At 37.8% G+C, this 53,983-nt stretch overlaps 4 protein-coding genes and 1 long non-coding RNA gene across 5 annotated transcripts; 3 read left to right on the top strand and 2 right to left on the bottom strand.

The window, feature by feature from the left end:
• Positions 1–8,176: 8,176 nt before the first annotated feature.
• Positions 8,177–10,136, bottom strand: LOC130471668 (uncharacterized). Its single transcript, XR_008932121.1, has 3 exons — positions 9,954–10,136; positions 9,374–9,438; positions 8,177–8,418 (listed from the first exon to the last, which is right to left on the bottom strand). It is a non-coding gene; the product is annotated as an uncharacterized lncRNA (long non-coding RNA).
• Positions 10,137–10,197: 61 nt separating this feature from the next.
• LOC130472115 (secreted RxLR effector protein 161-like) lies at positions 10,198–11,609 on the top strand. Its single transcript, XM_056842561.1, has 2 exons — positions 10,198–10,226; positions 10,958–11,609. Exons 1-2 carry the CDS (start codon positions 10,198–10,200, stop codon positions 11,607–11,609), a joined length of 681 nt encoding a protein of 226 aa, XP_056698539.1.
• A 2,230-nt stretch (positions 11,610–13,839) lies between these two features.
• LOC110802258 (formin-like protein 5) lies at positions 13,840–20,642 on the top strand. Its single transcript, XM_022007704.2, has 7 exons — positions 13,840–14,677; positions 15,898–16,588; positions 16,685–17,303; positions 17,387–17,586; positions 18,844–19,079; positions 19,295–20,202; positions 20,307–20,642. The coding sequence occupies exons 1-6, from the start codon at positions 14,525–14,527 to the stop codon at positions 20,153–20,155; spliced, it is 2,760 nt and encodes a 919-aa protein (XP_021863396.1). The 5' UTR covers positions 13,840–14,524; the 3' UTR covers positions 20,156–20,202; positions 20,307–20,642.
• A 1,907-nt stretch (positions 20,643–22,549) lies between these two features.
• On the bottom strand, positions 22,550–23,814 carry LOC110802247 (probable histone H2A.3). The gene is made up of 2 exons (XM_022007691.2): positions 23,527–23,814; positions 22,550–23,053 (listed from the first exon to the last, which is right to left on the bottom strand). Exons 1-2 carry the CDS (start codon positions 23,713–23,715, stop codon positions 22,847–22,849), a joined length of 396 nt encoding a protein of 131 aa, XP_021863383.1. The 5' UTR covers positions 23,716–23,814; the 3' UTR covers positions 22,550–22,846.
• Positions 23,815–38,725: 14,911 nt separating this feature from the next.
• LOC110802257 (uncharacterized) lies at positions 38,726–39,703 on the top strand. The gene has a single exon (XM_022007703.2). It carries the CDS (start codon positions 38,726–38,728, stop codon positions 39,701–39,703), a length of 978 nt encoding a protein of 325 aa, XP_021863395.2.
• The last annotated feature ends 14,280 nt before the right edge of the window (positions 39,704–53,983 follow it).

Raw genomic sequence — 53,983 nt, 5'->3', positions numbered from 1 at the left:
TTAGAGGTTGGGATTTGTTTCAACTGGATGTGAATAATGCATTTTTGCATGGGTTCATTGATGAAGCGGTTTACATGAAACCACCACATGGATATCCCAAAGCTCAACCTGGTGAAGTTTGCAAGCTTAAAAGGTCTCTCTATGGTCTTAGACAAGCATCTAAACAGTGCAACAAGGAGTTAAGCAAATTTCTGAAGACTTTGAAATTTGAACAATCTAAACAAGACTATTCCTTGTTTACCAGAACACTCAATGGAGAATTTCTGGTGATTTTAGTGTATGTAGATGATATTCTTGTGACTGGCACTTCTGTTTCTGTAACACCCCGACAATTCCCTTTTTCTAAAACAACCCTTTTATAAATATAACTATAGAGAATTATCAAGGCATTATCGCCCGTGTGGAAACGTACGGCTTATTCAGAATTTTGCAGCGGAAAACATAAAACTAACTTTTAGGTTCATAAATAATTGATTACATATTAAGTCCAAAACCAATTAACGGAAATAAAGAAATACGAATAGTACGACGACTTTCAAATATAAGTTAACAAATTAAATCACTTAATTAAACAAATAGAACTATAAGCTCTCTAATCCCGATCCCAATGATGCATCATCTTCAAACCTGTAGATGGGCAACCCTTATTGATCCTTAGAGACTGCTCACCAAAGATGGGTCATCACAGGATCAATAGGCATAGCCATGATCAACACACACAAACAAGGCACGTAATCAGCAAAGCTGAGTACTACATACTAAAGCAATAATAATCCTAACATGATACTATTAAACATAATTAAGGGCAGACAAAGCATGATAACCTGACGACCATACTTAACTAGACTAAGCTAGACTGGACTAGACTTTTATAACAATAATATTAATTTAATTGAAATAGGCAATGGACCGAGTTTTCTAGCTAGGCGAGGTACGGGCGCGACTCCGTAACCTCAGTGACCTGCGATATCGAGGAACGTTTGACTGAAAATAGGACGCGGTGATCAATCCGGTCCGAATGAAAGGCCATGGGCTACCACCATGAACCCCAACTCCTGTTTGTCCGTCACTTTAGACGTGCACAGTCTAAAGCTATTGCTACTCAGTTTCACTTTACATGATTTACAAATTGACACCCTGTTATGACTCAACAATCACATAAGGCATGCAACTCACATTTATTTATAACTGTTTTTATCTTGGAATTGAGTAAGTGATCACAAAGGCCTCAAACAAGACTCATTCCAATTAACTCCAATCTTTTCTTTAATACTGATCAACCCCTGAATATGGGTATAAGGTTTCAACTTACTAAATGAGGTCCTCCGCCCTCATAAAGTAGTGAAAAGCTAAAAAGGGAACAACAATTAACTGATCTGAATTATATACTAAATAATCTAGTGTTCCCAATAAAACATGTTTGCATCAATCTTCCATACTAACATGTTATAATCCTCAAAATGCAATAAAGGTTTAATATGTTCATCCAACAGTATCAAACATGCAATTTCAACCTGACTAAGTTCATCCACAACATTAACATAACCAAGTTCATCAATAATTCAACATGGTTTCAACAATTAGCACACATTCCAAGCACACAGGTATGTACGTACCTTGTGTAAACAAACTAATAGGCCACTTTAACACTTTCAGAAGTCGCCTAAAGAGAATTCTCCGCCTAAAACAACCAACAAATATTCCCAATCAACTTCCAATCACTCACAACAATAACAAAGCATTCTAAATACATCCTAAACATATTTAGAACATTCCGTAACATTGAAACGTGCACATTTGATTTCCTAGCATCATAATTATTGAATTAGTGATTGAAATTCGTTGAAAACTCTTCGCAAACATTATACTTTAAATTTCCAGCAATATAAATTCGTTTAAACTTCGTCAAGACCAAAGTAACATGCTTAGAACATCCCAACAATAATTTTAATAATCCACAATCATCCTACCATAATTTAAAACCATTAAAACCTTAAACATTCATACTTTAATAATTAAAATCATTATTTCAATCAAATTGCATAATCTGAAAATTAAATTATTAATTACGCAAAACTTAAAATCTAAAATTCATCATTAATTTGTAAAAACTATAATTTAATTCAAGTAAAACATGAATTATATTAATAAAACGTAATTAAAACATTAATTAGTTTTAAGGGTTTAAGAATTAACCAAGAGAGAGAGAATGAGTTTGCCGACGGGAAAGGGGCGGCGGCAGCAGGCAGGGAGGTGCGGCAACAGGATCTGGAAGGGCCACAAAGGCTAGACACCGCAGCTGTGGCGCCGGTGGGTGGTGGCTGTGCTTGTTGCGTGCGAAAGGAGAAAGGAGAGAGGGAGCTGATGGTCGGTGCAGCAGCGTGACAACAGGTGTGCGACTGCTGTGAGGACGACGGCGGTAGGGGTTGCAGCGACACCGATGGAGTGGTGGCTGCGCAATAACAGAACGTGAGTGAGGAGGAGGAAAGCCAAGTAACCATGAGAAGGAGAACGAAGCAGCAAGAAAAGAACGAAATAGAAAATAAGAGGAAGGAGAGGGGGTTACCAGCGAGGATGACGGTGGTCCGGTGGCTGGGTCGACGGTGGTCCGGTGGCTGGGTCGGCGGCCAGCAAGGTTACACGTGAAGGAGGGAAGGAGAGAGGAGGGTTTTGCTTTTTTTTTGATTTTCACGTGAAATTGAAAAGGGAAGGGTTTTGGCTTTGCTAATTGATTTCACGTGAAATAGAAGAGGAAGAGAGGAGATTCCTTGGGTTTTATTATTTTGGGCTTCACCCATTTGGGCTAGAGTTTGGGATTTAGTTTTAGGATTTCAATCCAAAATCTTTTAGGATTGTTTTCTAAATTCAATCGTTTTTCGAAATCCGAGTTCTTTTCAACATCAAATTTTAAAATTAGTTTTGATTTCATAAATCGTTGAAACATTTAGAATGTATAAAAATAAATATTCGTAAGTTACATATTCATTTCTAAATTTCGTAAATTCTATTTAAATATAATTAACTATACGTTAAAATATATTAATAAAATGTATAATATTACGGGGGATTACAATCTACCCCTCTTAAAAGAAGTTTCGTCCCGAAACTTGACACGAAAATTGAAACATTTTTCCAAACTTTTCAACTTGTTCTTACTGGAGAAGTACTTGTGCACTCATGTGCACTCTTTTGCCAACTTAAAGTTGCTTGTGTTACTTATGAACATCTTTTTCTTATGCGGAGAATCTATTTACTTTGCACCAACATGTATAAGTTGCTAAAAATGAGCATAAAGTGCATACACTTGCCATAAAAATAGGTAAAAAGCGCGAATTTCTATCTCATTCTACCCCTCTTAAAGAAAACGAGTTACGCCCTCGTAACTCATCTCCGGGAACAACTCTGGATAATTCTCTTCAACAAATTCTGGCCCCAATACTATATTTTCACCAAAATCATTCCAGCAAGTGGGACTTATACGCTTCTTTCCATACATTTCCTCAAAAAGGTGTCATCTTAATGCTCGCATAGTAACTATTGTTGTAAGAAATTCAGTCACTCTAGTTGGTCTTCCCAATTACCCTTAAAGTCAATAACACAGGATCTCAACATATATTTTGTAGTAATCTCAGTCTTGTCTATCGGTTGCAGGGTGGAAAGAAATACTCATTTCAATCTCGTTCCCAAGATTCACTAGACCTTTTTGCCAAAATTTTAGACTTTTATGGTCGGTAAGGATCTCAAATGTTGCCCCATAAAGATAATGTCTCCAAATCATTCAAGGCGAACGCACTAGCGGCTAGCTTTAGGTCATGGGTAGGGTAATTGGTTTCATAAAGTTTCAATTGACGCGACAACAGGTGCGGAGGTCAAACGCTCTTTTAAAATCTAGAAAGCTTTCTCACATTTCTCACTCCACTCGAATTTCGATTCCTCTTTCAACAAGTTGGTCAATGGTTTTGTTCTCTTCGAAAAGTCTTTCACAACCTCCTATAATGGTCATCTAGGCTTAGAAAACTTCAAGTATCAGACACGTTCTTTGGAGTAGGTCACTCACTCACATCTTGAATCTTAGCATGATCTATATAAACTCCTTCTGTTCAACTTTTCGTTGTTACCGAACCTCATTACACTTTTCATGGGTGTATAACTTTTGGGCTTAACTCTTAGCTCTTGCACCAATTCATGTATTTCTTTTCATCTTTTCCAGACAACAATGATTCTAACGATCCTGGACCACTCAAATCTTCTCTTAAATTTAATCCCTTACGTAACATAGTTCTCAATTAATTTAGTCCTTCACTTTTCCGTCGGTGTCACTATACATATATGACTTCAAGATTTGTATACTTCATTTAATAAAACTAGATTCTTTCTAGGCGTCTCCAAGTAATCCTCAAGTGTTTGTCATGCTCTTTCTCATTCTATGCATAAATAGGGATATCATCAATAACATCATAACGAACTAAATTCGGAATTCGTAGAAAATCTCATTCATCAAATCCATAATTAATGCAGGTGCATTGGTTAACCCAAAAGACGTTACTCTAAACCCATAATGACAATGACGAATCCTAATGAGGTCTTAGGCCCTTATCAGCTATTCTCAATTGGTGGTACTTTAAACGCAAATCAGTCTTCGAGAACACGCTCGTCCAATTCAATTGATCCAATATGTCATCTATCCTAAGCAAAGGATGCTTGGTCTTGATGGTTGCATTGCTTAGCTCCCTAAAATCGATACCCAATCTCACACTCTCATCTTTCTTCTTAATAAACAACACCAGGGCTCTTCGTGGTGATGCATTAGGCCTAATATACCCCTCATCGAACAATTCTTGAAACTATGTCTTCAATTCACTCATTCCAGGAGGTGTCATTCTATCAAGTGCTCTGGGTATAGGTGTCGGTCCGGGATTCAACTCTATTGTGAACTCAAGGGCTCTAGCTGGTGACGTACTCGCAATTTCACTCGGAACACATCAAAGAATTCATTCACCATGGGAACATCCTCGATCTTCACTCTAACTTCTTTACTCACATCTAGCACCCTTACAGAAGAAAAATAGTTCACGCTCCTTATCATCAATTTCCTCACTTGCATTGCAGGAATAACCCCAAGGTTCTTGGTCTTCCCAAAACGTTTATATGAGGTCAACTTTCCAATAGGGTTCCTTATACTTACTTTCTGAATTTCACAGTCCCTCTTAGCCTTGTACAAACTTAGCCAATCCATCCCTAGAACTACGTCTAGGTCCCTAAAGTTAAACTTTTGTCAAATCCGAAGGGAGAACGCAATCCTCTGTCTTCAAAGGCAAGTTCTTAAATAATCTTATACACCTTATGGTTACACTAGTAGACATAATAACAGGTAAATCAATCATTCAAAATCTACTAACTTCAGACTCTTAATAACATATGACAAAACGAAAGAATAAGTTGCTCCCGAATCAAATAATGTTTTAACTAGCACGGAGTTAATAGAAAAGTACCATGAACTACGTCTGCAGAATGTTCAGCTTCATTTCTAGCCATCATGAACGGTTTTCCTGGAGCCTTATTCTGGTTGTTGTTATCATTTGCAGGTTTATTATAGTTCTCTTGATTGTTTTGTGCCCCTCCAGGCTTTGAATTTTGACCTCCAGACTGGTTAAATCTCACTTGGTTCCCACCTCCATTACTATTTTGTTCCTTTCTGTGCTTAGTGAAGCACTCATACTCCCTATGCCCCCTTTTCTGACAATAGTTGCAGGTCACTAATTCTCCTTTGCAATTCTTACCAGGGTGATTATTGTTGCACCTCTTGCAGTGATACATTCTCACGGATTGCCTCCTATTGTTGTGCCCCTGACTATTTCCTCCTCGATAATTTCCATTTCCATTTCCATTCCTATTCTCATTCATATTCCTCTTGAAATTCCCTTGGTTTTCCCGGACATTAAACACTTTTCTTTTCTTCCCAACAACGTTTTTCTCGTCCCTTAAGGACTGCAAACCATAAATATTAGCGGTTCCCTCATACACATTATCTAAAGATGTAAAGGTTTCTCCACCTAATCCCAACTGGATCTCATCGGTCGACCCTTGCTCAAACCTCTGAGCCTTTATCTCTTCTGTGGCTACAACCTCAGGTGCAAACTCCGACAGCGCTATAAATTTGCTATAATATTCAGCCATGGTCATACTCCCCATCCCAAGGTTTATGAATTCCTGCGCTTTTCGTTTTGTTATGAAAGGAGGATAAAACTTTTCCCTCAACGCAACAACAAATGAGTCCCAATTAAATCCTTCAACAACACTTAGCCTAGTTCCATTCTCTTTCCACCATAGATCGGCCTCATCTTTTAGGTAAAGGACAGCTTGACCTATTTTCATATTTTCAGGACAGTTTACTACCCAAAATAGTTTTTCAAACTCCCTAATCCAGTTTTCTATGAAGGTCGGGTCTGCTTGCCCCTCGAAATATGGTGGCTTAAATTTCGCAAGCCTTTCAAACATGTCCCCTGCAGAATCGGGGAGCTCAGTTCTTTCCTGGGCTAGTTTTTCCGCCAAGAGGCGAAAAACAACAGCTAGGTCATTATTGTTGGTCATCCCAGAACGCGGCCTGAAATTAATATACTCTAATTCAGGTTCGAAACTTTACTTATATTATCCTCTAGCAAGGTAATATCACACCAACATCCAAAATTCACGTAAAATAAACAAACATTTACGAATGTGCAACAATTATTTACGAAGGTAATCCCCTCGATCATTTATGAATGATATTCACATACAGGGCATTCAACTGAGAAATAAGAAACACAGTCCAATCATCACGAATAACAAGGAAGCATAAAAGAAGAAAACATTCTCTTTGCGTGCCCAAAATAAACTCTTGATCCTTTGGATAATCAATGATCTAACTCTATTCCTCAAAAGAATGTTAATAACAATCCTAAATATCCACAACACACATGTCCTCAAAATAAAATTAAAAGTTCTATGACATAAACATAAACTATTGTTGGTGAATTATGGAATTCTCACATTGGAAACGAATGCCTTAACTTTTATTGCTAATTCTATAAAGGTTTAATACATCCTTGAAAAGAATAAAGAATAACTCAAACTCTTATTGCTTTAACTTTAAATTGTTGTAGCTTTGCTACTTATTCTCCAAAACATTTAAGAACAAACTAACTATTACAACTTCAAATGTTTAAGGCATCTTGTCTATCTGTTCTTTCTTTGGAAATTTGTGAAGTGAAATCTAGATCCTCAGTATTCGTCGATCTTCTCAAAGGATCCTATGTTGGTGTACTTGGAAAGAAGCGTTGTATTCATGAAACAAACAACTTAAGATCTTACTAACGATTTCCCAACCAAAGCATAATCAGAATTCAATAAAACAATAAGTTTGGTGTAATCAAACAATTTTTATGCACATTTACATGCAACACTTAAACATTTAACATATGCACATAGCAATTAACTTCTTATGCTAGCAATTAACTACTAATGCACATATAATTCTATCCTATATGCCCTTTCCTATATTACCCATCTCTCATAATAAATCATAATAGGTCAAACATTGAAGAATTTACAGAATAAAACAAGAACGATTAGTAAGAAAAAGTTTATTAAACGAATTAATAATAAACGAATAAATAAAATAAAGAAATTTTATTATTATTTTTATTTTCAAACGAATAATTAATAAGATTTTTTTTTTTTTTTATTAAACGAATAAATATTAAACGAATAAATATACTTAAGGGATAAGATTTTTTTTTTTTTTTTTTTTTTTTTTTTCCGAATATATTTAATTTAATTTCGAAAATAACGAAAAACGTACTTAATTCACATAAACGAAAAGTTTCGAATAAATAAGTTAATTCTGAACTTAAATAAGAAATATTATATACTTTCAAACAAGATAAAAGGAAATCGGCCCCCGAAAAAAAAGTACCAATTTTTGAACACTATAATACGTAGAAGCTCGATTTTTAAGAAGTTTATTTTAAATAACTAGATAGTTAGGCGCCTAAAATTTTATTAAAGTAAAACCTTAGCTTCTAGATACCACTTTGTAACACCCCGACAATTCCCTTTTTCTAAAACAACCCTTTTATAAATATAACTATAGAGAATTATCAAGGCATTATCGCCCGTGTGGAAACGTATGGCTTATTCAGAATTTTGCAGCGGAAAACATAAAACTAACTTTTAGGTTCATAAATAATTGATTACATATTAAGTCCAAAACCAATTAACGGAAATAAAGAAATACGAATAGTACGACGACTTTCAAATATAAGTTAACAAATTAAATCACTTAATTAAACAAATAGAACTATAAGCTCTCTAATCCCGATCCCAATGATGCATCATCTTCAAACCTGTAGATGGGCAACGCTTATTGATCCTTAGAGACTGCTCACCAAAGATGGGTCATCACAGGATCAATAGGCATAGCCATGATCAACACACACAAACAAGGCACGTAATCAGCAAAGCTGAGTACTACATACTAAAGCAATAATAATCCTAACATGATACTATTAAACATAATTAAGGGCAGACAAAGCATGATAACCTGACGACCATACTTAACTAGACTAAGCTAGACTGGACTAGACTTTTATAACAATAATATTAATTTAATTGAAATAGGCAATGGACCGAGTTTTCTAGCTAGGCGAGGTACGGGCGCGACTCCGTAACCTCAGTGACCTGCGATATCGAGGAACGTTTGACTGAAAATAGGACGCGGTGATCAATCCGGTCCGAATGAAAGGCCATGGGCTACCACCATGAACCCCAACTCCTGTTTGTCCGTCACTTTAGACGTGCACAGTCTAAAGCTATTGCTACTCAGTTTCACTTTACATGATTTACAAATTGACACCCTGTTATGACTCAACAATCACATAAGGCATGCAACTCACATTTATTTATAACTGTTTTTATCTTGGAATTGAGTAAGTGATCACAAAGGCCTCAAACAAGACTCATTCCAATTAACTCCAATCTTTTCTTTAATACTGATCAACCCCTGAATATGGGTATAAGGTTTCAACTTACTAAATGAGGTCCTCCGCCCTCATAAAGTAGTGAAAAGCTAAAAAGGGAACAACAATTAACTGATCTGAATTATATACTAAATAATCTAGTGTTCCCAATAAAACATGTTTGCATCAATCTTCCATACTAACATGTTATAATCCTCAAAATGCAATAAAGGTTTAATATGTTCATCCAACAGTATCAAACATGCAATTTCAACCTGACTAAGTTCATCCACAACATTAACATAACCAAGTTCATCAATAATTCAACATGGTTTCAACAATTAGCACACATTCCAAGCACACAGGTATGTACGTACCTTGTGTAAACAAACTAATAGGCCACTTTAACACTTTCAGAAGTCGCCTAAAGAGAATTCTCCGCCTAAAACAACCAACAAATATTCCCAATCAACTTCCAATCACTCACAACAATAACAAAGCATTCTAAATACATCCTAAACATATTTAGAACATTCCGTAACATTGAAACGTGCACATTTGATTTCCTAGCATCATAATTATTGAATTAGTGATTGAAATTCGTTGAAAACTCTTCGCAAACATTATACTTTAAATTTCCAGCAATATAAATTCGTTTAAACTTCGTCAAGACCAAAGTAACATGCTTAGAACATCCCAACAATAATTTTAATAATCCACAATCATCCTACCATAATTTAAAACCATTAAAACCTTAAACATTCATACTTTAATAATTAAAATCATTATTTCAATCAAATTGCATAATCTGAAAATTAAATTATTAATTACGCAAAACTTAAAATCTAAAATTCATCATTAATTTGTAAAAACTATAATTTAATTCAAGTAAAACATGAATTATATTAATAAAACGTAATTAAAACATTAATTAGTTTTAAGGGTTTAAGAATTAACCAAGAGAGAGAGAATGAGTTTGCCGACGGGAAAGGGGCGGCGGCAGCAGGCAGGGAGGTGCGGCAACAGGATCTGGAAGGGCCACAAAGGCTAGACACCGCAGCTGTGGCGCCGGTGGGTGGTGGCTGTGCTTGTTGCGTGCGAAAGGAGAAAGGAGAGAGGGAGCTGATGGTCGGTGCAGCAGCGTGACAACAGGTGTGCGACTGCTGTGAGGACGACGGCGGTAGGGGTTGCAGCGACACCGATGGAGTGGTGGCTGCGCAATAACAGAACGTGAGTGAGGAGGAGGAAAGCCAAGTAACCATGAGAAGGAGAACGAAGCAGCAAGAAAAGAACGAAATAGAAAAGAAGAGGAAGGAGAGGGGGTTACCAGCGAGGATGACGGTGGTCCGGTGGCTGGGTCGACGGTGGTCCGGTGGCTGGGTCGGCGGCCAGCAAGGTTACACGTGAAGGAGGGAAGGAGAGAGGAGGGTTTTGCTTTTTTTTTGATTTTCACGTGAAATTGAAAAGGGAAGGGTTTTGGCTTTGCTAATTGATTTCACGTGAAATAGAAGAGGAAGAGAGGAGATTCCTTGGGTTTTATTATTTTGGGCTTCACCCATTTGGGCTAGAGTTTGGGATTTAGTTTTAGGATTTCAATCCAAAATCTTTTAGGATTGTTTTCTAAATTCAATCGTTTTTCGAAATCCGAGTTCTTTTCAACATCAAATTTTAAAATTAGTTTTGATTTCATAAATCGTTGAAACATTTAGAATGTATAAAAATAAATATTCGTAAGTTACATATTCATTTCTAAATTTCGTAAATTCTATTTAAATATAATTAACTATACGTTAAAATATATTAATAAAATGTATAATATTACGGGGGATTACAGTTTCTCAGATCAATGAAGTCAAATTGTTACTTGATCAAGCATTCATAATCAAGGATCTTGGTCTTCTATCATATTTTCTTGGTATCTCAGTTCACAGAAATTCTAAGGGCATTTTTCTTTCTCACAGAAAATACATCAAGGATATTCTCCTTGATGATGGTATGGAGGATTGCATTGCTGCTCCTGCCCCTCTTTCTTGTGGTTTAAAACTAACCACTGATGAAGGTGTTTTACTCACTGAGCCTGATGTATACAGAAGATTGGTGGGGAGATTGTTGTATCTCAGCATCACAAGACCAGATTTGTCTTATTCAGTCCAACACCTTAGTCTATTTGTGAATTCTCCCAGGGTTCCTCACTTAAGGGCAGCTCTCCATGTCCTCAAATACTTAAAAGGAACTATTGATGAAGGCTTATGGTACTCTGCTGTTTCCACAACTCATCTGTCTGCATACAGTGATGTTGACTGGAGTTCATGTCAGTACAGCAGCAGGTCACTTAGTGCTTATGCTATATTTCTTGGCAAGAATTTGATTTCCTGGAAAACTAAAAAGCAGCGAAGTGTAAGCAAATCCTCTGCTGAGGCTGAATACAGAAGTATGTCAGCTACAACCAGTGAACTTGTTTGGATTCAAGGGCTTCTTGAGGATTTACAAGTTACTATTTCTTTGCCTGTGCCTCTATATTGTGACAACACTTCTGCTGAGCATCTAGCCAAGAATCCTATGTTTCATGATAAAACTAAAAACCTCAAAAGGGATATGCACTATGTTAGATAACAAGTTGAGGATGGCTTCATTCAAACTGCTCATGTTTCAAGCTCAAATCAACTAGCAGATTTACTCACCAAACCTCTCCCTTCTACACAACATCGTATTTTGTCTTCCAAGCTTGGCCTTGCATCCAAAGTCCAGCTTGAAGGGGGGATATAGGAAATATCTATTTATATTATTATTATTTTATTATAAAAGTTGTTAGAGGTTGTTGAGTTAGTTAGAGTTTGTTAGCATTGGGACTTGCTAGCTTGTAAATAAGGCAACCTTGGCTTATTTGTCAAGGAAGAAATCAGATAATAAAAATCTTATTCTCTCTCTCAAATTCTCTCCAGTTTTGATCCTCTGATCTTCTTCATATCTGAACTTATTTTGTTTGAAATAAGTCAAAATAAGTCGAACAGAACAGGGCCTTAGTTTGAAGTCCAAACTCTTGATATTTGCTAAAAATGCTCGAATTTTATTAGGTTGTAGTCCCAATTACTTTAGTGAACAGGGTGACTTTTTAAATACCTTATTGAGTTATCATGGTCGGATTCTCTTATTTATTGTACTCATAATTCATAGAGGTACCTGGAATGCGATTAATGGGAATGCTCCTGTTAACGATAGCGGTCAAGCATCTATGGAACGAGAAGTATGGGTCGTATTAGCTCCACCGAATCCAGGGGTGTGTCTTAGTTAGTGGTGGAGTAGGCCCAGCCCCCCGGTCGAAAAATTTTGTAGTATATTTTTAATTACGCCCCCCACTAAAATATGTATTGCTTAATTTTTTTTCTACCGGTCCCCTCGTAAAACCGTTCAAGATCCGCCGCTGACCGAATCGATAGTCAATTCTAAATAATGATGGTGCTTCCAAAGGCACATTGGAGCTTGATGGTGGTGGTGGATTATCCGTGATTGTAGCCTTGTAGGGGTATGTTCCTTCAACCCTTCGCAACCAACTTTGGTAATTGTAAAGCCTATAGGGCTGAACTGTTGGCAGCTTCTTTGGGTCGTGAAATGGCGAGTAATACGGGTATTTGAAAGCTAGTTCTTCAGATGGATAATCAAGCTTGTATAGAAGTTCTTAAAACGCAGAACACTAAGGCGGAGAATGATGCCACATCTTCAATAATTGTCGTAACTTGGTCAACTCTCTAGAGTGAGAAGTTCGACTCATTTATTGTTATCGTGAAGGAAATAAAGTAGTTGATAGTCTTGCTAATGTAGAAGTACGTTGTCCAAAGAGGAAGTGCATTTTGATGCTTCATCGCACCAAATCACCGATCAACCCCATGAGGACATAATAAGAGTGGCTTTTCCACGACCAGTTATATTATTTTATTCTCTTCTTTTACATGACTCTCTCCTCTTTTGCATAAAAAAAATTCGTAAAGAGCATTACTAATGAATTTCAAAAGTCTTCATTTTTTCACACCATAATAGTATGATTCTATGTACCCTTTTCTTATCACAATTACATTGTTACTCGAAATCTATCTATACGACCAGTTTGAGTATGGTTCAAAAAACTGCATCACAATATTAACATCTCCTCTTGCTTGAGGTAAAGTTATAATTAATATATTGAAGAGAAGGGAGATGGCTAAAAAAGTTTAGTCATAAATGTTTCATTTTTCAATTTTCAATCAGATATTTTCATTCAATATCTAGATGCGGAAAAGAGGTCAGTGGTCAGGACAATTCTACTTGAGCCGAATCAACCCAAATGTAATTATTGATCAACCATGCATTTAGTTTTATTCAGTTAAAGTGTAAGTTTATTGTCAACTATTCTTTTACGGTAAATATATTAATTTTTGTGTCTACTCAATTCCTAGATTCTGTATACGAAATTAAAATATATGTCGGATTAGATATTTCAAATCTATGTTTCACATATGAGTACTTCGTGTATTTATTTAATGAATGTCCATACCAAACTAAAACTCTCAATTTTAACTAATCATAGGGCCGGGTTGGGATAAATTTGAACCAAAAGGTACAACATGACTTTTAGATTGAACCTCACAGATTTAGCCATACCAAGTTGTGTTTCAAGTTAAAGAGGGTAAATATGTAAATTGCAAAATATCAAAGTTTTTCGGGCATGATCGGCCTTTTATGATTTTATCAGCATATTTTTTTTAGGATAAAATCATGCCGGGTCAGGTCGGCTGCTTGGACCTCCCAAACCCGAAAATAAAAATGAAGTGTGACTTTGGTGGTATTTAGGCGGCCATTTCCGCGTTCATTTCGGTCCTTTTCTTCACAGTTTCAAAGGGAATGAACATAGATTCTCTTTTGATTTTTAAATAAAAAACCCAAATTAAAATCATCCTAAAATTGATAATGTTACAACTTTTTTGATTCACCTATTCTACAATTACGCGGTCAATTATTTCTGTCTTCTGAAGTTACGTTACATTTTCTTCTCAATTGTTAGATCTAGTCAATTTTCAAATATCAGAGTCACAAAATCAACTTGAAATTTCTGGATGACGCACATCCCATTTACAAAAGAAACGCATTTCTCTTGCTGAATAACGCTTTCAGATTGATATTCAATCGATTTTCTCAATTGGGTTCTGTTAATTTGGACGATTTCATTCGTTCTGCAGCTGGGTTAAATTTTTCTCAATTGGGTATTGCTCAAGAAGTTCAAAATTTTGGATTTTGGATTTAGGGTTTGAGGGTTAGCTGGGAATCAGTCAGATTGCTTCAAGGTTGATAACTTTTGGGAAGTTGTGTTGAGAATTGAATTGGTTGTTCACGAGCTACTGCAAAGGAGGAGAGAAATTTGTTGCATTGTCCGAAATTATTGAAATCCCTTTTTAGGGTTTTTCTTGTAATTTATTTTAGTTGCAGGAAAATTTGAGGTTCTGGGTTTATTGATGAGATGAAAAGGATTGTTTGTGTTTGTTATAGTGAAGCTACCAATGATGAGAATAAAAGATGTGGGATTCTGGATGGTGTTTGTTCTTCTGTTTTGTTCTTGTTTGGGAATGACCCTGGAAGATAGGACGGTGATCCAGGGAATACTTTCTGGCTTCGAGCTCGATTCGACTTCTCAAGAATTTGATGAAAATTTGGTATGATAAGTGCTCGCCTTTTCTTTTGAGCTTATTAGTTGATGTATTAAACTTTTGATATGCACTGCATTAGCTTGTGGAAAGGTGTTCAATGTATGATATTTATGTGGTTTATGTAACTGTTTCATTTTTACGGCCTGCATTCTGTTATGTTGGGGTGCTACTAGAAAGTGGCAACGAAGGCTGATATTGCCAAAATTTGCATTGCATAAGTGTTGGTTTTGTGATTTGCCATTCTCTAGATGATGCTAAAGGTTCTAGGTTAGAGTTTTCTCTTTTTCTTGATGGTCCTTGGACTCTCTGTTCCAACTATATGCACTGTTGAGAGATAACAATTGGACATAGCAAATTAGATTAATCTCAAAGATGGCTCTTTTTATTAGCTAGATTCGGTTGTAGCTGACTAGCCGCGCTCTACTCTGTGGATTGGTGGCAGTTCAATGCCTTGTGCACCTTCGTCCGTGAGCATAGGAGACCTATTCCATGCTAAGCCTTGTATTTGGGTGATATTATTTGCTTTGCGCCTTTGATTACCGGCCTCCTTGGTCTTGTCACCAGTCGACTTGAGCTGGGTTTTGGGACTTTTGCCAATAAAAGCTCTGTAACAATTTTTTGGTGGGGGGGGGGGGGGGTAGAAAGCACTTAGTAAGCTAGAAAACAGTGTTAAAATACCCGTGCTAACTAATTTAGAGGTCAAAAGGATCTTGCTCTTGCCAGCTGTGGGTTGAGGAGTTTAAAATGGGGTTGAGTTCGAGCACATCATAACTAAGCATCTTGGAATAGGGGAGATCAAATAGCTTCTGATTATGGCATCCTCCTCCAGTGTTCAAATGTGATGATCAGCAGCAGGAGAAGTTTACTGACAATATCAGTTGATGAATTGAATTTCACTGGATCTGAAAGAGAAGAATGACGGACATGATAGAATTCTGAAGAGGTCACACAATCATTACTCTTAATTTTCTTAGAAAAATAGGTTTTACCTTGAAGCTATACTTTCCGATAAGAGGTTTATTTTAGTGATAATGTTGCTTGGTTGAATGTTTGTTGCCTTTATTTTAGCAATACTAAAGGTTGCACTTTTTTCTAGTTATGCTCGTCACTGGTTTCTATGAGATATGTATGCTTCTGATGAAGTTAAGATATGACTATATGAGCCTTTGCATACTGCAAATCTGCAATAACTGACTGTATTTTAACCTAATATTTAACTGTGGCAGGTGGAGGTATTAGCTATTAGTTGCAGACTTGAGTTGATACATGTGAATCAAATTTATAAACATCTTGGTTACAAATACAATAAGCCAGATGCTTCAGGCGCAAGAACTGAACCAATTCTCAACGGTCAAGCAGCGTTGACAGAGGAGATTGTTCGTAAAGCTGTCAGCATATTAGAACCACAGAAAAAGAATAATCTCTTCAAATGCTTCAGGGAGCATTATCTCATCTCCCCAATCTCCGGCGAAGAATTTAGTCCTATTGGTTGGTTCCATAAAAATCTGAATTCCAAATTCCTAAAGTTGAAGCCCACTGCTGACTCAAGAAGGCTTCTAGCTGAAGCTCCGTCTCTTTCTCCTTCTCCTTCTCCTTCTCCTGCCCTTGCCCCATCACCTCGATCATCTGGCGCTAAACGCTCTGCTCCAAAGCGAAAGGCTCCACCTCCAGTAGATGGTTTTTCTGTTCCGATTCTTATTCCTGAATCTGAGTCAGACTCGACAACAGATAATGGCAGCAATGACCACAACCGCACTACGATTGTTGTTGCTGTTGTTGTTACTGCATGTGTGACATTTTTCGCTGCTTTAATTATATTTTGTTGCTGCCGTAAAGCTTTCGGTGGAGGTTCCAAACAAGAAATTAAGGATGACAGGCCCCTCCTAAGCTTAAGTTCCAGTGACTTCACTGCTCATGGTATAATTCATCTGAAATATTCTTTACAGAGTTCAAATTTCATATATAAATGATGTGCTGATGTTTGATGTTTGATGTTTGATGTTGATCTTTCAGGTTCTTCGCCAAAGCTTTGGACTTATGAAAATTCTGTGAACAAAGGGAATTCTATTTATTTGAGTAGCACAACAGGTGGTGTGTCTTCAGATGTTAAGTTATCAATGCAATCTGCTAACAATGTGACGGCCACTGCAGCTTCCGTTAACCCTAGCAATAGTAATGCATCATCGGAGCTGAAGCCACCTCCTGGAAGATTTGGTGTCCCAGCCCCTGGAATGCCTCCTTTGAAGGCTCCCCCTGGGAGAGCTGATCCCTTGCCTCTTGAACGTCCTGCTTCCTTAAGACGAGCTCCAAGCACAGGAGGTTCACCACCACTTCCTCCAAAGCCCCCAGCAGCAGCCCCTCCTCCTCCCCCTCCTAAAAAAGCAGGCCCACCTCCTCCCGGGCCTCCGCCGCCACCACCAGGCCGTGGAGGGAAGCCTGGTCCTAAAGCGCCACCACCACCAAAAGGTGGTAGTACACCATCTCGGCTCCCGCCGATTGCAGTCAAAGGTAGCAGTTCAGCTAATGAGAGTGATGCTTCAAAAGCAAAGCTAAAGCCATTCTTTTGGGACAAAGTTCAAGCCAACCCTGAACATTCAATGGTTTGGGACCAACTTAAATCAGGGTCTTTCCAGTGAGTTTCCTACTTAACTTTGTTTGATATTTCCCTTGTTATTTGTAGTATAGTGCCTATAAATTTTTCAACCAACTTTGCAGGTTCAATGAAGAGATGATAGAATCATTATTTGGTTTTGCTGCTGCTGAGAACAAAAATAATAAAAAGACAGAGTCTAACTCTCGTGATCCACCATCGCAATTCATTCAACTAATAGATCAGAAGAAGGCACAAAATCTATCTATCCTCTTGCGGGCACTAAATGTTACTACAGAAGAAGTTCGGGATGCTCTGCTAGAAGGTGATGTTCTTACCCTTTTTTTTTGCATCAAGAAAACACTAGAGCAGAGGGGGGAGGGGGAGAGAGAAATGTTCAAAGAATCAAGTTTGTCATTGCCATGCACAGTTTTTTTAAGCATTACTAGTCTTGACAGATTTAGGGAGGTATTTGTCTTATGCTATCTTCAGGTTTCCTAAGTCATGTGATTTGGAATTTCACTTTGCTAACATCAATTTATCTTTATTTACAAACTTTATGTCTGCTTACGCTTTAATATAATTTTCTTTTTGTTTTGCTAGCTTTGCACATCATCCCTTGGTCCAATTTGTCTCTGTATTTACATAGTTCCTTATGCTCCTGGATGTTAAGATTGTTAGTGTATGTTAACATTTTATTTAAAAGTAGATGTTGAAAAGGGTCAACCAAATTACCAAATTGGTATGAAAAGTGGTGTGCCACATAGTATTAAACGAAAACGCAACCTCTCTTTATTTTATTATTTAAAAAGAGCACGGTGGTCATATATATCTCATATTTCCCTAAAAAAGTTATTTATAAATGATCGCTTATGGCTGACCCTTCTAATTTATTTGATTTTTTTCACTATCACTTTTTTCTTTCCTTATATCGATATTTCTTGATTATAGTTTGGTAATTAAGTAATTAACTATAAAGCTCAAAGAAGCCATACCTAGAGACTGGTAACGAATTGTGAACCTCAAAGAACTCATCCTTTTTACGTTGCAGTGAGCAGTTATAAAGACCTCCATTGATTTGTTATGAGTTTTTGTTTCCTTGATGAATGGTTAAATGTCAGGTAGTATATCTGTATAGAGTAATAATTGTCTGAATGGAGAGATTCAGAGAAAAAAAGATGAGAAATGGGGATTGTATGAAGATCTCCTGTCTGTTTTGAGGGAGGACAAAGGAGGAGAAGGGAAGGGGTTGGGGAGAAAGGGCAGGAGACACAGGGATATGACTATGTATGGTGGGAGGTGATGAGGTAGAATGCAAATTAGAGATTCGTGAAGTTTTTATTTTTTTTTGCTTTTTTAATATCTTTAGGTCATGTGATGCTTGTAGCCTTGTACAAAGCCCTTAGGAGTTATGTAAAGCTTCAAAACAAACATGAGAGGAACAATATTTGCTAACATACTTTTTTTGTTATCTGGTTAATTGAAATAAATAATAATAACTTCTTGCTTCAACCTTCCATTATAAAAATTGGTGAAATTGCTGGCTGAAAAATGGTTATCGTGCCTATCCATGTTTTGTTAGGGAATGAGCTTCCATCGGAACTCCTTGAGACTTTGATAAAAATGGCTCCAACCCCAGAAGAAGAACTGAAACTGAGACTTTTTGATGGTCAAATTTCTCAACTTGGAGCAGCTGAGCGGTTTCTAAAGGCTTTGGTGGACATCCCATTTGCCTTCAGGCGAATGGAGACATTACTGTTTATGGTTACTCTTCAGGAGGAAGCTACATCATTGAAGGAATCCTTCATTACTCTAGAGGTCAGTATCTCCTAATATTCAGATACGCTCTTAGGCTCTGTTCTGTTCGACTTATTTTGACTTATTTCAGACAAAATAAGTTCAGTTAAGTTTAGATAAGTTCAGCAAAAATAAGTCCAATTCCAATAGAACGGAGCCTTATTTGATTTCATTCTTTCTTTCATATACTCTGTAACTCTTTTACATCGTTCTTCATCTCTTGCATATCTGAGCAGGCTGCTTGCAAGGAACTCAGAAACAGTCGCCTTTTTCTGAAGCTTCTAGAAGCTGTTCTTAAGACGGGTAACCGTATGAATGATGGAACATATCGTGGTGGGGCTCACGCATTCAAGCTGGATACGCTGTTGAAATTGGCCGATGTCAAAGGAACAGATGGCAAAACCACACTTCTCCATTTTGTTGTTCAAGAAATAATCCGGTCAGAAGGTGTGAGGGCTGTCCGTGCTTCCCGGGAAAACAAGAGTATATCCAGCGTAAAATCAGAAGATCTTTTGGAAGATGTTCCGGATGATTCTGAGGAGCACTATCGCAGTCTTGGTCTTCAGGTTGTTTCAGGAGTAGGGGACCAGCTAGAAAATGTCAAGAAAGCAGCATGTTTGGATTCAGATATTTTGACAGGAACCCTTGCCAAGCTTGGAAATGCTTTGCTTAAAGCAAAGAACTTTCTGAACAAAGAAATGGCCGAAGTGAATGAAGATGATGGTTTCCATCGGGCCCTTAAAAGCTTTGTAAAGGATGCTGAGGGTGATACCACGCGGTTATTGGAGGAAGAAAAGAGGATTACGGTTCTTGTAAAGAATACAGTTGATTACTTCCATGGAAGTTCTGGGAAGGAAGAAGGGTTGCGTTTGTTTGTCATAGTTCGGGATTTCTTAATAATGCTGGACAAATCATGTAGAGAGGTGAAAGAGAAGCCGAAGTGGCCTACCAGAAATCAGAAGAAACGAGAGCCTCCTTTGAGGCAAACGTCTACTGAAACTCCTCGAACACCATTTTCCCCTGATTTTCGCCAAAAGCTTTTCCCAGCTATTGTAGAACGTCGAATGGATGATGGTACTAGTTCGGATGATGATTGAGAACACACTGATTACTGATATATCTAGTTTGTCATAGGTACTCATAGGTATGTGAATAAGTGAATTTGCTGGATGCTTAGTTTAAACTACTCAATCTCTTCTGACAATTTCTACTTTGTTTATTAAAAGTTTGATGTTTTGTTTTGTTCAGATTTCAGATGCTGGGGGATCAGAAGATTGAGGGTCTTTATTTTTGAAATCCCAAAATTGGTGAAGATCAACATTCATGTTCACGGCCTTTGGAAGTGAGTTTTCGAGAAGTTCGTGCCTGACTTATTATCATCACAAATCCCCCGTGTAGAAATATACCTTCGGCTCTTTTTTCTCTAGTGACTCATGCTCAATTAGTTGCTTAATGCTTATGGCTTACTCACCCTGTAATTTATGTCAATTTAGTTAATATTTTTGGTTTTGGTTTTGGTTTGCCTACTTGTTCAAAACCAAAGAATAGTTTCACACATTATTAACTGAGTAGAAAATTATATTATGCAAATGTCTCCCAAGTCCCAACCCTTTGATCCATTTAAAGAAGCATTCTTTACAAAGCTTTCGATGGCCCGATGGAAACCTTTATCTTCAGGAATACTTTTATGCAAACTAACATTGCCAGAAATTCCATAATTTTCCAACAAATCCAACCCACTATGGAGAAGTGTATTTTGGAAGCTCAAGCGCTAGCTTGGGAATTTCATACTTCCAGAAATACAAACTCTTCTACTGCTCCCCCCTTTAATTCGGTTCCTCGGTGGTCTCCCCCTTCTTTGAATGTCCTTAAGCTCAATTGTGATACGTCTTTTATGAATGTTGGGGAGATTAGCAGCATAGCAGGGGTTTTTAGGGTTCACTTGGGAAATTGGGTGCTTGGTTTTCAGCAACATTGCAGATTTCAATCAGCTTTAGTGGGAGAGCTCCTAGCTATTTATATTGGATTGCAGATTATTAAAGGAAAGGGCTGGCCAAAGGTGGACATTAACTCGGACTCCCAACAAGCATTGCAGCGCTTGAGTGATGGACAGATTGTGGATGTTAATCTTCATGTTATTAACCAATGCAGGGACCTCTTGCGGGACCTTTCGGGAGTTGAGTTGGAGTTTTCTCCAAGGTGCACTAACAAGATGGCAAAAGTGTGTCGTACGGATGTAATAGATAGATCTAATCTAATGTATTTTGAACTACCCCAGGTTATGTTGTGGGTGTAATTTTGGAGGACAAACCCCCTTGAACCATCTTGTAACTTTTTAAATATTTTATTTTAACGTTCCGCGCTTTGCATATAAAAAAAGACTGCCAGATTGCCTACAGAAATACTAATACAAATATTAGGTACTATAATCATTCGCAAAGTTCATATTTTACGATAGTGAGGTCATACAATACTCGTAGCCTTACATGATGAAAAACTTAAAATAGAGGGGAGCAATACATGCTGGATTATATAAAAAAATTAATTTGTATTACAACTAGGGGTGTGCACGGTCTGGTCCAGACCGGAAATTGGACCAGAACCGGACCGAAATTGGACCGGAACCGGATTGAAATTAGACCGGACCGGACCAATAGATTCCGGTCCGGTCCTCGGTCCTTGAAAATACACGATTCCGGTTTTCCGGTCCGGTCAAAACCCGGAATTTTCCGGTCCGGACCGGTGACCCGGAATATAATATTTAAAATATAAAATTTAGATAGAAGAGCCCAATTTATAGCCCACATACATTAATCTCCTCCCGCAAAAAAAAAAAGACTGAGAGAATTTTTGTATATCAGTGGCCTTCATCCCCTTTAAATTAAGCTTATCATGTGATGTATGCTATACTTAAAGAGAACGGTCGTAAAAAAATAAAATTGTAAAAACAAATTGAATTTATGATTGTAAATCGCAAAAATAAAAATAAAAAACCTGGTCCAAGCCAGTCCAAAACCGGACGGGACCTGAATTTTCCGGTCCGGACCGAATTCTTTCCGGTCCGATCCTTGGTCCGCGAATTCTAAAAATTTCGGTCCACAGGTCCAACCTGTTCCGGTCCGGTTATGGACCTGTGCACACCCCTAATTACAACCACTAAATATAAAACGGGGTATTAGATAAAAATATGATTACAATGTTCATATTAAATAATATTAAGGTTATTAGATTGGAAGCATTGGAACTGTGCCTATAGGACGTGTTGAGACTGGTGTGTTTAAGCCAGTAGTAATGTGTACAAATATTTCAAATATAGCAACTGCGATCAAATTCAATCACTGATAGAACAAAACCCCAATAGGAAAGAACTTCAAGTATAGCATTGTCACAAAATTCATTCCTTCGAAGCACCATTCTCAAATCTAATCTAACTAACATTTCCTACTTCATTGATCCCTAAAATGCATTAAGGCTGCAGCAAATGAACAAAATTTTCCACAAATTTCATAGTTGCTTCATTCATATTGTCAGGAAAATCAGGAAACAAGAAACCTTATACACATTGAGAAGTATGAAAAATCAATCGAAAGCCCCCTAATATATTAATTAAGATTAACCCAACTACAATTAACCAAAACCCCACGAGTAACAACAAATTGATCATTGATATGATGAGAAACCCCTAATACCCTAACTACATTCCTATAAAATCTACTGAACAGCCGACAACAGTGAGTTTTCGGGTTCTATTGAGATCCACATTTTCATTTGATCACTAAATGAAATCTTCAATCATCCTCGGTAGGCTTGTTGCTACCAGCCTTCTTTGGGAGAAGAAGGTTGTGGATGTTGGGCATCACACCTCCATTGGCAATGGTCACATCACCAAGAAGTTTGCTTAGCTCCTCGTCGTTTCTTACTGCCAATTGAATGTGTCTTGGCACAATTCTAGTTTTCTTGTTGTCTCTTGCGGCATTTCCTGCCAATTCCAAAACCTACACCAAAAATTGAACATGCAGATCAGCAATTGTACAGTGATTTTGTACAGATTTCATGTTCAATTGATTTTACAATGTGAATAAATGATTTCAAAAGTCACTTTCAAAAATAAATCTAAATTCAGGTTCTTTATGTGATGCGAGATGTTAGGTATTGCAATTTTGATCCCAGAATTACACAAAACTTCAATCAATTCATTAAATCAAAATCCATTGCGTAATCATGACTAACAACTGAATAACATTAAATCAAAGCCTAGCTATACGATCATCTCAAAAATGCTGGAGACCCTAGATTCAACGTGGTCAATAGCAAACAACAGGCATCTGAAATCAAAATACTCAATCAAAAGTTTAAACAATCGCAAAAAAAAGTTGAATTCACAAACTAATTACACCCTAGATTCGTCAAAATCAACATCAAAAGGCGCAAACCAAATCAAATCAAGAAGGTATGAGAGAGAAAATACCTCAGCAGCAAGGTATTCAAGGACGGCGGCGAGGTAAACCGGAGCTCCAGCACCAACACGCTCGGCGTATTTCCCAGCCTTCAAAAACCGAGCAATACGACCCACCGGAAACTGCAAACCAGCCTTACTGCTTCGAGATGTTGCCTTCTTCGCCGCCCCAGAACCTAGGGTTTTGCCTCTCCCTGCCATTTTTTTAGAGCTTGGATTTTCAGAGATTTTATGTAGTGAGAGAAAATGTAGAAAGACGAAGATGAGGAATTTAGAGAGAGAAAATAAGGGATGTCTAGAAGAAAGGCTGGCTTTGTTACAGTTATATAGAGGTTTTGTTTTGATTGTTTAATTTAAATCTCAGCCAATCATGTTAAAGCACACGGATCGCGTTTCTTTGCCGTTAGATGAATCCCGAAATCTACGGCTCTTGGCGGTTGTTAGTTCTGTTTCTTTTTTCCGCCTTTGGTATTTTTGTATTTTCGCGAATTTGATTTTTGAGCGCCAGCGCGTGAAATGTATGGGGGACTGCTGACGTCAGTTTTTAGTTTAAAAAAAAAAAAAAAGTATACCTAAGTTAAGATAGTATTCTCTCAAGACTATAGCCTAACTTATCTAAATAAATAAAATAAAAAACTTATTGTCTATATAAGAATATCTTGGTAAGTCGTAATAAGGTGGCCTACAGCAGCAACATAATTTGCATCTCGATTAGCTTCTCGACATACATGTCGGGAGGAAAGTTCATCAAATTGATTCAACAGATGCTTGACATCATTTATTAGCAATTGGATCTTCTAAGGGCACTATGTTTTTTCGTGCAAAATATTAATAATTAATAAATCATCACCTTCGATGAAAACATGACGAATATTGTGTTCAATAGCTAATAGAAGGCTGTTACGAAGTGTTATAGCTTCGGTAAGAAGCAGAGACGATTTTCCAAGATTATACGTACGATTAACGATATTGTTGCCCAAATTATCTCGAAGTACAACACCGGCTGATCCAGAGTTTGTAACGCCCCGACTTCTAGTCAATTTTATTAAGTTAATAATCCATAATTAGCAGCGGAATCCTAGTTTAGTCGGTGCGTCACATGCCGTACCTCTCTATTGAGAGATACAAGGCGCATAATTCAATATTAATCTAAACTAAGATTAATAAAACAAAGACTCGTGAATTAACTAAATTGTCATGATACAAACCATAATAATTCTTAGAATTTAAAGCTAGAGTTTTAGTACATAATTAACTAGTGAAGCTCACTTATTAAACTGAGTAATCTTGCTTTAACTGATACGTCCTCACCACTAATCCATCCCGTTGTCCTCTTCGGTACCTAAAATCCAAAAGCAATATCATGAGCCGAGGCCCAGTAACAACTACCCTAACAACGTAAATTCATTTCAATTCATTTGATTTGCAAACAGAAGGAGAGTAGAATATTATAAACCTTTTTGCAAATCATTTCATAAATCTTTTGCAATTCAAGATAAACAATAAGATAAAATATAATAGTTTTCCATTATATTATTAAAACATTCATTCATGGTTACTGGCAAGTATGAACAGAATGTAGGACGTCTCCCACCAGATCGTACCATCATAATCAGACAGAAACAGACGTTACCCATAATGGGGTAGCAGGGTACGAGGGTACGTGCACAACCATAATCAGAATCAGAATCAGAATCAGAACAGAACAGATCAAATACTGCCAGAACCTTGTCTTTCACTTTTCATTATCATGTTTCGTTTCTTATTCATGAGTTGACAGAATATCATTTCATAATCATAAATCATGCTTCGTAAAGCTCATTGAAATAATTCATACTTTCATAAAATCATTATTGAAATCAAAAGAGCATCCCACAATCCAATCAAGAATATAAACATGGTTGTAAATCATAAAGCATTTCTCAAATTCATAAATCATTTCCATAAACGCATTTGCGAAGGGGATTGTGGGTGTTAGCAATAGATGTTACCTCAACCACTATTAGCACTCGTTTTCCTTACTTTAGATGGGCCGTTCTTCTTGAGCTCCAAAGACCGCTTCTTCTTGTTATTAAATAATTAATATTAGTAACTCGATTGAATTAATAAAACGACTTATAAAATAAAATTATCTTTTAAACTTTTCGAAAAACGTTAATTAGTGAATTATAAAATAATTAATAGAAGTACTTTTATATTCTTAATTTTCAAAGTTATAAATTAATAAACGTTATATTCTTGATAATAATAATAATAATAATAATAATAATAATAATAATAATAATAATAACATCGTTAGAATTATATTTCAATAACAACGACTTTATTAAGTAACTTAAAAACACAGCAAAATAATTAAAACGTTAAGAATCTAAATAGAGCGAAAACGAAAATAAAAATAGAATAGAAATAAATAAATAAGGCTTTAGAAAATGAGAATGAGCCGACTTACTCTTTAATGGGTCAAAATATAAACTTGGGTCCTCTAAATTTACTGTTTTGTTAGGAATTTTAAAGACCAAATATTGGTCTTGTTTACAGAGAAAAGTCACGAAGGAAAGGAGAGGAAGAGAAGGAGGAGCTGTGTGGGGCTGGGTTCGTTGGTTGGGCTGGGACAAAGGCGGAGCTGCAGGGCGGCAAGGAGGGTGGTAGCCGCGGGTTTTGGTGGTGGTGGTTTGCGGGCGGAGCAGCGAAGCAGTCGGCGAGGAAGGGGGGGGCGACGGAGAGGAGAAAGAGGGAGCAGGGAGTTGGGGCTGCGAGAGGAGGACCGGCGAATGAGCAGGGTGGTGGTGGCTGACGCAGCGGTAGAGCCGCGGTGGTGGTCGACCGGAGCAACGAGAAGCAGGGAGTTTATTTGTGAAAATGAATTTTCTTGAATTTAAACTTGCTGAAATTTTGAGGATGGGTTTGCAATCGATTTGTGAATTGAATTGAGTAAATTCTTGCTCTATTTATAGGTGAAATGGTGTGAGAAATCAGATTGAAAATCAAATTTGATTGGATGATTTGGGTGGTGATTCTTGTGGAGGAGAAGGTTGGTGATGGTGTTTGGATTGATGGGTTACACGTAGAAGATGAGCAGTGGATTTGCAACTTGCAAGAAGCTTCCATGGATGTATGATGATGAACATGTTGATGATGGTGAAGAAGATGATGATGCGTGATGTTTGATGATGGTGGTGTTGAGATTTTTGTTTCCCTTTTTCTTTTGGGTTTAAAATTCTGATTTAGGATGGCATTTTGATGGGCTTGACTATGTAATGTTGAAACAATTGACCCAATTAATTAGAACAAGTTTTAGAAAAATAATTGCTCGTATCAAATTACCACGAGTAAGTTTTAAAATCATAATTTCATAAATAGATATAGCTTTAAAAATAATTAATCTAAATCATAATATCTTTAAAATCAATAATGAATATAAATTAATATAATTTATAAAATATTAAAATCGATTAAAACAATAGCTTAGTGAATCGATAAATTATAACGTAATCCAAAACGTTTTAATAATATAATAATAACCGAAAGAATAAATATAAACGAAATTTATTTCACTCGTTTTATAAAAAGAATTTCATAATTTCGAATTAAGACTAATTGTTATTAATAAATATGTTTATAAATATGGGATATTACATCTATTACGAAGTGACCATAAAAATTACTTTTAACAAAATCAGGGGGGTGACCAAGCAACCCTGATGGTGTTAGGGGAGTGATAAGTACCTTTATTAGGAATATTGTCATCCAAAGAATCAATACAAGTACGTAATTCCCATTCTTTGAAACTTTTGAGTGCTCTAATGTTAGTACTCATAAAAGAAGGCGGAGTATTTCGGAAGCTGAGATTATTACGAGTCTTCCAGATGCTCCAAAGTGATGCAATATTTTTTTTAACGGGAAGGTTGACATTAGTATGAAGATTATGGAAAAGATCGAGGATAGTAGAGTCGTGAATACGATTTCCTAGCCAGCGGACAACGACACCCGCATCCCAATATTCTCTAGCGATTGGACATTGTAGAAATAAGTGGTCCTGGAATTCTATTCGATTACCGTACGTATAAGGGGCATATATTATTAACGTCAATATTGGCACAGGTTGGAAGATCATTCTGTAATAGTTTCCATACAAAAAAATTGAGTTTTGGAGCAATATTGAGTTTCCAAATCCATGAAAATTACCATTTGGAAGGAGAAGATAAATTATGTTCTAGCCAAGTGGCTGATTTGACAGTGAATTTCCCGTTGATAGAAAAACCCCAACAAGAACTACTAAATTGGTCACAAGTAAGGGAATACCTTTGATTATCTGAACTATGTGTGGAGGCACTACTAACGATACAGAAGTAAGATCTCATGATCTATCTTCGGTGATAAAATGGTCATTTGTGAGGTTCAAATTTTATATGGTCGAAATACCTAAATTTAATAAGGTTATTAAATTTGTTGAACAACATTAATTATCTAGCCAAAAAAAGAATATGTGACCTGAATCCTACTGTCCATCTAAGTCATTTAGAAATGAGAGGTCGTATTTGAAGAATATTTTTCCAGATCCATGGATTGGGGTTCACAACCAAAAAGTGAATTATGTTTCAAGTATTTAGCGGGAATAGATTGTACCAATAAATATTATGATCCGATAAAATCTTCCAAGCCAATTTAGCAAAGAAAGAATAGTTAGTTGCCTATGTTTTTCACAATCATAACCCTCCTTGGTTCTTTGGCTGGCAAATTTTATCCCATGAAACATGGAAATACCTTTTTTTCGGGTGATTGTTTCCAAAAGAAGATAAAGAACTAGTGATTGTCTTAGGGAGGCGAGCAATAGTCATAGCATAGGAGGGGAGGCACTCTAAATGACTCTGAATTAAAACAGTTTTACCTGCTTTAGAAATCAAGTTGGAGGACCAACTGTCCATTTTTTGTTTTGCTTTCACTAACAGATGTTGAAAATTCTTCTTAGTGACAGACGTAGAATTAAATAACACTCTAAGTGACGGCCAAGAAAGGATTTAGAGGTCATATTAAAATAACTTGTCAATTGTTGTTTCCTGGATTATTAAATGGTTTTGAGAATATTATACAAGACTTATTAAAATCAATCAATTGGCCAGACATGGAGGATAATAAGAAAGAATATCTTGAAGGTTAGCACATGCAGCCGATTTGGCTCTACAAAATAATAAATCGGCATCTACAAAAAGCAAACAAGGAATGATAGGGGAGGAGGGTGTAATTTTAATTCCAGCTAGTTGTTGGAACGTGCGCTAGCGCGCACGTTCCCCCAAGATATAAAAAAAAATCTCCCGAAACTCTATGCAAATCACAAGCCTAATTAATCATAAGCATGAATACATTATTCCGTAGATGATAAGTGTAACACCCTAATAATTCCTTGCTTTTATAAAACCATTTTTCAACTTAAAATAAAGGAATTACTAAAGTATTACCGCCACCGTGATAACGGTTAAGGCTATTACCAGAATTACGCAGCGGAATTTAATGTCAACTAACTTTTAAAAACATAATTAATAAATATCGAGGCCTCCTACAATTTGGAACCATGACGGCCCAAAAACCATAGTATAAAAAGTTCAACAATTTCAAACATAATTAAAGTATAATTAAATAATTCAAAATACGAAACACATGCAACTCTCTCGATCATCCCAAGCCACATGATTCCGATCTACCAACCTGCTATATTATTCTACTCCCCATCAATGCAAGTGCAAATGATAGATCATCATAGGGTCATTAAGGCAAATGCCATGACCAAAGAAACACAAAGCACGTAGTCAGCAAAAGCTGAGTACTTACAAGAATAGAGTGAAATAAAACTAAAAACATGCATCACTCACTAAGTACTAATCAACATGCAAAAGCCATATAATAATTAACAACCAAGCATGAATACAAGACTCGACTCTTGACTCACAATTTAATTAGAATAAGCTTCGAACGGGCCAAAAGAATGTTCCATAAAGGAAAAAAGGTGATGGGAGCCAACCATACACCAAATAATAAATAATAAAATCGGGCCATACCGAGTGTCGGGCCATACCGACGGAATTCCTGCGCATAATATAAATGAAACAACGTCTTGTATCATTAGTAGGAGATCAAGCTTTCCGGCAAGTCTCCCCCCATTGTTCATACTCAAGGTATATACGTTCCAAAAGTTTTGAATCTTGTTCTGGTTTCACTTTACGTTTATTAATATTTCATTAAAGGCGAACTCAAGACTCAAACACATACACACATACAATTAATAAACAACAACCAAAACAATCTTATTTTAATGCTTTAGGACTTGTGATCAACAAAGCAAGACACTTGTGAAATTACTACCATGTTCCTCCTCACAAAAGTGAGATTCCACATCATGCCCATTAACATGAGGGTTGTGCCCTTGCACGAAAAATCCTAATTCATTTCATACAATATTCCCGACTGAACCCTACATGTGCGGTGGCTTACGTGAGCTAACCCTTCACATGTGGTAAAATAAATAGTACAACGAAGTACGAATAATTGGCTCAAAGTATGCTAGACATCCCGTACAATAGCATACAAATAAATAATCCATCCCTTGCATGTAAAACAAACCATACATGCATAAATATTGAACAACATGATTGACAATGAAATTCATACTCATAATAATCCCAACATGCTTGTTCAATCAACAATTCAATAATTCCAATAATATTAATCCACATGATCGTTCACCAAGCAAATATGAATCCACATAATATAATTCACATCATCAACAATCATGTAATGTCTTTGACAAATGGTGTGGTCGCCCTAGACTTGTATGTACCTTGAATACCTAAGCGTAGGGGCCACTTTGCAATACGAGCACTCACTTAGAAATCACCTCCTATTAACAAAATAATGAAACTTAAACTATTTCCATGTTAATTAAATTTCCAGCAACTTTATAAAATCTAAAACCTCATTTAAACTTTAGAATTCAATCGTTTTTCAATAATATAATCGTCTCAATTTGTAAAACCAATCCCTAGTACGAAAACATACTTTTTCCGTCTTTAAAATCAATAAAAATCAACACTTTAAGCCTTTATTCAAATCTGAAAATATAATTGATTATCATAATTAAAATCATCACCTAATTATGCTAATCAATTGACTCATTTGGTCTAGGTTAAAACCCTAACTTGAAAATCCCAATAAAACCAATTTATCATCTTAAAAATCAATTCTTTATTAAATAAACAAATCTGAAAATTCATACTTTAATAATTAAAACAAGCCTAATGAATCACAACACGTAAATCCTCAAAGCACGGTGTTCACAACCGATTTCCAGCATTTTAATCATTCAAAACTATAATAATATTATAATTTAAAATACGGAATTGAAATAGAATAGGCAAGGAAGAAGAGAATTATACCAATCCGGCCTATAGCACGAAACAACCACGAATTAATTGTGATTGGGCGAAAGAATTGAATAACGAACAAACACGAACACACACACACACACACACACGCTCGTGTGTGTGCGCGCACAGCAAAGGGCGACGAGCAAGGGGCAGCGACAGGGCAGCGCGTGCAGACTGGGCGCAACGTGCAAGTGAGAGACGAGAGCAGGGGTGTGCGCTGTGCACGAAGCAAGGGAGACGAGAGCAGGGGTGTGCGCTGCGCACGAAGCAACAACAACACAGCAGCACGGCACCAGCAGCGATGCGTGCTGGCTGGGCGGGCTGCGAGAAAAAGGGAGGGCGAGAGAGAGTGTGGGCGACAAGCGGGCACACGGCACGAAGGCACGCAACACTCGAGGGCGAGTGTGGTGCTGGGCGTGCGGGACTGCCGAGCAAAGAGAGAGGAGAGGGAGTTAGAGTGAGGGGTAGGAAAAGCAAAAGAGGGTTTATGAATTTTAGGGGCTCATTTAATGATGAGGAGTCCTATTTATAGGCTCCCTATTTTCAATGGGCTAGGCTTAGGAAAATAGAATTGGGCTTAGGGAATTAAATGATTGGGCTAGCTTAGGACTTGAATTAAATTCTTTTGATTGGGCTCGTTTGATAAAACGAATTGGACTTTTCATTTAAAACCCGAACCTTTAAAAATTACTTGCGACCCATTTAATTTCCCGACTCAAAAATTAAATTCGTTTCGTAATTAATTAAAATAATAAATATTCTAATTAAATGAAATACATTTAAATATTATTTAAATGCGAAATAAATTCCAAAAATTGTAAAATGCTTTATAAATATAATAAAATATACTTATAAATATTTTAAAAATACGAGGTATTACAATAAGAAACGCAACTAATTACTTGATGTAGGTTACATATATAGAAATCCCTCAAATACAAGTTCAACAGGGTAGTGCTAATGTTATTTATTGTAAACTCCATGAAAATAGTCAACAAGCTTAGGAGTGTGTTTTAAGCACTGAAGCGCACTGTTCATAAAACATGTATTTCCGAGACTTTGCAATCCACTCAGGCCCGGAGAACCTGATTCGACTGGACTACTACTAAAAGTTAAAGAATTAGTCCTAGGGAAACGGTAACTATTTCCAGTACTACCATTCATTGTCGGGGATGCACTGGAAGAGGAACCTGCAACATTAGCCATGTCGGAGAACTCCTCTTTCTTCCCATCCCTGGACTTGGAGAATCTGACAACCCATAAATTTGTAATTCCAGAAGTATTTGTGCAAGATAACCAAAAACAAAATTTTAAAAAGGCAGACAGGGCAAACAATGAACAAATACCTTTGGGCAAATTTGTTTTCATCAATCGAATAATAGGACATAGACTTTTCTTCTTAATACTCTCTTTTTATTCTCTCGTATCTTACAACTTCCTCTCAATGGAGGATCATTTGCATGAGAAATTATAAAATGACAAAAGCCCTAATACACTCCTGGCAGCTGTGGGAATACCGAAATACCAAAATATTTCCCTTGATCCCTTTTTTGGCTAACTCAGTCCCAAAACTAAACAAAGCTAGGCAATCAAATTCTAACTAACTAAAACTCATTTGAAACCCGTCCAAACAATGAGGATCAGTGTTTAAAAATTAGCGATTAAAAATGAGACATGAGGATTTGGAGCAAACGACGCAAGATGGTCCCGTCAACACATTTAGTTTCTAAAGCATGCTACTGAATTTATAAGGTGAAAGATGTGATAAGAAAATATCAATTCGCATAAGGTTGAACGAGCTAACCACATTAGGTCACCAAGCATATCACAGCTTGCCAACTTATCGGGTCCAAAATTTATCACAACTCACAAATGACTTTACATGCAGCATATGATCTCTTCCACCTGACATAAGTCCCTTCCTTTCTGTTTTCAGAAGTTCCTTTCATACAGTTGTTATTGAAAATTTCTCCTGTTATTTACTTCAGTGTGGAAATACACAATTCAGGGGAGGTTTGGAAGGGTTAGCTTGTTGAGTTATGAGCAAGACATAAGTTCCAACAGATTTCTTATGGGGTCCCCTTTAAAAAAGAAGTTTTCATCATATGGGATGAAAATCTAAAAAGATAATGAAATAATGGAAGCCTACAATAAAATAATCTAATAAATGCAATTGAGATCTCAAGTCCATGCAAGCATTTACCGTAGTCAAGTAGTTCAAAAGTACAAATTATCAACAATTTAATTACCTCCTGATCAGATTGACGATGAATATCCTTTGGAGGTGAGCTGTTGTCATTCACAAAAAATTGACTTGTCCTTCCAAAGAAGTCCCATATGTGCAAATATAACAGTGGGAGTAATCAGAAACAACTTCATTGTCCTGAGAAAAGATGAATCAGTTCAATAAAATTCTTTCCAACGCAACCGCAGTATTGAATATTTTGCAAGCTCGTCTGAAGAGTTCTGCAGCATTATAAACAGTATTGTGAAAAGAACACAATATAAACAAATAAGAAAACAAATAAATAGATAAGTTGATTACTTGAAACTGTCACTATAAAAGTAGCACTGCAACATAATTATCATTGGCTGGATCCTCTGAGTCCTATTTTATAACTCTTCCTAGCTTGTAGATATTACTACCTCCTAAATCTATAATTCATAATGTAATGAAAAAATAATCTTGAGAAACGAAAATAAAATCCCTAATTACCGAGGTATGTCTATAATACAGGCATAATTTAGGTGAAACAAATGGAAATTTAGCATTTAAATTCATATATAAACATAGGTAAAGTATTGAACATTAAGAAGACAATGACAATTATTTCTTTCCCAGCATTTCTTTCATGCATAATCTCTAGGTTGGAAAGGTAATCATAAGTTTTTCATTCCCATAGGTAAGGATTCTAGGTTAGGTGGCTAGCACGAGGTGGGAAACTAAATCCTGGTATTTTAAGTGAGTGATACGCCACACAGTCAAGTGGGATACATGGCATCGAAAAGATCATCTAGATGCCTATATAGAACACCAAAACTGGATACACATACATGTCAAGCTAGGTTAATCATTCTCAAGTTACTTCGTACATCAAGAAAAGAGAACTACAGGTTCATGGAAATTGCCTTTTTTTTTTTTCTAATCTTAGCTCCTAATGAGTTTACTTCTCATAAAACAGAAAGCCTGGTTGTAAAGGGTTTAGGGTAGACATCTTCTATGTCAACATCACCAGCTGAAAAACTTCTAACACGCTTCATTCCACTTTTAGAATCACTATGCCTACATATTAAAGAATTCAAACATTAATCTACAATGTATTGGACAATCAGAACTTTATCAATCTGAAAGAAATAGAAGATAGGTTGAGTTGCAAATTTAATGAAGCATCTAATCGGAAAAACCACGAGTTCCCTTGAAGGTTATGATTGGTATGAACAAAGAGAGAATGAGAAAGGATCAAATACTGATGCTGATAAATCTCAGTGTGAAACAAAAACATTGTGCTTGAATAATTTGAGGCCAATGAGGGACACAACCCCAAGCAACAAAAATGACAACCAGCACATACAACCTTAAAGGTAATTGTAAAAGAGAGTAAGTGTGCGGATGAGAAAATGGAAAATTTCACAGAGGTGGACGTATTACCTTCCATAAAAGCACCAATACTTTGGTACTTCATAGATGTTCCCGGAGTTTGTACTATTTATGAACTCCCACCTTGCTGCGATATCTTGCCTTTACCAGATGTTTCTACCAACAAAAATTAATCCGATTTCCAGACACACTCTAGAACGACAAATTCCTCCTCCAGTGTAGGATAATACTCTTAGAAAGCCTGCATAATTTGTCATTATAATTTAAAATTGAGTTAAGTTGAGGCAAAAGGTCCTTACAACAGTTGTAGAGGACAGAAAAAAGAACTTGTGATGAACTGATGAAGCAATATACTACCTCGATTCCGTTCTGAGTTACTTTTATGGACTGCTTTTTTCTGAGCAAGAGAAGAGACTTCGTTGAATACATGAACGACATCCAGTAGTATCTGCATTGTAAAGAAACGTCAACATCTACACTATGAATTGTGGGAATAGTATTAGAGTTCCTTACCTGCCGAATGTCTCTCTCCTATTGCAGAAGATATGGATGCCAACTCCACCTTTGAATAATCATTTCTTGTAGTTGCTGAACTCTGTAGTGGTTTTCCACATCAATTTTTCTCCTGTATACTTCTAGGCACTCTTGCTCCAACTCAAGTAACATCTCATCCCGAGTTATTTCAGATTTGCCAACCTCATCCCGAGTTCTTTCAGATTTGCCAACCTTATCCCAACAATCTGAATAGATTAATAAGCAAAATCAATCAAATTAAATGCAAGAATACACAATCCATCCTTGCATCAAATTCATCTCATATTCTAATTTTAGCTATACCTAAGTGATGAGTGACATTTATGTCACTCCTAGGATAGTATTTTGCATCTTTTTATTCTTGTTTTTGTTTGTTTTCCTCCCCTTTTATGCTCATTTTAGTCCTTTTGCTCTTACATGCTAGTTGACTCGGTTTCTCCTAATTACCGCCCTTTCGCCTTGTTTTTCTTAATTTTTGTCAAGCTTTTGCTTTTCACGGGTTTGTTAATGTGTAGGAAAACAAGTAAATGGACGGAATAGTCAATGGAAGTCAACGGTATCCAAGGAAAGCTCGAAGTGGAAGGAAGGAGTCAAGAACTCAAGACGTTCGGCCGAACTTCAGATGTGTTCGGCCGAAACAAAGCAGAACAGCCTGAAGAATTAAGCCTAGAGTTCGGCCGAACATTCACAAAAGTTCGGCCGAACTTACCTATGTTCGGCCGAACCTCCCCAATTATTCGACCGAACATCGCAATCAGTAGCTCCTGTTTCTTCCCAGGTTCGGCCGAACCTGCCTTATGTTCGGTCGAACTTGTCTCTTAGTTCGGCCGAACTTCATTTATGTTCGGCCGAACCTGCTGCCAGCGCTGAACCACTTTTCGGGACTATTTAAAGCATTTCAGGAGCTTTTAGAAAACCTAGTTTTTTACAAAAGTAGTTTGAAATTAATTTTAGAGAGAGAAAGGAGGAGAACTTCATTCATTGCTCATTGTATTGCTTGGGATTCTCCCTAATCTTGGATTTTGAAGCTTCATTGTAAAAATTCTCAACTCTTATTTCTATTTAATGTCATTAATTTCTGATTTTTCTTACTTTGTCTCTTATTTTTCTCATTAATCAAAAAACCCCCAAAATAGGCACTTTTATATTTTCCCTTCCTACTTGTTTGATTGTTTATCTTTTCCTAATCCTTTATGATTAGACTTATTAGTTTCCTTGCTAATCTCTTGAGATTTGGTGATTTTGATTGTATTGTGGATGATGGTTTTGCCTATAGATTTGATTGCCATGATGAGACTAACTTGAACTCTTTGGTTAGGGATTTTTGCTTTGATTATTCGGAAATGCATACTTCCATTGAATTCATCATGTTGAAATTTATAGTCAAGTCCATGAGTGAGTAGTTCTCATCTAGGGGTTTGGGTGTAGCCTAGGGTTTTCATGTATGGGGTTTTAAGGTAGGATTTGCTAGTTTTGCAATTAAATGCATAAGTTGGGGGGGTCCTCGTTGCTTGCTTGGTTAGACGTAACTTTGCTTGGTCAATGGAACGCGATGCATTGATTTGGCAAGGGATTGTAAGTCATTGCATTGTATGATTTCGATCGGATTTATTTTGATTAGTTCTTAGGCTTTGGGTTGATTGCGGAAGCATGATTCGTTGCTTGAGAATTTTAAAGATCGATTCCCCTTTCAATTTGTCTTTGCAAGTTTAGTTCATTCCCAAATCCTTATTTCCCCCATTGCATGTATCCCTTGGTGAATCCCAATCCCCTAGTGTTTTTAATCCTTGTTTAACATTTTAATCGCTTAGTTTGAATTTTCTTTCTTTTTCCAACAACCAATCCCTTTTCGAATTAGCTTATGTTAGCATTTCTAGCTGCGAACTCGCAATTCCCTGTGGATATCGACCCTTTGCTTGCCACTCTACTTGATTCTTGTGGTTAGTTTAGGTATTTAAGTTGATTTAGGTGTAAGACTAGTAACGACCTAGTTTTTCCCTCTATCAAATTGGCGCCGTTGCCGGGGAGTTGCGGCTAAGTTTAGTAGCTTTTACTGTATAAGTCTAGTTCTTTTAATTGCTTTCTTTTTTCCTTTTTGATTGTCAATGCTAATGTTTGCTTGAGTGTGCATGCCAAGAATTCCTAGAGCATCTCCCCTCATTCCTCAAGATCCGGAAATTGAGCGGACATTTCGTGCTAGGCGTCGAAGCTTGCAACGAGCATCTAACAACATAGATCATCAAGAGGAACCCATTTTTCCTTTTGAGCACGAAGAACTAGAATATTCGGACGGAGAGACGGAAAGTCTCCGATCTTTCAAGAGTAGTTCAAGTGATACATTTCATATGGCGCATGATTTGAGGAGTTATGGTGCCCCCGGGGCCTATGAGGCAAAAAGTGCCATCTCGCTTCCGGCCTTGGAGGCTACCGATTTTGAGTTACGGCCCGCACTTATTGGGATGGTTCAAAGGAGCCAATTTACCGGGTCGAGACTTGAGAGTCCAAGGGAGCATCTAAAGACTTTTGTCGATTATTGCTCCACGGTGAAACACAATGGGGTAACCCAAGAATACATTCGAATGGCACTCTTCAAGTTCTCATTGATCGGTAATGCAAGAAAGTGGCTCGATGACCTCAAGCCAAACTCATTTACCTCTTGGAATGAGGTGACGGAGGCATTCATCAACAAATATAGTAGCCCCGCACAAACCGCGGACTACCGGTCCAAGATGATGACATTCAAGGAAAGGACCGATGAAACCCTTCAAGAGTCATGGGAAAGATTTAATGAGCTTCTTCGGCAATGCCCACATCATGGCATAGAGATGGGGGTGCTTCTCCATTGATTCTACCACGGACTTTCTAAGGCTTCTAGGACGACCCTAGATGCGGGAGCCGGGGGGCCAATCATGAAGAAGAGCTTAGAAGAAGTTTTTGACATCATTGATGATGTGGTCCGAAATTGTGAAGATTGGAACGATGATAGAAGAGAATGTGACAAGAAAGGAGGAAGGTACGACCTTGAGCCGATCCATGCTTTGAGCACCAAGTTTGATGCTCTCGTTACACAACTTCAAAGGTCCAATTCGATCCCTTCTTGTCCTTCTACTCCCCAATCCCCTTCTAGTGTGATGTCTTGTGCTTTGTCTTGTGGTTATTGTGGTTCATTTGATCATCCCTCTTCATATTGCTATCCTTTTGACCAACCCATGGAACAAGTTAATGCTTTTAATAATGCAAACAACCAACGGTTTGATCCTTATTCCAACACCTATAACCCCGGTTGGAGGCACAACCCAAGGTTTAGTTGCAAGGATGATCAAACCCAAGGTCAAAACCAATTTCAAAACCATGGAAATGGTCGAAATCAAGGCAACTATGAGGGTGGAAGTGCAAGCTATTATGGGGGTTCAAGGAATCAAAACTATGGCCAAAATTTTCAAAATCAAGGCCAACCTTCAAACTTTCAAAGACCACCACCACCACCACAAAGCTATCAAAGTCAAGGGAGTTACCAAGGTCAATCATCTTCTTCTTCTCAATTTCAAAAGCCACCTCCACCACAAAGCTTTCAAAATCCTCCTCCCGGTTTCCAAAGACCACTCCTCAATCCCCACCTCCTCAAGAGTCAAATATTGAAACAATGTTGAAAACTTTCATGACTCAAGTCAACCAAAAGTTTGATTCCATGGCCACCCATAATAAAATTCTTGAAACACAAATTGCGCAATTGTCATCCTCTAATTCTTCAAGAGTTCCCGGTTCTTTGCCTCCTCAAGGGGTAAGTCCCGGTGAGACCCATCAAGCTAATGCTATTGTGACAAGAAGTGGAAAAAACCTTGTGAATTCAACTACTAAAAGTCTAACTCAAGGAGAGAGTGAGCCCATTGATGAAAGTGAGCCTATTATCGATACCACCATAGATGAGGAAGAGGTTGTGGTGAGTGAACCAATGGTTGTTGAAGTTCCAAAGAGAGTGGTCCCTCCTTACAAGCCCAAATTGCCTTTCCCATCTCGTTTTGCCGGAGCTAACCTTGATGATCAATTTGCAAAATTCCAAGAAGTCCTCAAGAACCTCTATGTGAACATTCCTTTTGCCGAAGCCCTTAGAAAAATGCCTCCTTATGCCAAGTTTTTGAAGGAGATTCTAACCAAGAAGAGGGTTGTGGATGTGGTTGAGACTATTAGCCTACCCGAAAGTTGTAGTGCCATTATCCAAAACAAGTTGCCCACCAAATTGAAAGACCCCGAGAGTTTTTCCATCCCTTGTGCAATTGGGGAACTTGTCATATATAAAGCCCTATGTGACTTAGGAGCAAGTGTGAGTGTAATGCCATTATCTATTTTTCAAAGGTTGAATGTGGGAGAGTTGAAGCCTACCCAAGTGTCCCTCCAATTAGCCGACCGTTCAGTGAAGCTTCCATTGGGAAAGGTAGAGGATGTGCCTATGAGGATTGGGAAGTTCTTTATCCCCGTTGATTTTGTGGTCTTAGAAATGGAGGAGGACCCTAATGTCCCAATCATCTTAGGAAGACCTTTTCTTGCCACCGCGGGGGCAATCATAGATGTGAGAGGTGGTAGACTATCCCTTAGCGTGGGGATGAGAAAATTGAGTTTCAACTTAACCAAATCATGAGATGCTCCTCCCATATGGATGATTGTAAAAGAATTGATATCCTTGATGAAATTGTAAATGAGTCTATGAGCATGCATATGCATTCTACTAACGATGTTCTTGAGTATGTTCTTGTGCATGATTCCAATGAATGCAATGACACCATGGAGACTCAAGAGATGCTTTTAGCAATGGATTGTGAAGAGCCATTGGTGTCCGTTGAGACCACCAAGGAGGTAAGCAAGCTTGAACTCAAACCCCTCCCCTCTACTCTCAAATATGCTTACCTTGATGATGCGAGTCCGATAATTGTCAATGCTAAAATCAATGATGAAGAGCTTTCCAAACTCTTAAAAGTTTTGAGAAAATATAAAAAGGCCATTGGGTATAGCATTGGTGATTTGAAAGGGATTAGCCCGAATTTTTGCATGCATCGAATTGTTCTTGAAGAAGGTCATAAACCTTCCATTGAGCCTCAAAGGAGATTGAACCCTAACATGAGGGAAGTGGTATGGAAGGAAGTGGTAAAACTATTGGATGCGGGAATCATTTATCCGATTTCGGATAATAAGTGGGTTTCCCCCGTCCAAGTAGTGCCCAAAAAGGGGGGAATGACCGTCATTAAGAACAATAATGATGAGTTGATCCCCACTAGGGTTGTGACCGGTTGGCGCATATGTATAGATTATCGCAAACTAAATACCGCCACCCGAAAAGACCACTTCCCTCTACCATTCATTGATCAAATGTTGGAAAGGCTTGCCAAGCACAAATATTTTTGTTTCTTGGATGGATTCGGGATTCTTCCAAATCCCCATCCATCAAAGTGACCAAGAAAAGACGACATTCACATGCCCAATTGGCACCTTTGCATATCAAAGGATGCCGTTTGGGTTGTGCAATGCTCCGGCAACTTTCCAACGATGCATGATGGCAATATTTTCGGAATTTCTTGAGAAAATCATGGAAGTCTTCATGGACGACTTTAGTGTCTATGGAGAAGACTATGATTCATGCCTAGTCAATCTAGGAAAAGTATTGAAAAGATTTGAAGATGTGAATCTTGTTTTGAATTGGGAAAAATGCCATTTTATGGTTGAGGAAGGTGTTGTCCTTGTTCATGTGATTTCAAGAAAGGGAATCCAAGTTGAAAAAGCCAAGTTAGATGTGATTGAGCAATTACCTCCCCCAATCAATGTCAAGGGGATTCGTAGTTTCCTTGGTCACGCCGGTTTCTACCGGCGGTTTATCAAGGATTTCTCAAAAATTGCTAAACCACTATCTAGTTTGCTTGTGAAGGATGTCCCTTTTGTTTTCACTAACGAGTGCCTTGAGTCTTTCAATAGGATCAAACAAGCTCTTGTCACGGCACCCATTATTCAACCCCCCAATTGGGAGCTACCATTTGAGATTATGTGCGATGCTAGCAATTTTGCCATTGGGGCGGTGCTTGGGCAAAGAGATGGTAAGGCCCTTCATGCGATTGCTTATGCTATCAAGACTCTTGATGACGCACAAGCGAATTATGCCACCACGGAAAAAGAGCTTCTTGCGGTTGTCTATGCCTTGGAAAAGTTCCGTCCTTATCTCCTCGGTTCCAAAATTGTCATTTACACGGACCATTCGGCCTTGAAGTACCTTCTTGCCAAGAAGGACGCCAAGCCAAGACTTATTCGTTGGATCCTTCTCCTTCAAGAGTTTGATATCGAGATCCGGGATAAGAAGGGAACCGAGAATCTAGTGGCGGATCACTTGTCTAGGTTGGAAGTGAGGGGAAGTGGTGAAGATCTCCCCATTGATGAGACTTTTGCGGATGATCACCTCTATGCTATCAAACCAAGGCCACTCCTTGGTATGCCGATATTGTGAATTTTCTAGTTTGTGGGGCGATTCCTCTGGACTTCACCCCCCAACAACGGAGGAAGTTAAGGCATGATTGCAAGCACTATATTTGGGATGATCCGTGTCTATTGAAACGAGGTGTTGATGATCTCTTGCAGAAGTGTGTCCCGGATGATGAAATTCAAGGTGTTCTTCATATGTTTCATTCGTCACCTAGTGGTGGTCACATGGGTGACTCCAAAACCACGGAAAAGGTTTTGCAATCTCTTCTATGGTGGCCATCTCTTTTCAAGGATGCTTGGGTTTTTGTGAAGACTTGTGATAGGTGTCAACGAGTTGGGAACATCTCCAAGAGAGATGAAATGCCTCAAAATCCAATTCTTGAGCTTGAAATTTTTGATGTATGGGCTATTGACTTCATGGGGCCTTTCATATCTTTGCAAGGGAACGCCTACATTCTTCTAGCGGTTGATTACGTGTCTAAGTGGATTGAGGCCATTGCCACCCCTACAAATGATGCTAAGGTGGTCATCCAATTCTTCAAGAAGGTGATATTTCCTAGGTTCGGGATGCCCAAGGCAATTATTAGTGATGGTGGGTCTCATTTCAAGGGTGCTTTCTCAAACCTTCTCTCCAAATATGGTGTCACCCAAAGGCGAGGCCTATCCTACCATCCTATGACAAGTGGTCTTGCGGAGGTCTCTAACCGCGAGATCAAACTCATTCTTGAGAAGACGATAGCCTCGGACCGTAAGGATTGGGCTTTGAAGCTTGATGATGCCCTATGGGCTTATAGAACGGCCTACAAGACTCTCATTGGAACAACACCCTATAAGCTTGTGTATGGGAAGAGTTGCTACCTCCCGGTAGAGATGGAATTCAAAGCCTTAAGTGCCATCAAGCATATCAACTTTGATCTAAAGAGTGCGGGAGAGAAGAGACACCTAGACTTGCATGAGCTAGAGGAATTGCGCATGAATGCGTATGATTCGGCAAGCATCTATAAGGCTAAGTCTAAGGAATATCATGACCGGAAAATCACAAAGAAGGACTTTCAAGAAGGTGAGAAAGTCCTATTCTTCAACTCAAAGTTGAAGCTTTTTCCCGGAAAACTCAAATCACGGTGGAGCGGTCCCTTTGAGGTAAAGAAAGTGTTGCCCTATGGTTCATTGGAGCTTTGGAACAAAGACAAATGTGATTTCTTCAAGGTCAACGGTCATAGAGTGAAAAAGTATTTCGAAGGAGCCCACATTGGGACGGTTTGCACAACACATCTACAAGCAATCACTTGATCTTCTACGTATTTGATCTTCTCCGTGAAGATACGTCAAGCTAGTGACGTTAAAAGAGCGCTTTTCGGGAGGCAACCCGGTGATCTCTAACCCTTGTCCTTTAAATTCTTCTTTCATTTCTTTATTTTTGGCGTTTTCGGTGTTTCTTGAGCTGTTGTTAGTCATTGGTTTTTGAATAAATGGTGCATGGCTTGAATGAGAAGGGAAAGGGGGGACTTGTTGTGAATCAGGGCAAGTTCGGTCGAACAGAAGAAAAGTTCGGCCGAACCATTCAGGAAGTTCGACCGAACTCCTTTTTGTTCGACCGAACATTCAGAGATCAGAATGCCCCATAATCTAGGTTCGGACGAACTTTTAAAGAAGTTCGACAGAACTTGAATGGAAGTTCGGCCGAACTCCTTTTTTGTTCGACCGAACATTAAGAGAACAGAATGTCCCAAAATCTGGGTTCGGGCGAACTTTCGAAGAAGTTCGACTGAACTTGAATGGAAGTTCGATCGAACTCCTTCATGTCCGGCCAAACTTTTCCAAGAATCAGGAACTCAAAAATTTGAGTTCGGCCGAACTTTTCCAAAGGTTCGACCGAACTTTAAGCATAGTTCGACCGAACTGTTGAAATTGTTCGGCCGAACTACTCGGGAAACAGAAGCTCTCAATTTTCAAGTTCAGCCGAACTTCGCAGGAAGTTCGACCGAACATTAAGGAGTTCGGCCGAACTCTCTTAATGTCCGGCCGAACCTGCTGGGAAATTCGGCCCCTTTAATCTCTTTTTGCCCGATTCTCTCTCCTCAACCTCAGAATTTTCGACCCTTACTTTCTCTTCTACTCTCATTTTCTCTCATCCTCATACTCCATTGCAAACAAAATTCAACTCCTCTCCATACTCCATCACAAATCCTTACTCATTTCACTCACAAATCAACTCCACAACAACAAAATCTTCATTCAAGTCCACAAATTCTTCAAAAAATCTGAAATTTCTCAACTTTGCAAATTTGGGGAAATTCATCAACTTTCTCAAATTCTTCAAATTGATTGTAAGTATGGATGTTTTATTGTTTTATTCATCTCCCTAATGGTTTTGAGTAGTCTAATTTTCATCTTATTACTTGTTTTCATGCTTTAATCTTCGAAATTCATATGTTAGGGTTTGAGAAATTGTTGAATGTGAATTGAGAAATTATTGATTTTTATTTGCTTTGTTGATGGATTATGTGTTGTTGGTAGTTTATATGTGTTATTGATGGATTATTGTTTTGTATGTATTGTGCTTCAACAGGTGTGGTTGTAGTTTTGGAGGTTGTGTTGAAATTTGTTGGGGGTGTGTTATTGAAGTTGATAGTTGTCTCTTGCATTGGGAAGTTGTTGTTGCTCTTGTGAACCTTGTGAAGTAACCCTTGAACCATCTACCGAACCCCCAAACACACTATGCCTCCTAAGCAAAACAAAAAGAGAAGGGGAGGAGATGGCGGTTCTACCTCACAAATCATCCCACCCACCAATGTCCTAACAACCTATGGCATCCAATTCGAGTCCCAAAAGCATTGGGACAACTTTGAGAGGCTCTCCTCTAGAAAAATCTGAGCCACAAAATTCTATCATGAGCCTACTCTAGTCTCACTTGGGATTAAAAATGAAGTGATGCTATTGGTTGATAATTTTGGATTAAAGGAGTTCTCAAAGCTACATTGCGAGACCTATCCTAGGCTCACCTTAGAATTCATATCCTCTATAGAGACAACCTCAACGGATGATGGGTTGCAAGTCCACTTTAGGCTTTTCAATGAATCACATGAATTAAGCTCCTCCGAGTTAGGTGCACTATTTTGTTTCCCCCAAGATGGTGAAGCCTACACCATGATAACACAATAATATACGCATTTTATGTGCCATATTAGTCTATTGTTTGTCATATTTCTTTCATATTTTAATCTTAAAGTGCTATTATTCGTTATTTTCGATGTTTCTCTCCTCGTGTTTGTTTTATTTTGTTTTGTAGGAAGTAGCTCAAGTTGGTAGAACTCGGAGAAGATATTGGTAGAGTGAGTGCGAATGTACGATGTCTAGGAGCCACCCACGTTTACAAGGTGTTTACATTGTGATACAATCAAGAGTCCAAGACAAAAACAAGAACACCGGGCAGCCAATACCACGGCATACCAGTGGCCTACTTTACATGCCACACCCGAGCCGTGGCAGCCTTCTCTCGGTCTCGTATTGAATGTTTAATGAGCTAATTATTAGAGTTTAATAACTAGTTTACTTCCTATTACATCTAGGTATAAATACAAGTAGTATAAAATACCTAAACTCTTCTTCGGTAATTGAGATTCGGGACGCCGCTTATTGCTTGGAGCTGCGCTCTTTTTGTTCGTATGTTTTGTTCATTAACGTGAACCTTGGTTTTGTGCTGGATTATTGAGAACAATACAAGGTCACGTTGACCTTGATGATACAGTTAATCAAAACTTCAAGTACTACTACTTTCCTTTTCACTTTAATTATTAATTATGTTTTCTTCATTAGTTTATTTTATTTGTTTAATTAATATGTGTGAGTAGTTTTATAATCTAGGGTTAAGTAAACCCTAATTATGATTAATGTATGATCTATTCTTTTAATTCCCCAAATTAATTGTTTAATTGTTCTTGCTTAATTGATTGTACAATCTCCAATACTAGATTAGGGATAATTAGTATTGTTATCATTCCATTGTCTTTACCGTAACGGGAGTTGGGTTTTGACGGATTTGAATATTTCAATTAAGGACATGAATTTCTCCACGGGAGTAGGTAGAAGGGATTGTTAGGAAATAACGGTATTGAGTTTAATGTCTTTAGTTTGCATGATTCCACGGGAGTAGGTCTTGATTGCATATTAGGGAAGCCATTGATACTCGGGAGAGGTTTATGGTATTATTTAAGGTTTATCTTTCCTCGTGAACATTTCTTTAATTAGTTTGGGGTAGGAATTTATCTTTACATTGATTATGCTAGTGGTGATGCTTAACTCTAGGTGTTTTTAATCCTTGATTTTAGTCTTATTATTAATTACGTCCTTAGTTAGAATTAGTTTAATTATCTATTCTCAATCGTTGTTTGGTTACTCACTTAGTATTAATTCAAGTCAGTTTAGCTAGTTTTTAATATATTAGTCTCTTGGAATTCGACCCTTACTTGCCCGACTACATAGTTAGGAGGTCTAGTTAGGTTATTTTTGATAGGCACGCGACAACCTTGTCACACCAACCTAGCCTCCACTCTAGTAGCCAATGGGTTTGCCTACAATGAGTCCGATTGGTGGAGCCAAATCACCGAGCATAACCACTTCCAAACAAACCAATCCAAGGCATCGGAAATCATCCACCTAGCCCTCCGATATTTCTCTCAAATGCTTTCCTATTCCATCTTTTTCAAGGCAAGTCTAGGAGCTATGATTAAGGATGAGGTTGCTAGCCTATGGTTGGCCGATAAAGCACGGCCGCATTTCCGCTACGATTGTGTGGCATCCTTCATTATCCGATGCTTGGGCACTAGGGATGGGACCGTGAAGGGGGAAATCCACATGGGAGCAATGGTCACCCTTATTGCCAAAAGGATGGATAGAGGGAGACTTGCGGGTAGGTTGAGTGATCTTGCTTGCATTGGTGGCCCGAATGATAAGTTTCTCAACAATGCGGCCCTCCAAAGCCAACGATTCATCAACTACACCACAAGGAAATATGCTAGATGGATCGCCGTGGTCTACAAGGAGCAAGAGTGGTATGTCCTCCCCAACCACGATCTCACAAAGATTGATCGCACCAAGGCCCATCCATGGTACATCGGGCCGCAAAAGATTCAAAATGGTCTAACCTTGGTGGAAACCGAGCCACCACAACAAAAGGTGAGAGCACCCCGCCAACAAGCTCCCCAAGGGGAGCAAGGTACGTCATCTTCTTCTACCCCCTCCCCATTTAGCTTTGAGGGTATTCAAAGTACCCTTAGTGATATCCTTCACGGGCAAGATCATTGGGGGTACTATGCACGGGCAAACTATGATGTTAATGTGAGGAACAACCTCATTGACCCATACTTGAACTACCCTAACCACCCGCCCCAAGAAGGGCCAATTCCTCGTTGGGGGGGAGATGGTGCACCACTCACCTATCCATACTATAGTGGCCATGTTCCCTCCGAGGAGAGAGTTGACCCTCCCCCTCCATATGATTGGACTAGGCCGGGCGGGGCGGACTTTGCGTATGACCCGGCATGCCCCGATGATTACCCTCCCCGTTCTGAAAATTGGGGGGCATGTTGGGGGACATACCAAGCACCATCTATGTCGGTTTGCCCCACCGCCCCTAGGTATGATTGGCCACCCTACACCGCCGCCTCCGGGCCCGATGTGGATGGTGAAGGAAATAATGCCCTTGGTCCAAATATGCATATAATTTTAAGTCTAATAAAAGCGGTTCAGTATTAATTAACAAGTTAATAATTCAGTGAGATCAAGTGAGCTGAATGCCTAGCTAGAGGCCGCTTCAGTTCAAGTGGAATTAATGATATTAATCCACAGCTTACTCTTGACTGAACCCGTAGGGTCACACAAATAGTACGTAAACGGATCAAGTATTTAATGGCATTAAATACTCTATCTATGGATATTCTGAATCGACGGATCTTGGTTTCAGTGGGAGCTGAGATCGTCACAAGCAAGTGAATACTCCGGAAACGATGATATTGCCGGAAACGGAAATATGGATCGTATTGGAAATATAAATATTATCCAAGTCGTAGATGTTGCCGGAAACGGAAACATGGTACGTATCGGAAAATATTATCGGAAATGGAAATATTGCCGGAATCGGAAATATTGCCGGAAACGGAAATATTTTCAGAATCAGAAATATTATCGGAATCGGAAAATAATTCCGGAAACGGAAATATTAAATATTTGTTCGAAACGGAAATTAATTCTGGAATCGGAAATATTAAATATTGTTCGTATCGGAAATGAATTCCGGAACCGGGAATTTAATCGGAAGCGTATCGTACGAATTAGCATCGGACGAGGCCTGCCGGACGAAGGCCCAGCACGAAGCCGGGCCATCGCCCAGCAAGCAAGACGCACGCCAACACGCACAGCCCATGGCAGCTCCAGGCCCACCGCAAGGCAATCCCAGCGCGCCAAGGCATGGCTGCGTAGCGTGGGCTGCGTGGGCCAAGCGCACGCGCATGGGCGGCCCTCGTGGATGCCGTGCGTGTGTGTGTTTGTGTCCATGCACAATTCCTAAATCTATTAGGATTTGGTGTATGATTAAATTCCTATTCCTAAAAGGATTATTTAATTAATTAGAGTCCTTGTAGGATTCTAAGTTTAATTAAATTGTATCCTACTAGGATTCCAATTCCCTTTCCAAACCTCTATAAATAAAGGCCTAGGGTCATAATTTTTGCACATGGGATTGAAGTATTCTAAGGGTAAGTTTTGAAAGAAAAATAAGCCAAACACTTGCAAACACTTAACCGAATTTCCTAGTAACCTTAAGGGCGATTCTAGTTGGTATAACTTGAGGCGGATCCGGACGTACTGTGGACTATCTACGGAGGGACGACATTTGGAGTCCTAAAGGCTTGTTCTTGTTCGGTTCGGGCGCAGCTAGGGAGGGCACGCTACAAAGTGTATGCTCCTAAATTATGCTAAATGATTATGTGTAAAGAATATGTTTCCTGGCATTAAGGTTTTTCCGCATGATTTATGTTTTGTCATATGTATCATAACCTATCAGTGGTATCACGAGCCTCTTATTATTTTCATAATCTAAATTGCATAAACATGGTTAAATATTACAAATTTGCAAGAATTAAAAGGGGTGATTAATTTTCGTAATTGTTAATTAATTGCAAATTGCGTTTATTTAATTATATGTACGCAGTTTTTCGGCAGTTTCCTCGTTACTCATCCAAATCGAGTGATTTTTGTGTCAATTCCGCATGTAAAAGGCATTCTAAATTTTTGACTATGACTTTTCGAAGGTTTTAGTTTTTCGAACGCAAAAGTTTGTAAATTTAAGATGTTAAATTAAATATTTACGATTCTTGTTGATAAATCTTGGATTTTTGATTGACCTACTGTATATGTTTAACAAGTTTGAATGTCTAGCCTTGTTAATTATGCAATCTAATTTGTAATTATGATTAATTTGTTGAAAATTGGAATAATTTAGAATTAATTTGATTTTCATAAATAATTAATAATTTAATTAGATACCTATGATTAAAAACCACCATAAAAATTGTAAATTTGTGTTAAATTTTAAATTTTTATGACCTAGACTTGAATCCATGTTAATCGGAAATCAATTAATTAATAAATTTTCGATTTTTCGCCCTAAAATTATGAAATTAATATGATTTATTAATTTGTCATTAATTTTGAAAATAAAATTTTTATTTTTTTGCGATTCGCTCATATAACTTGCACGCACAAAGCAATGGACGCTACGTGTTACCCTTAAGGGGTGTTGTATAGTGCGAGCATACGACGACAAGCAAGGGAGCTCGTCGCCCATGCGGTACGAATATAGCGAGCAAGGCTATGGTGCACGAGCACAAGGCAGCAGCTCTGCCTTGTGTCGTGTGCTATGTGCGATGGGCGAGTGGGCAAGGGCGAGAGCAAGGCAGCGACAGTCGCGTGTGGGCAGCAGGCGAGCTGCGCCACGACGCAACTGCCTCGCGCAACGTGCGAAGCCTCGCGCGCAGCGAGCGTAAGCTCGCGTGCGACGAGCGCTACGCCCAGCGAAGAAAACGCTCGCGCGCAGCGAGCAGTGGCTAGCATGCTTCGATTGTTGCCTTGCGATGGTGTGCAGCGATGGATGCGACGCAGCACATAGGCTGCACGCACATGGCCATCGATGGCTGCGTGCGTGTGGCCTATGGCTATGCGTTGTATGGTGATGTTGCGTACCTTGCATTACGATTAGATTGTTTTAAAATTTTAATTTGAAATTTTCAGTTTATGTATTTTTAATTAATTTTAAAATTAATAATTTAAATTGTTTTCTTGGATTTTAATTTTGAATATTATAATTATAATAAATTTCATTTATTCTAATTATTTTACTAAAATTAAAATCATGAATTAATTTAAATACGACTGAAAATAAATTAAATATGTCGATTCAATTATAAATTTATATGAGCTTTAAATTTTAATTAAATTTGTATGTTTCCGGTTAGACTAGAAATACATTTTTATGTTTAAAATTAGTAAAGCATATGAATTTATTGGTTTAAGTGGGAGCCCTTTTAGTCATAAACTCTTGATTAGGTCTACAAATCCTTAAGGTTAAACAACTTGATTAGAATTAATTAGGACTGAATAATTGGTAGATTATTGGTGCCCTTGATTAATTGCTGCAAATATTTATGTGATGCATAACGTGTTTTACTAACCAGCTATGTGGGCCATTCATGATAATGAATGGGTGAATGGTATATATTGTATATGTACTGTTTTGCAGGTTATGAAGTGACTAGTATGGCCCAAATAGGATAGAAAATATGGTCTGCGTACCATTAATTTGAATGTAATTGGTCTAAAGTACCAAAATTGTTTTTCAATTCAAATATGGTCTGCGTACCATCAAATAGTTGTAATTAGTTTAATTATAGCTTATCCTATTTGGAGAAAATGGCGCCTCCCACGGTGAATTTCAAGACGAAGTTTCCATTTTCGAGACGGACTTTGAAGTTGAAGGTTCAAGATGAAGTCGGGCCATACTAGATCACATTTATCTTATGCATGCTTTAAGTTATTTATTGCTTTAAATATGTCTTAAATATGCATGAGATCAAAGCTTGATTATGTTGCATGATTAAGGATTTTAGTTCACTTAAAATCTAACCAACATAGTAAGAGCCTTAAGTTCCAAACGTAAAAAAATGAGTTAAAAGGTGCCATGCCAAAATAACACTTACTTGGATATCCTTTACATCGATCTTAGTAATAGTTTTCTGCCATAGCGAGGTGTTACTTGTCGATACTAAAGGGGTAAGGTACACAAATAATTGTGAGTACATGTTAGTTTTGGTGAAATTCAACGATATAAGTAAGGAGTCCTTTTATGTCGTGGCAAAATCGATAGGTTTACCTAATAAGTTCTTAGACGTGCCTATCAACTAAGAATAGTTTCTAGACTATTAGCAAAAGGCTTTTGCTTACCTAAAAGATTTTAGAATTAAGTCTAAATACATAATGTGCTTAATTCTTCAATGGATTTTAGGATCTTGGAATCATTTTATTCACACCTGCCGGAACACATAATTTGAATAAAATGCTTAATGAACATTGAATTATGCATGTATGCTAGAATTTAAGTTTATTAAGAGAAACTGTGAATGGTTATTTATTTGTTTATTCTTTTCAATTGTAGTTTTAATTATGGAAAACAACAATTCATTCAACATTCGATCAATTTCGAAAAGGAGAAGTTGAGCGGGAAAAACTTCCTTGACTGGCAAAGGAACTTGCAAATAGTTCTTATGCAGGAAGAAAATGAGTATGTCCTGGAAGAGGCGATGCCCGAAGCCGCAGGCGAAGGGGTCACTCAGGCAGCCCTCAATCGTTGGATTGATGCCAACAAGGATGTGAAATGTCTAATGCTCGCCACCATGAGTGCAGATCTACAGAAAACGTTCATCAACTCAGATGCTTTCACAATCATCAGTGAGTTGAAGAACATGTTCCAAGATCTGGCTCGAGTCGAAAGATTCGAGACTCATAGGCAAATTCTTGAGACCAAGCTTAAGAAAGGCGAGCCCGTAAGTCCACATGTTCTCAAAATGATTGGACTCATTGAGAACATGAGTCGGTTGGATCATCAATTCTCTCAGGAAATGGTTGTAGACACCATCTTCCATTCTCTTCATAACGGGTATGATCAGTTCAAACTGAACTACAATATGAATAGTCTGGACAAAACGCTCACTGAGCTTCACGGTATGCTGAAGACCGCTGAAAAGACGCTCAAAAGTGATAAGCAAGATGTGCTTATGGTGCGTGGGGGCAAGTTCAAGAAATCTGGAAAGAAGAGGAATGCTAAGAAAGGTGGCAACAAGGCCAGCCCAACTAAGAAAACTGGCTCCAAGTCTGAAAAGAGGAAGGTCAGTCAACCCACTTCTGAATCCGAATGCTTCTACTGCAAGAAGAAGGGGCATTGGAAGAGAGATTGCTTGAAGCTAAAGGAAGATCAGAAGAACAGAACAGTCGTTCCATCTTCAGGTATTTTCGTTATAGACTGTATACTTGCTAATTCAACTTCTTGGGTATTAGATACAGGTTGTGGCTCACACTTATGTTCCAATTCACAGGGACTAAGAAGAAGTAGAAAGTTAAGCAAGGGTGAAGTCGACCTACGAGTGGGAAATGGAGCACGGATTGCTGCATTAGCTGTAGGAACTTATTATTTGTCGTTGCCCTCTGGGCTAGTTTTGGAACTGAAAGAGTGTTTCCATGTTCCAAGCCTTACTAAAAACATCATTTCAGTTTCTTGCTTAGATGCTAAGGGATTTTGCTTTTTAATAAAAGACAATAGTTGTTCGTTTTATTTTAAAGAGAAGTTTTATGGATCTTCTAGATTAGTCAATGGACTTTATTTATTAGATCACGACAAACAAGTTTATAACATAAATACCAAAAAGGCCAAAAAGGATGATTCAGATCTCACCTATCTGTGGCATTGTTGATTAGGCCATATTAACTTGAAACGCATGGAAAGACTTCAAAAGGAAGGAATTCTAGAACCATTTGACTTAGAGGATTATGGTAAGTGCGAATCATGTTTACTTGGCAAAATGACAAAGCAACCTTTCTCTAAAGTTGGAGAAAGAGCAACTAAACTATTGGGTTTAATCCATATAGATGTATGTGGACCAATGAGTACAAATGCTAGAGGTGGTTTTAGCTACTTTATCACTTTCACTGATGACTTCAGTAGATATGGTTATGTCTACCTAATGAAGCATAAGTCTGAATCCTTTGATAAATTCAAGGAGTTTCAGAGTGAAGTAGAGGATCAATTAGGCAAGAAGATTAAGGCACTGCGGTCTGATAGAGGCGGTGAATATCTGAGATATGAATTTGATGACCATCTGAAAGAATGTAGAATTCTATCAGAATTGACCCCTCCCGGAACACCACAATGGAACGGTGTGTCAGAACGGAGGAACAGAACCTTGCTAGACATGGTTAGGTCAATGATGGGTCAGGCCGAACTTCCATTAGAATTTTGGGGACATGCGCTCAATACAGCTGCACTCACTATAAATAGAGCTCCGTCTAAAGCTGTCGAAAAGACTCCATATGAGTTATGGTTTGGAAAGCCTCCAATAGTGTATTTTCTAAAGATTTGGGGATGTGAAGTATACGTCAAACGATTAATTTCAGACAAACTTCATCCAAAATCTGACAAATGTATCCTTGTGGGATATCCAAAGGAAACAAAGGGGTATTACTTCTACAATACATCTGAGAACAAGGTATTTGTTGCTCGAGATGGTGTCTTTTTGGAGAAGAATCACATTTCGAAAATGACAAGTGGGAGAAAAATTGTAATACCCCGAATTTTTAAAACTGGATTAATTATGCTTAATTATTTTTATTTAGCTTAAAATCGTTTTAAATCCTAAATTTAAACTTTATTTTAATTAACGAAGTTTTATTTCGCTTGAATTTTTAATATTGCTACACGATTTATTTTTTTCAGTTTATAATTTAATTTTCATATTTACGAGCTTAACGAACTTTTTAAATTTTAATTATTTTCGGATTTCTAAATTTATTTTATTCGGAAACTAAATTAATTATGTAACGTTTTTATTTTATACGAAAACTAAATTTATTTTTCGTTAACGATATTTTTATAAAGAATTATTTTAGCTAAACATTTCTATTTTTAGTAGTTTCCTAAAATAGCAATTAAAATTCAGAAATTTGCCTAACTAGTGAAAATTACTAAAATGCCCTTGAAAGAGCAAAAAGTTCCATTTTTCTTCTTCTTGCATCTCTCCACGTATTTCTTCACTCCCTTTCCTAAAAATGAGTCTAAATTCATGCCTTGGGGAGCAAGGACTTCTCCTTCTCCTTCTCCTACACTCTACCTATTTACAAATTAGGAAACTCATTT

This window comes from Spinacia oleracea, chromosome 4 (assembly GCF_020520425.1).
Source record: "Spinacia oleracea cultivar Varoflay chromosome 4, BTI_SOV_V1, whole genome shotgun sequence".
NCBI classification, from domain to species: domain Eukaryota; kingdom Viridiplantae; phylum Streptophyta; class Magnoliopsida; order Caryophyllales; family Amaranthaceae; genus Spinacia; species Spinacia oleracea.
This window is presented reverse-complemented; position numbering and strand designations above follow the sequence as displayed.

Coding starts and splice junctions, on each gene's coding strand:
- LOC110802247 (XM_022007691.2), bottom strand. CDS start 23,715: ATGGCAGGGAGAGGCAAAACCCTAGGTTCTGGGGCGGCGAAGAAGGCA. Junction 23,054..23,526: donor TTGAATACCTTGCTGCTGAG/GTATTTTCTCTC, acceptor TTTTTGGTGTAG/GTTTTGGAATTGGCAGGAAA.
- LOC130472115 (XM_056842561.1), top strand. CDS start 10,198: ATGGAGTGGTGGCTGCGCAATAACAGAAC. Junction 10,227..10,957: donor TGGCTGCGCAATAACAGAAC/GTGAGTGAGGAG, acceptor TCTTTCTCACAG/AAAATACATCAAGGATATTC.
- LOC110802257 (XM_022007703.2), top strand. CDS start 38,726: ATGACTCAAGTCAACCAAAAGTTTGATTCCATGGCCACCCATAATAAA.
- LOC110802258 (XM_022007704.2), top strand. CDS start 14,525: ATGATGAGAATAAAAGATGTGGGATTCTGGATGGTGTTTGTTCTTCTG. Junction 17,304..17,386: donor CTTAAATCAGGGTCTTTCCA/GTGAGTTTCCTA, acceptor CCAACTTTGCAG/GTTCAATGAAGAGATGATAG. Junction 17,587..18,843: donor TCGGGATGCTCTGCTAGAAG/GTGATGTTCTTA, acceptor ATGTTTTGTTAG/GGAATGAGCTTCCATCGGAA.